A 72,089-nucleotide genomic window follows, 5' to 3' on the forward strand; every position below is an offset into this window, starting at 1 on the left:
TAGCAGGAACAGCTATTCCCTATAAGCAGTGAGATATCACATCTCATGCTATAGGAAGTGTCTCAGGATTGGAATGGGAAGGAGTTGGATATCACATCTCATGTTATAGGACGGGTCTCAGGTTTGGTATTAGAAGCATTGAGATATCAAGTCTCATGGTATAGGAAGGATCTCAGAATTGGAATGGGAAGGAGTTGGATATCACATCTCAAGCTATAGGAAGGGTCTCAGGATTGGAATGGGAATGAGTTTGATATCACATCTCATGCCATAGTATGGGTCTCAGGTTTGGTAGAAGCATTGGGATATCACATCTCATGCTATCGGAAGGGTATCAGTATTGGATTTGGAAGGAGTTGGATATCCCATCTCATGCTATAGGAAGGGTCTCAGGTTGGAATGGGAAGGAGTTGGATATCACATCTCATGTTATAGGAAGGGTCTCAGGATTGGTATTAGAGGCATTGAGATATCACATCTCATGCTATCAGAAGGGTCTCAGGATTGGAATGGGAAGGAGTTGGATATCACATCTCATGCTAAAGGGAGGGTCTCAGGTTTGGAAGGGGAAGGATTTGGATATCACATCTCATGCTAAAGGGAGGGTCTCAGGTTTGGAAGGGGAAGGAGTTTGATATCACATCTCATGTTATAGGAAGGATCTCAGGTTTGGTATTAGAAGCATTGAGATATCACATCTCATGCTATAGGAAGGGTCTCAGGATTTGAATGGGAAGGAGTTGGATATCACATCTCATGCTCTAGGAAGGGTCTCAGGATTGGAATCGAAAGGAGTTGTATATGACATCTCATGCCATAGGAAGGGTCTCAGGTTTGGTATAGGCATTGAGTTATCACATCTCTGCTATCGGAAGGGTCTCAGGATTGGAATGGGAAGGAGTTGGATATCCCATCTCGTTATAAGAAGGGTCTCAGGTTTGGTATTAGAAGCATTGCGATATCACATCTCATGCTATAGGAAGGGTCTAAGGTTTGGAAGCGGAAGGATTTGTATATCACATCTCATGGTGTAGGACCGGTCTCAGGTTTGGCATTAGAAGCATTGAGATATCAAGTCTCATGGTATAGGACGGGTCTCAGAATTGGAATGGGAAGGAGTTGGATATCACATCTCAAGCTATAGGAAGGGTCTCCGGATTGTAATGGGAAGGACTTGGATATCACATCGACATGTTATAGGAAGGGTCTCAGGTTTGGTATTAGAAGCATTGAGATATCAAGTCTCATGGTATAGGACGGGTCTCAGAATTGGAATGGGAAGGAGTTGGATATCACATCTCAAGCTATAGGAAGGGTCTCAGGATTGGAATGTGAAGGAGTTGGATATCACATCTCAAGCTATAGGATGAGTCTCAGGATTGGAATGGGAAGGAGTTTGATATCACATCTCATGCCATGGTATGGGTCTCAGGTTTTGTAGAAGCATTGGGATAACACATCTCATGCTATCGGAAGGGTATCAGGATTGGATTTGGAAGGAGTTGGATATCCCATCTCATGCTATAGGAAGGGTCTAAGGTTGGAATGGGAAGGAGTTGGATATCACATCTCATGTTATAGGAAGGGTCTCAGGATTGGAATGGGAAGGACTTGGATATCACATCTCATGCTGTAGGAAGGCTCTCAGGTTTGGAAAGGGAAGGAGTGGGCTATCACATTTCATGTTAGAGGTAGGATCTCAGGTTTGGTATTAGAGGCATTGAGATATCACATCTCATGCTATCAGAAGGGTATCAGGATTGGAATGGGAAGGAGTTGGATATCACATCTCATGCTAAAGGGAGGGTCTCAGGTTTGGAAGGGGAAGGATTTGGATATCACATCTCATGTTATAGGAAGGATCTCAGGTTTGGTATTAGAAGCATTGAGATATCACAACTCATGCTATCGGAAGGATCTCAGGTTTGGTATTAGAAGCATTGAGATATCACATCTCATGCTATAGGAAGGGTCTCAGGATTGGAATGGGAAGGAGTTGGATATCACATCTCATGTTATAGGAAGGATCTCAGGTTTGGTATTAGAAGCATTGAGATATCAAATCTCATGCTATAGGAAGGGTCTCAGGATTGGAATGGGAAGGAGTTGGATATCACATCTCATGCTAAAGGAAGGGTCTCAGTTTTGGTAGAAGCATTGAGATATCACATCTCATGCTATAGGAAGGGTCTAAGGTTTTTTATTAGAAACATTGAGATATCACATCTCATGCTATAGGAAGGGTTTTAGGATTGGAATGGGAAGGATTTGGATATCACATCTCATGCTAAAGGAAGGGTCTCAGGTTTGGAAGGGGAAGGATTTGGATATCATATCTCATGTTATAGGACGGGTCCCAGGTTTGGTATTAGAAGCATTGAGATATCACATCTCATGGTATAGGAAGGGTCTCAGGGTTGGAATGGGAAGGAGTTGGAGATCACATCTCATCCAATAGGAAGGGTCTCAGGTTTGGAATGGGAAGGAATTGGCTATCACATCTCATGTTATAGGAAGGATCTCAGGTTTGGTATTAGAAGCATTGAGATATCACATCTCATGCTATAGGAAGGGCCTCAGGATTGGAATATGAAGGATTTGGATATCACATCTCATGCTAAAGGAAGGGTCTCAGGTTTGGTAGAAGCATTGAGATGTCACATCTCATGCTTTAGTAGGGGTCTCAGGATTTGAATGGCAAGGAGTTGGATATCACATCTCATGCCATAGGAAGGGTCTCAGGTTTGGTATAAGCATTGTGATATCACATCTCTGCTATCGGAAGGGTCTCAGGATTGGATTGGGAAGGAGTTGGATATCCCTTCTTATGCTATAGGAAGGGTCTCAGGTTGGAATGGGAAGAAATTGGATATCACAACTCATGTTATAGGAAGGGTCTCATGATTGGAATGGGAAGGATTTGGATATCACATCTCTTGCTATAGGAAGGGTCTCAGGATTGGAATGGGAAGGATTTGGATATCAAATCTCATGTCATAGGAAGGATCTCAGGTTTGGTATTAGAAGCATTGATATATCACATCTCATGCTATAGGAATGGTCTCAGGATTGGAATGGGTAGGAGTTGGATATTACATTCTTGCTATAGGAAGGGTCTAATGTTTGGAATGGGAAGGAGTTGGATATCACATATGCTATAGGAAGTGTCTCAGGTTTGGAACGGGAAGGAGTTGCATATCACATCTCATGTTATAGGAAGGGTCTCAGGTTTGGTATAAGCATTGAGATATCACATCTCTACTATTGAAAGTGGCTCAGGATTGGAATGGGAAGGAGTTGGATATCCCATCTCATGTTATAGGACGGGTCTCTGGTTTGGTATTAGAATCATTGAGATATCACATCGCATGCTGTAGGAAGGGTCTAAGGATTGGAATGGGATGGACTTGGATATCACATCTCATGCTATAGATAGGCACTCAGGATTGGGATAAGCATTGAGATATTACATCTCATGCTATAGGAAGGGTCTCAGGATTGGAATGGGAAGGAGTTGGATATCACATCTCATGCTTTAGGAAGGGTCTCAGATTTGGTATAAGCATTGAGATATCACATCCCATGCTATAGGAAGGGTCTCAGGATTGGAATGGGAAGGAGTTGTATATGACATCTCAGGCCATAGGAAGGGTCTCAGGTTTGGTATAAGCATTGAGATATCACATCTCTGCTATCGGAAGGGTCTCAGGATTGGAATGGGAAGGAGTTGGATATCCCATCTCATGTTATAGGAAGGGTCTCAGGTTTGGTATTAGAAACACTGAGATATCACATCTCATGCTATAGGATGGGTCTCAGGATTGGAATGGGAAGGACTTAGATGTCACATCTCATGCTATAGGGAGGGTCTCAAGTTTGATATTAGAAGCATTGAGATAACAAATCTCATGATATCGGAAGGGTCTCAGGATTGGAATGGGAAGGAGTTGGATATCACATCTCATGATAAAGGAAGGGTCTAAGGTTTGGAAGGGGAAGGATTTGGATATCACATCTCATGTTATAGGAAGGGTCTCAGGATTGGAATGGGAAGGAGTTGGATATCACATCTCATGTTATAGGAAGGGTCTCAGGATTGGAATGGGAAGGACTTGGATATCATATCTCATGCTATGGGAAGGCTCTCAGGTTTGGAAGGGGAAGGAGTTGGATATCACATTTCATGGTATAGGAAGGATCTCAGGTTTGGTATTAGAAGCATTCAGACATCACATCTCATGCTATAGGAAGGGTCTCAGGATTGGAATGGGAAGGAGTTGGATATCCCATCTCATGCTATAGGAAGGGTCTCAGGTTGGAATGGGAAGGAGTTGGATATCACATCTCATGCTATAGGAAGGGTCTCAGGATTGGAATGGGAAGGAGTTGTATATGAAATCTCAGGCCATAGGAAGGGTCTCAGGTTTGGTATAAGCATGGAGATATCACTTCTCATGCTATAGGAAGGGTCTCAGGATTGGAATGGGAAGGAGTTGGATATCACATCTCATGTTATAGGAAGGATCTCAGGTTTGGTATTAGAAGCATTCAGACATCAGATCTCATGCTATAGGAAGGGTCTCAGGATTGGAATGGGAAGGAGTTGGATATCACATCTCATGCTATAGGAAGGGTCTCAGATTTGGTATAAGCATTGAGATATCACATCTCATGCTATAGGAAGGGTCTCAGGATTTTAATGGGAAGGAGTTGTATATGACATCTCAGGCCATAGGAAGGGTCTCAAGTTTGATATTAGAAGCATTGAGATAACAAATCTCATGATATCGTAAGGGTCTCAGGATTGGAAAGGGAAGGAGTTGGATATCACATCTCATGATAAAGGAAGGGTGTAAGGTTTGGAAGGGGAAGGATTTGGATATCACATCCCACGTTATAGGATGGGTCTCAGGTTTGGTATTAGAAGCATTGAGATATCAAGTCTCATGGTATAGGAAGGGTCTCAGAATTGGAATGGGAAGGAGTTGGATATCACATTTCAAGCTATAGGAAGGGTCTCAGTATTGGAATGGGAAGGAGTTTGATATCACATCTCATGCCATAGTATGGGTCTCAGGTTTGGTAGAAGCATTGGGATATCACATCTCATGCTATCGGAAGGGTATCAGTATTGGATTTGGAAGGAGTTGGATATCCCATCTCATGCTATAGGAAGGGTCTCATGTTGGAATGGGAAGGAGTTGGATATCACATCTCATTTTATAGGAAGGGTCTCAGGATTGGAATGGGAAGGACTTGGATATCATATCTCATGCTATGGGAAGGCTCTCAGGTTTGGAAGGGGAAGGAGTTGGATATCACATTTCATGTTAGAGGAAGGATCTCAGGTTTGGTATTAGAGGCATTGAGATATCACATCTCACGCTATAGGAAGGGTCTCAGGATTGGAATGGGAAGGAGTTGGATATCACATCTCAAGCTATAGGAAGGGTCTCAGGTTTGGTATAAGCATTGAGATATCACATCTCATGCTATTGGAAGGGTCTCAGAATTGGAATGGGAAGGAGTTGGATATCACATCTCATGTTATAGGAAAGATCTCAGGTTTGGTATTAGAAGCATTGAGACATCACATCTCATGTCATAGGAAGGATCTCAGGTTTGGTATTAGAAGCATTGATATATCACATCTCATGCTATAGGAATGGTCTCAGGATTGGAATGGGTAGGAGTTGGATATTACATTCTTGCTATACGAAGGGTCTCATGTTTGGAATGGGAAGGAGTTGGATATCACATATGCTATAGGAAGTGTCTCAGGTTTGGAACGGGAAGGAGTTGGATATCACATCTTATGTTATAGGAAGGGTCTCAGGTTTGGTATAAGCATTGAGATATCACATCTCTGCTATCGGAAGTGGCTCAGGATTGGAATGGGAAGGAGTTGGATATCCCATCTCATGTTATAGGACGGGTCTCTGGTTTGGTATTAGAATCATTGAGATATCACATCGCATGCTGTAGGAAGGGTCTAAGGATTGGAATGGGATGGACTTGGATATCACATCTCATGCTATAGGTAGGCTCTCAGGTTTGGTATAAGCATTGAGATATCACATCTCATGCTATAGGAAGGGTCTCAGGATTGGAATGGGAAGGATTTGGATATCACATCTCATGCTATAGGAAGGGTCTCAGGTTTGGTATAACCATGGAGATAGCACTTCTCATGCTACAGGAATTGTCTCAGGATTGGAATGGGAAGGAGTTGGATATCACATCTCATGTTATAGGAAGGATCTCAGGTTTGGTATTAGAAGCATTGAGACGTCACATCTCATGCTATAGGAAGGGTCTCAGGATTGGAATGGGAAGGAGTTGGATATCACATCTCATGCTATAGGAAGGGTCTCAGATTTGGTATAAGCATTGAGATATCACATCTCATGCTATAGGAAGGGTCTCAGGATTGGAATGGGAAGGAGTTGTATATGACATCTCAGGCCATAGGAAGGGTCTCAGGTTTGGTATAAGCATTGAGATATCACATCTCTGCTATCGGAAGGGTCTCAGGATTTTAATGGGAAGGACTTGGATGTCACATCTCATGCTATAGGGAGGGTCTCAAGTTTGATATTAGAAGCATTGAGATATCACATCTCATGCTATCGGAAGGATCTCAGGTTTGGTATTAGAAGCATTGAGATATCACATCTCATGCTATCAGAAGGGTCTCAGGATTGGAATGGGAAGGAGTTGGATATCACATCTCATGCTAAAGGGAGGGTCTCAGGTTTGGAAGGGGAAGGATTTGGATATCACATCTCATGTTATCGGAAGGATCTCAGGTTTGGTATTAGAAGTATTGAGATATCACATCTCATGCTATAGGAAGGGTCTCAGGATTGGAATGGGAAGGAGTTGTATATGACATCTCAGGCCATAGGAAGGGTCTCAGGTTTGGTATAAGCATTGAGATATCACATCTCTGCTATCGGAAGGATCTCAGGATTTTAATGGGAAGGACTTGGATGTCACATCTCATGCTATAGGGAGGGTCTCAAGTTTGATATTAGAAGCATTGAGATATCACATCTCATGCTAAAGGAAAAGTCTCAGGTTTGGTAGAATCATTGAGATATCACATCTCATGCTATCGGAAATGTCTCAGGATTGGAATGGGAAGGAGCTGGATATCACATCTCATGCTAAAGGAAGGGTCTCAGGTTTGGAACGGGAAGGAGTTGGATATCACATCTCATGTTATAGGAAGGGTCTCAGGTTTGGTATAAGCATTGAAATATCATATCTCTGCTATCGGAAGTGTCTCAGGATTGGAATGGGAAGGAGTTGGATATCCCATCTCATGTTATAGGACGGGTCTCAGGTTTGTTATTAGAATCATTGAGATATCATATTGCATGCTGTAGGAAGGGTCTAAGTATTGGAATGGGAAGGACTTGGATATCACATCTCATGCTATAGATAGGCTCTCAGGTTTGGAAAGGGAAGGAGTTGGATATCACATTTCATGTTAGAGGAAGGATCTCAGGTTTGGTATTAGAGGCATTGAGACATCACATCTCATGCTATAGGAAGGGTTTTAGGATTGGAATGGGAAGGAGTTGGATATCACATCTCATGCTATAGGAAGGGTCTCAGGTTAGGTATAAGCATTGAGATATCACATCTCATGCTATAGGAAGGGTCTCAGGATTGGAATGGGAAGGAGTTGTATATCCCATCTCATGTTATAGGAAGAGTCTCAGGTTTGGTATTAGAAGCATTGAGATATTACATCTCATGCTATAGGAAGTGTCTCAGGATTGGAATGGGAAGGACTTGGATATCACATCTCATGCTATATGGAGGGTCTCAAGTTTGATATTAGAAGCATTGAGATATCACATCTCATGCTATAGGAAGGGTCTCAGGATTAGAATGGGAAGGAGTTGGATATCACATCTCATGCTATAGGAAGGGTCTCAGGTTTGGTATAAGCATTGAGATATCACATCTCTGCAATTGAAAGGGTCTCAGGATTGGAATGGGAAGGAGTTGGATATCCCATCTCATGTTATAGGAAGAGTCTCAGGTTTGGTATTAGAAGCATTGAGATATTACATCTCATGCTATAGGAAGTGTCTCAGGATTGGAATGGGAAGGACTTGGATATCACATCTCATGCTATAGGGAGGGTCTCAAGTTTGATATTAGAAGCATTGAGATATCACATCTCATGCTATAGGAAGGGTCTCAGGATTAGAATGGGAAGGAGTTGGATATCACATCTCATGCTATAGGAAGGGTCTCAGGTTTGGTATAAGCAGTGAGATATCACATCTCATGCTATAGGAAGTGTCTCAGGATTGGAATGGGAAGGAGTTGGATATCACATCTCATGTTATAGGAAGGATCTCAGGTGTGGTATAAGCATTGAGATATCACATCTCTGCTATCGGAATGGTCTCAGGATTGGAATGGAAAGGAGTTGGATATTCCCATCTCATGTTATAGGAAGGGTCTCAGGTTTGGTATTAGAAGCATTGAGATATCACTTCTCATGCTATAGGAAGGGTCTCATGATTGGAATGGGAAGGACTTGGATATCACATCTCATGCTATAGGGAGGGTCTGAAGTTTGATATTAGAAGCATTGAGATATCACATCTCATGATATCGGAAGGGTCTCAGGATTGGAATGGGAAGGAGTTGGATATCACATCTCATGATAAAGGAAGGGTCTAAGGTTTGGAAGGGGAAGGATTTGGATATCACATCTCATGTTATAGGACGGGTCTCAGGTTTGGTATTAGAAGCATTGAGATATCAAGTCTCATGGTATAGGAAGGGTCTCAGAATTGGAATGGGAAGGAGTTGGATATCACATCTCAAGCTATAGTAAGGGTCTCAGGATTTGAATGGGAAGGAGTTTGATATCACATCTCATGCCATAATATGGGTCTCATGTTTGGTAGAAGCATTGGGATATCACATCTCATGCTATCGGAAGGGTATCAGTATTGGATTTGGAAGGAGTTGGATATCCCATCTCATGCTATAGGAAGGGTCTCAGGATTGGAATGGGAAAGAGTTGGATATCACATCTCATGTTATAGGAAGGATCTCAGGTTTGGTATTAGAAGCATTGAGACATCACATCTCATGTTATAGGAAGGGTCTCAGGATTGGAATGGGAAGGAGTTGGATATCAAATCTCATGCTATAGGAAGGGTCTCAGGATTTTAATAAGAAGGAGTTGTATATGACATCTCAGGCCATAGGAAGGGTCTCAGGTTTGGTATAAGCATTGAGATATCACATCTCTGCTATCCGAAGGGTCTCAGGATTCTAATGGGAAGGACTTGGGTGTCACATCTCATGCTATAGGGAGGGTCTCAAGTTTGATATTAGAAGCATTGAGATAACAAATCTCATGATATCGGAAGGGTCTCAGGATTGGAATGGGAAGGAGTTGGATATCACATCTCATGATAAAGGAAGGGTCTAAGGTTTGGAAGGGGAAGGATTTGGATATCACATCCCATGTTATAGGATGGGTCTCAGGTTTGGTATTAGAAGCATTGAGATATCAAGTCTCATGGTATAGGAAGGGTCTCAGAATTGGAATGGGAAGGAGTTGGATATCACATCTCAAGCTATAGGAAGGGTCTCAGGATTGGAATGGGAAGGAGTTTGATATCACATCTCATGCCATAGTATGGGTCTCAGGTTTGGTAGAAGCATTGGGATATCACATCTCATGCTATCGGAAGGGTCTCAGGTTGGAATGGGAAGGAGTTGGATATCACATCTCATGTTATAGGAAGGGTCTCAGGATTGGAATGGGAAGGACTTGGATATCATATCTCATGCTATGGGAAGGCTCTCAGGTTTGGAAGGGGAAGGAGTTGGATATCACATTTCATGTTATAGGAAGGATCTCAGGTTTGGTATTAGAATCATTCAGACATCACATCTCATGCTATAGGAAGGGTCTCAGGATTGGAATGCGAAGGAGTTGGATATCCCATCTCATGCTATAGGAAGGGTCTCAAGTTGGAATGGGAAGGAGTTGGATATCACATCTCATGCTATAGGAAGTGTCTCAGGATTGGAATGGGAAGGAGTTGTATATGACATCTCAGGCCATAGGAAGGGTCTCAGGTTTGGTATAAGCATGGAGATATCAATTCTCATGCTATAGGAAGGGTCTCAGGATTGGAATGGGAAGGAGTTGGATATCACATCTCATGTTATAGGCAGGATCTCAGGTTTGGTATTAGAAGCATTCAGACATCAGATCTCATGCTATAGGAAGGGTCTCAGGATTGGAATGGGAAGAAGTTGGATATCACATCTCATGCTATAGGAAGGGTCTCAGATTTGGTATAAGCATTGAGATATCACATCTCATGCTATAGGAAGGGTCTCAGGATTTTAATGGGAAGGAGTTGTATATGACATCTTAGGCCATAGGAAGGGTCTCAGGTTTGGTATAAGCATTGAGATATCACATCTCTGCTATCGGACGTGTCCCAGGATTTTAATGGGAAGGACTTGGATGTCACATCTCATGCTATAGGGAGGGTCTCAAGTTTGATATTAGAAGCATTGAGATAACAAATCTCATGATATCGTAAGGGTCTCAGGATTGGAAAGGGAAGGAGTTGGATATCACATCTCATGATAAAGGAAGGGTCTAAGGTTTGGAAGGGGAAGGATTTGGATATCACATCCCATGTTATAGGATGGGTCTCAGGTTTGGTATTAGAAGCATTGAGATATCAAGTCTCATGGTATAGGAAGGGTCTCAGAATTGGAATGGGAAGGAGTTGGATATCACATTTCAAGCTATAGGAAGGGTCTCAGGTTTGGTATAAGCATGGAGATATCACTTCTCATGCTATAGGAAGGGTCTCAGGATTGGAATGGGAAGGAGTTGGATATCACATCTCATGTTATAGGAAGGATCTCGGGTTTGGTATTAGAAGCATTGAGACATCACATCTCATGTTATAGGAAGGGTCTCAGGATTTTAATAAGAAGGAGTTGTATATGACATCTGAGGCCATAGGAAGGGTCTCAGGTTTGGTATAAGCATTGAGATATCACATCTCTGCTATCGGAAGGGTCTCAGGATTCTAATGGGAAGGACTTGGGTATCACATCTCATGCTATAGGGAGGGTCTCAAGTTTGATATTAGAAGCATTGAGATAACAAATCTCATGATATCGGAAGGGTCTCAGGATTGGAATGGGAAGGAGTTGGATATCACATCTCATGATAAAGGAAGGGTCTAAGGTTTGGAAGGGGAAGGATTTGGATATCACATCCCATGTTATAGGATGGGTCTCAGGTTTGGTATTAGAAGCATTGAGATATCAAGTCTCATGGTATAGGAAGGGTCTCAGAATTGGAATGGGAAGGATTTGGATATCACATCTCATGCTAAAGGAAGGGTCTCAGGTTTGGTAGAAGCATTGAGATATCACATCTCATGCTATAGTAGGGGTCTCAGGATTTGAATGGCAAGGAGTTGGATATCACATCTCATGCCATAGGAAGGGTCTCAGGTTTGGTATAAGCATTGTGATATCATATCTCTGCTATCGGAAGGGTCTCAGGATTAGATTGGGAAGGAGTTGGATATCCCTTCTCATGCTATAGGAAGGGTCTCAGGTTGGAATGGGAAGGAGTTGGATATCACAACTCATGTTATAGGAAGGGTCTCAGGATTGGAATGGGAAGGATTTGGATATCACATCTCTTGCTATAGGAAGGGTCTCAGGATTGGAATGGGAAGGATTTGGATATCACATCTCATGTCATAGGAAGGATCTCAGGTTTGATATAAGAAGCATTGATATATCAAATCTCATGCTATAGGAATGGTCTCAGGATTGGAATGGGTAGGAGTTGGATATTACATTCTTGCTATAGGAAGGGTCTAATGTTTGGAATGGGAAGGAGTTGGATATCACATATGCTATAGGAAGTGTCTCAGGTTTGGAACGGGAAGGAGTTGGATATCACATCTCATGTTATAGGAAGGGTCTCAGGTTTGGTATTAGAATCATTGAGATATCACATCGCATGCTGTAGGAAGGGTCTAAGGATTGGAATGGGATGGACTTGGATATCACATCTCATGCTATAGGTAGGCTCTCAGGTTTGGGATAAGCATTGAGATATTACATCTCATGCTATAGGAAGGGTCTCAGGATTGGAATGGGAAGGATTTGGATATCACATCTCATGCTATAGGAAGGGTCTCCGGTTTGGTATAAGCATGGAGATATCACTTCTCATGCTATAGGAAGGGTCTCAGGATTGGAATGGGAAGGACTTGGATATCACATCTCATGCTATAGGAAGGCTCTCAGGTTTGCAAGGGGAAAGAGTTGGATATCACATTTCATGCTATCAGAAGGATCTCAGGTTTGGTATAGAAGCATTGAGATATCATATCTTATGCTATCAGAAGAGTCTCAGGATTGGAATGGGAAGGAGTTGGATATCACATCTCATGCTAAAGGGAGGTGCTCAGGTTTGGAAGATAAGGATTTGGATATCACATCTCATGTTATAGGAAGGATCTCAGGTTTGGTATTAGAAGTATTGAGACATCACATCTCATGCTATAGGAAGGGTCTCAGGATTGGAATAGGAAGGAGTTGGATATCACATCTCATGCTATAGGAAGGGTCTCAGGATTGGAATGGGAAGGAGTTGTATATGACATCTCATGCCGTAGGGAGGGTCTCAGGTTTGGTATAAACATTGAGATATCACATCTCTGCTATCGAAAGGGAATCAGGATTGGAATGGGAAGGAGTTGGATATCCCATCTCATGTTATAGGAAGAGTCTCAGGTTTGGTATTAGAAGCATTGAGATATCACATCTCATGCTATAGGAAGTGTCTCAGGATTGGAATGGGAAGGACTTGGGTATCACATCTCATGCTATAGGGAGGGTCTCAAGTTTGATATTAGAAGCATTGAGATATCACATCTCATGCTATAGGAAGGGTCTCTGGTTTGGTATAAGCAGTGAGATATCACATCTCATGCTATAGGAAGTGTCTCAGGATTGGAATGGGAAGGAGTTGGATATCACATCTCATGTTATAGGAATGATCTCAGGTTTGGTATAAGCATTGAGATATCACATCTCTGCTATCGGAAGGGTCTCAGGATTGGAATGGGAAGGAGTTGGATATTCCCATCTCATGTTATAGGAAGGGTCTCAGGTTTGGTATTAGAAGCATTGAGATATCACATCTCATGCTATAGGAAGGGTCTCAGGATTGGAATGGGAAGGACTTGGATATCACATCTCTTGCTATAGGGAGGGTCTCAAGTTTGATATTAGAAGCATTGAGGTATCACATTTCATGATATCGGAAGGGTCTCAAGATTGGAATGGGAAGGAGTTGGATATCACATCTCATGCTATAGGAAGGGTCTCAGGATTGGAATGGGAAGGAGTTGTATATGACATCTCATGCCGTAGGGAGGGTCTCAGGTTTGGTATAAACATTGAGATATCACATCTCTGCTATCGAAAGGGAATCAGGATTGGAATGGGAAGGAGTTGGATATCCCATCTCATGTTATAGGAAGAGTCTCAGGTTGGGTATTAGAAGCATTGAGATATCACATCTCATGCTATAGGAAGTGTCTCAGGATTGGAATGGGAAGGAGTTGGATATCACATCTCATGTTATAGGAAGGATCTCAGGTTTGGTATAAGCATTGAGATATCACATCTCTGCTATCGGAAGGGTCTCAGGATTGGAATGGGAAGGAGTTGGATATTCCCATCTCATGTTATAGGAAGGGTCTCAGGTTTGGTATTAGAAGCATTGAGATATCACATCTCATGCTATAGGAAGGGTCTCAGGATTGGAATGGGAAGGACTTGGATATCACATCTCTTGCTATAGGGAGGGTCTCAAGTTTGATATTAGAAACATTGAGGTATCACATTTCATGATATCGGAAGGGTCTCAAGATTGGAATGGGAAGGAGTTGGATATCACATCTCATGATAAAGGAAGGGTCTAAGGTTTGGAAGGGGAAGGATTTGGATATCACATCTCATGTTATAGGACGGGTCTCAGGTTTGGTATTAGAAGCATTGAGATATCAAATATCATGGTATAGGAAGGGTCTCAGAATTGGAATGGGAAGGAGTTGGATATCACATCTCAAGCTATAGGAAGGGTCTCAGGATTAGAATGGGAAGGAGTTTGATATCACATCTCATGCCATAGTATGGGTCTCAGGTTTGGTAGAAGCATTGGAATATCACATCTCATGTTATCGGAAGGGTATCGGGATTGGATTTGGAAGGAGTTGTATATCCCATCTCATGCTATAGGAAGGGTCTCAGGTTGGAATGGGAAGGAGTTGAATATCACATCTCATGTTATAGGAAGGGTCTCAGGATTGGAATGGGAAGGACTTGGATATCACATCTCATGCTATAGGAAGGCTCTCAGGTTTGCAAGGGGAAAGAGTTGGATATCACATTTCATGCTATCAGAAGGATCTCAGGTTTGGTATAGAAGCATTGAGATATCATATCTTATGCTATCAGAAGAGTCTCAGGATTGGAATGGGAAGGAGTTGGATATCACATCTCATGCTAAAGGGAGGGTCTCAGGTTTGGAAGATAAGGATTTGGATATCACATCTCATGTTATAGGAAGGATCTCAGGTTTGGTATTAGAAGTATTGAGACATCACATCTCATGCTATAGGAAGGGTCTCAGGATTGGAATAGGAAGGAGTTGGATATCACATCTCATGCTATAGGAAGGGTCTCAGGATTGGAATGGGAAGGAGTTGTATATGACATCTCATGCCGTAGGGAGGGTCTCAGGTTTGGTATAAACATTGAGATATCACATCTCTGCTATCGAAAGGGAATCAGGATTGGAATGGGAAGGAGTTGGATATCCCATCTCATGTTATAGGAAGAGTCTCAGGTTTGGTATTAGAAGCATTGAGATATCACATCTCATGCTATAGGAAGTGTCTCAGGATTGGAATGGGAAGGACTTGGGTATCACATCTCATGCTATAGGGAGGGTCTCAAGTTTGATATTAGAAGCATTGAGATATCACATCTCATGCTATAGGAAGGGTCTCTGGTTTGGTATAAGCAGTGAGATATCACATCTCATGCTATAGGAAGTGTCTCAGGATTGGAATGGGAAGGAGTTGGATATCACATCTCATGTTATAGGAAGGATCTCAGGTTTGGTATAAGCATTGAGATATCACATCTCTGCTATCGGAAGGGTCTCAGGATTGGAATGGGAAGGAGTTGGATATTCCCATCTCATGTTATAGGAAGGGTCTCAGGTTTGGTATTAGAAGCATTGAGATATCACATCTCATGCTATAGGAAGGGTCTCAGGATTGGAATGGGAAGGACTTGGATATCACATCTCTTGCTATAGGGAGGGTCTCAAGTTTGATATTAGAAGCATTGAGGTATCACATTTCATGATATCGGAAGGGTCTCAAGATTGGAATGGGAAGGAGTTGGATATCACATCTCATGATAAAGGAAGGGTCTAAGGTTTGGAAGGGGAAGGATTTGGATATCACATCTCATGTTATAGGACGGGTCTCAGGTTTGGTATTAGAAGCATTGAGATATCAAGTCTCATGGTATAGGAAGGGTCTCAGAATTGGAATGGGAGGAGTTGGATATCACATCTCAAGCTATAGGAAGGGTCTCAGGATTAGAATGGGAAGGAGTTTGATATCACATCTCATGCCATAGTATGGGTCTCAGGTTTGGTAGAAGCATTGGGATATCACATCTCATGTTATCGGAATGGTATCGGGATTGGATTTGGAAGGAGTTGGATATCCCATCTCATGCTATAGGAAGGGTCTCAGGTTGGAATGGGAAGGAGTTGGATATCACATCGCATGTTATAGGAAGGGTCTCAGGATTGGAATGGGAAGGACTTGGATATCACATCTCATGCTATAGGAAGGCTCTCAGGTTTGCAAGGGGAAAGAGTTGGATATCACATTTCATGCTATCAGAAGGATCTCAGGTTTGGTATAGAAGCATTGAGATATCATATCTTATGCTATCAGAAGAGTCTCAGGATTGGAATGGGAAGGAGTTGGATATCACATCTCATGCTAAAGGGAGGGTCTCAGGTTTGGAAGATAAGGATTTGGATATCACACCTCATGTTATAGGAAGGATCTCAGGTTTGGTATTAGAAGTATTGAGATATCACATCTCATGCTATCGGAAGGATCTCAGGTTTGGTATAGAAGCATTGAGATATCATATCTTATGCTATCAGAAGGGTCTCAGGATTGGAATGGGAAGGAGTTGGATATCACATCTCATGCTAAAGGGAGGGTCTCAGGTTTGGAAGGGGAAGGATTTGGATATCACATCTCATGTTATAGGATGGATCTCAGGTTTGGTATTAGAAGTATTGAGATATCACATCTCATGTTATCGGAAGGATCTCAGGTTTGGTATTAGAAGTATTGAGATATCACATCTCATGCTGTGGGAAGGGTCTCAGGATTGGAATGGGAAGGAGTTGGATATCACATCTCATGCTAAAGGAAGGGTCTCAGGTTTGGTAGAAGCATTGAGATATCACATCTCATGCTATCGAAAGGGAATCAGGATTGGAATGGGAAGGAGTTGGATATCCCATCTCATGTTATAGGAAGAGTCTCAGGTTTGGTATTAGAAGCATTGAGATATCACATCTCATGCTATAGGAAGTGTCTCAGGATTGGAATGGGAAGGACTTGGGTATCCCATCTCATGTTATAGGGAGGGTCTCAAGTTTGATATTAGAAGCATTGAGATATCACATCTCATGCTATAGGAAGGGTCTCAGGTTTGGTATAAGCAGTGAGATATCACATCTCATGCTATAGGAAGTGTCTCAGGATTGGAATGGGAAGGAGTTGGATATCACATCTCATGTTATAGGAAGGATCTCAGGTTTGGTATAAGCATTGAGATATCACATCTCTGCTATAGGAAGTGTCTCAGGATTGGAATGGGAAGGACTTGGATATCACATCTCTTGCTATAGGGAGGGTCTCAAGTTTGGAACGGGAAGGAGTTGGATATCACATCTCATGTTATAGGAAGGGTCTCAGGTTTGGTATAAACATTGAGATATCATATCTTATGCTATCAGAAGAGTCTCAGGTTTGGAAGATAAGGATTTGGATATCACATCTCATGTTATAGGAAGGATCTCAGGTTTGGTATTAGAAGTATTGAGACATCACATCTCATGCTATAGGAAGGGTCTCAGGATTGGAATAGGAAGGAGTTGGATATCACATCTCATGCTATAGGAAGGGTCTCAGGATTGGAATGGGAAGGAGTTGTATATGACATCTCATGCCGTAGGGAGGGTCTCAGGTTTGGTATAAACATTGAGATATCACATCTCTGCTATCGAAAGGGAATCAGGATTGGAATGGGAAGGAGTTGGATATCCCATCTCATGTTATAGGAAGAGTCTCAGGTTTGGTATTAGAAGCATTGAGATATCACATCTCATGCTATAGGAAGTGTCTCAGGATTGGAATGGGAAGGACTTGGGTATCACATCTCATGCTATAGGGAGGGTCTCAAGTTTGATATTAGAAGCATTGAGATATCACATCTCATGCTATAGGAAGGGTCTCAGGTTTGGTATAAGCAGTGAGATATCACATCTCATGCTATAGGAAGTGTCTCAGGATTGGAATGGGAAGGAGTTGGATATCACATCTCATGTTATAGGAAGGATCTCAGGTTTGGTATAAGCATTGAGATATCACATCTCTGCTATCGGAAGGGTCTCAGGATTGGAATGGGAAGGAGTTGGATATTCCCATCTCATGTTATAGGAAGGGTCTCAGGTTTGGTATTAGAAGCATTGAGATATCACATCTCATGCTATAGGAAGGGTCTCAGGATTGGAATGGGAAGGACTTGGATATCACATCTCTTGCTATAGGGAGGGTCTCAAGTTTGATATTAGAAGCATTGAGGTATCACATTTCATGATATCGGAAGGGTCTCAAGATTGGAATGGGAAGGAGTTGGATATCACATCTCATGATAAAGGAAGGGTCTAAGGTTTGGAAGGGGAAGGATTTGGATATCACATCTCATGTTATAGGACGGGTCTCAGGTTTGGTATTAGAAGCATTGAGATATCAAGTCTCATGGTATAGGAAGGGTCTCAGAATTGGAATGGGAAGGAGTTGGATATCACATCTCAAGCTATAGGAAGGGTCTCAGGATTAGAATGGGAAGGAGTTTGATATCACATCTCATGCCATAGTATGGGTCTCAGGTTTGGTAGGAGCATTGGGATATCACATCTCATGTTATCGGAAGGGTATCGGGATTGGATTTGGAAGGAGTTGGTTATCCCATCTCATGCTATAGGAAGGGTCTCAGGTTGGAATGGGAAGGAGTTGGATATCACATCGCATGTTATAGGAAGGGTCTCAGGATTGGAATGGGAAGGACTTGGATATCACATCTCATGCTATAGGAAGGCTCTCAGGTTTGCAAGGGGAAAGAGTTGGATATCACATTTCATGCTATCAGAAGGATCTCAGGTTTGGTATAGAAGCATTGAGATATCATATCTTATGCTATCAGAAGAGTCTCAGGATTGGAATGGGAAGGAGTTGGATATCACATCTCATGCTAAAGGGAGGGTCTCAGGTTTGGAAGATAAGGATTTGGATATCACATCTCATGTTATAGGAAGGATCTAAGGTTTGGTATTAGAAGTATTGAGATATCACATCTCATGCTATCGGAAGGATCTCAGGTTTGGTATAGAAGCATTGAGATATCATATCTTATGCTATCAGAAGGGTCTCAGGATTGGAATGGGAAGGAGTTGGATATCACATCTCATGCTAAAGGGAGGGTCTCAGGTTTGGAAGGGGAAGGATTTGGATATCACATCTCATGTTATAGGATGGATCTCAGGTTTGGTATTAGAAGTATTGAGATATCACATCTCATGTTATCGGAAGGATCTCAGGTTTGGTATTAGAAGTATTGAGATATCACATCTCATGCTATAGGAAGGGTCTCAGGATTGGAATGGGAAGGAGTTGGATATCACATCTCATGCTATAGGGAGGGTCTCAGTTTTGATATTAGAAGCATTGAGATATCACATCTCATGCTATCGGAAGTGTCTCAGGATTGGAATGGGAAGGAGCTGGATATCACATCTCATGCTAAAGGAAGGGTCTCAGGTTTGGAACGGGAAGGAGTTGGATATCACATCTCATGTTATAGGAAGGGTCTCAGGTTTGGTATAAACATTGAGATATCACATCTCTGCTATAGGAAGTGTCTCAGGATTGGAATGGGAAAGACTTGGATATCACATCTCATGCTATAGGTAGGGTCTCAAGTTTGTTATTAGAAGCATTGAGATATCACATCTCATGCTATAGGAAGGGTCTGAGGATTGGAATGGGAAGGAGTTGGATATCACATCTCATGCTATGGGAAGGGTCTCAGGTTTGGTATAAGCAGTGAGATATCACATCTCATGCTATAGGAAGTGTCTCAGGATTGGAATGGGAAGGAGTTGGATATCACATCTCATGTTATAGGAAGGATCTCAGGTTTGGTATAAGCATTGAGATATCACATCTCTGCTATCGGAAGGGTCTCAGGATTGGAATGGGAAGGAGTTGGATATTCCCATCTCATGTTATAGGAAGGGTCTCAGGTTTGGTATTAGAAGCATTGAGATATCACATCTCATGCTATAGGAAGGGTCTCAGGATTGGAATGGGAAGGACTTGGATATCACATCTCATGCTATAGGGAGGGTCTCAAGTTTGATATTAGAAGCTTTGAGATATCACATCTCATGATATCGGAAGGGTCTCAGGATTGGAATGGGAAGGAGTTGGATATCACATCTCATGATAAAGGAAGGGTCTAAGGTTTGGAAGGGGAAGGATTTGGATATCACATCTCATGCTATAGGGAGGGTCTCAAGTTTGATATTAGAAGCTTTGAGATATCACATCTCATGATATCGGAAGGGTCTCAGGATTGGAATGGGAAGGAATTGGATATCACATCTCATGATAAAGGAAGGGTCTAAGGTTTGGAAGGGGAAGGATTTGGATATCACATCTCATGTTATATTACGGGTCTCAGGTTTGGTATTAGAAGCATTGAGATATCAAGTCTCATAGTATAGGAAGGGTCTCAGAATTGGAATGGGAAGGAGTTGGATATCACATCTCAAGCTATAGGAAGGGTCTCAGGATTGGAATGGGAAGGACTTGGCTATCACATCTCATGCTATAGGAAGGCTCTCAGGTTTGGAAGGGGAAAGAGTTGGATATCACATTTCATGTTAGAGGTGGGATCTCAGGTTTGGTATTAGAGGCATTGAGATATCACATCTCATGCTATCAGAAGGGTCTCAGGAATGGAATGGGAAGGAGTTGGATATCACATCTCATGCTAAAGGGAGGGTCTCAGGTTTGAAAGGGGAAGGATTCGGATATCACATCTCATGTTATAGGAAGGATCTCAGGTTTGGTATTAGAAGCATTGAGATATCACATCTCATGCTATCGGAAGGATCTCAGGTTTGGTATTAGAAGCATTGAGATATCACATCTCATGCTATCAGAAGAGTCTCAGGATTGGAATAGGAAGGAGTTGGATATCACATCTCATGCTAAAGGGAGGGTCTCAGGTTTGGAAGGGGAAGGATTTGGATATCACATCTCATGTTATCGGAAGGATCTCACGTTTGGTATTAGAAGTATTGAGATATCATATCTCATGCTATAGGAAGGGTCTCAGGATTGGAATGGGAAGGAGTTGGATATCACATCTCATGCTATAGGGAGGGTCTCAGGATTGGAATGGGAAGGACTTAGATATCACATATCATGCTATAGGGAGGGTCTCAGTTTTGATATTAGAAGCATTGAGATATCACATCTCATGCTATCGGAAGTGTCTCAGGATTGGAATGGGAAGGAGCTGGATATCACATCTCATGCTAAAGGAAGGGTCTCAGGTTTGGAACGGGAAGGATTTGGATATCACATCTCATGTTATAGTAAGGGTCTCAGGTTTGGTATAAGCATTGAGATATCACATCTCTGCTATCGGAAGTGTCTCGGGATTGGAATGGGAAGGAGTTGGATATCCCATCTCATGTTATAGGACTGGTCTCAGGTTTGTTATTAGAATCATTGAGATATCATATTGCATGCTGTAGGAAGTGTCTAAGGGTTGGAATGTGAAGGACTTGGATATCACATCTCATGCTATAGATAGGCTCTTAGGTTTGGAAAGGGAAGGAGTTGGATATCACATTTCATGTTAGAGGAAGGATCTCAGGTTTGGTATTAGAAGCATTGAGATATCACATATCATGCTATAGGAAGGGTCTCAGGATTGGAATGGGAAGCAGTTGGATATCACATCTCATGCTATAGGAAGGGTCTCAGGTTTGGTATAAGCATTGAGATATCACATCTCATGCTATAGGACGGGTCTCAGGATTGGAATGGAAGGAGTTGGATATCACATCTCATGTTATAGGAAGGATCTCAGGTTTGGTGTTAGAAGCATTGAGACATCACATCTCATGCTATAGGAAGGGTCTCAGGGTTGGAATGGGAAGGAGTTGGATATCACATCTCATCCAATAGGAAGGGTCTCAGGTTTGGAATGGGAAGGAATTGGATATCGCATCTCATGTTATAGTAAGGATCTCAGGTTTGGTATTAGAAGCATTGTGATATCACATCTCATGCTATAGGAAGGGTCTCAGGATTGGAATGGGAAGGAGTTGGATATCACATCTCATGCTAAAGGGAGGGTCTCAGGTTTGGAATGGGAAGGATTTGGATATCACATCTCATGTTATAGGATGGATCTCAGGTTTGGTATTAGAAGTATTGAGATATCACATCTCATGTTATCGGAAGGATCTCAGGTTTGGTATTAGAAGTATTGAGATATCACATCTCATGCTATAGGAAGGGTCTCAGGATTGGAATGGGAAGGAGTTGGATATCACATCTCATGCTAAAGGAAGGGTCTCAGGTTTGATAGAAGCATTGGGATATCACATCTCATGCTATAGGAAGGGTCTCAGGATTGGAATGGGAAGGACGTAGATATCACATATCATGCTATAGGGAGGGTCTCAGTTTTGATATTAGAAGCATTGAGATATCACATCTCATGCTATCGGAAGTGTCTCAGGATTGGAATGGGAAGGAGTGGATATCACATCTCATGCTAAAGGAAGGGTCTCAGGTTTGGAACGGGAAGGAGTTGGATATCACATCTCATGTTATAGGAAGGGTCTCAGGTTTGGTATAAACATTGAGATATCACATCTCTGCTATAGGAAGTGTCTCAGGATTGGAATGGGAAAGACTTGGATATCACATCTCATGCTATAGGTAGGGTCTCAAGTTTGTTATTAGAAGCATTGAGATATCACATCTCATGCTATCGGAAGGGTCTGAGGATTGGAATGGGAAGGAGTTGGATATCACATCTCATGCTATGGGAAGGGTCTCAGGTTTGGTATAAGCAGTGAGATATCACATCTCATGCTATAGGAAGTGTCTCAGGATTGGAATGGGAAGGAGTTGGATATCACATCTCATGTTATAGGAAGGATCTCAGGTTTGGTATAAGCATTGAGATATCACATCTCTGCTATCGGAAGGGTCTCAGGATTGGAATGGGAAGGAGTTGGATATTCCCATCTCATGTTATAGGAAGGGTCTCAGGTTTGGTATTAGAAGCATTGAGATATCACATCTCATGCTATAGGAAGGGTCTCAGGAGTGGAATGGGAAGGACTTGGATATCACATCTCATGCTATAGGGAGGGTCTCAAGTTTGATATTAGAAGCTTTGAGATATCACATCTCATGATATCGGAAGGGTCTCAGGATTGTAATGGGAAGGAGTTGGATATCACATCTCATGATAAAGGAAGGGTCTAAGGTTTGGAAGGGGAAGGATTTGGATATCACATCTCATGTTATATTACGGGTCTCAGGTTTGGTATTAGAAGCATTGAGATATCAAGTCTCATAGTATAGGAAGGGTCTCAGAATTGGAATGGGAAGGAGTTGGATATCACATCTCAAGCTATAGGAAGGGTCTCAGGATTGGAATGGGAAGGACTTGGCTATCACATCTCATGCTATAGGAAGGCTCTCAGGTTTGGAAGGGGAAAGAGTTGGATATCACATTTCATGTTAGAGGTAGGATCTCAGGTTTGGTATTAGAGGCATTGAGATATCACATCTCATGCTATCAGAAGGGTCTCAGGAATGGAATGGGAAGGAGTTGGATATCACATCTCATGCTAAAGGGAGGGTCTCAGGTTTGGAAGGGGAAGGATTTGGATATCACATCTCATGTTATAGGAAGGATCTCAGGTTTGGTATTAGAAGCATTGAGATATCACATCTCATGCTATCGGAAGGATCTCAGGTTTGGTATTAGAAGCATTGAGATATCACATCTCATGCTATCAGAAGAGCCTCAGGATTGGAATAGGAAGGAGTTGGATATCACATCTCATGCTAAAGGGAGGGTCTCAGGTTTGGAAGGGGAAGGATTTGGATATCACATCTCATGTTATCGGAAGGATCTCACGTTTGGTATTAGAAGTATTGAGATATCATATCTCATGCTATAGGAAGGGTCTCAGGATTGGAATGGGAAGGAGTTGGATATCACATCTCATGCTATAGGGAGGGTCTCAGGATTGGAATGGGAAGGACTTAGATATCACGTATCATGCTATAGGGAGGGTCTCAGTTTTGATATTAGAAGCATTGAGATATCACATCTCATGCTATCGGAAGTGTCTCAGGATTGGAATGGGAAGGAGCTGGATATCACATCTCATGCTAAAGGAAGGGTCTCAGGTTTGGAACGGGAAGGATTTGGATATCACATCTCATGTTATAGGAAGTGTCTCAGGTTTGGTATAAGCATTGAGATATCACATCTCTGCTATCGGAAGTGTCTCAGGATTGGAATGGGAAGGAGTTGGATATCCCATCTCATGTTATAGGACGGGTCTCAGGTTTGTTATTAGAATCATTGAGATATCATATTGCATGCTGTAGGAAGGGTCTAAGGGTTGGAATGTGAAGGACTTGGATATCACATCTCATGCTATAGATAGGCTCTTAGGTTTGGAAAGGGAAGGAGTTGGATATCACATTTCATGTTAGAGGAAGGATCTCAGGTTTGGTATTAGAAGCATTGAGATATCACATCTCATGCTATAGGAAGGGTCTCAGGATTGGAATGGGAAGCAGTTGGATATCACATCTCATGCTATAGGAAGGGTCTCAGGTTTGGTATAAGCATTGAGATATCACATCTCATGCTATAGGACGGGTCTCAGGATTGGAATGGAAGGAGTTGGATATCACATCTCATGTTATAGGAAGGATCTCAGATTTGGTATTAGAAGCATTGAGACATCACATCTCATGCTATAGGAAGGGTCTCAGGGTTGGAATGGGAAGGAGTTGGATATCACATCTCATCCAATAGGAAGGGTCTCAGGTTTGGAATGGGAAGGAATTGGATATCACATCTCATGTTATAGGAAGGATCTCAGGTTTGGTATTAGAAGCATTGAGATATCACATCTCATGCTATAGGAAGTGTCTCAGGATTGGAATGGGAAGGAGTTGGATATCACATCTCATGTTATAGGAAGGATCTCAGGTTTGGTATAAGCATTGAGATATCACATCTCTGCTATCGGAAGGGTCTCAGGATTGGAATGGGAAGGAGTTGGATATTCCCATCTCATGTTATAGGAAGGGTCTCAGGTTTGGTATTAGAAGCATTGAGATATCACATCTCATGATATCGGAAGGGTCTCAGGATTGGAATGGGAAGGAGTTGGATATCACATCTCATGATAAAGGAAGGGTCTAAGGTTTGGAAGGGGAAGGATTTGGATATCACATCTCATGCTATAGGGAGGGTCTCAAGTTTGATATTAGAAGCTTTGAGATATCACATCTCATGATATCGGAAGGGTCTCAGGATTGGAATGGGAAGGAGTTGGATATCACATCTCATGATAAAGGAAGGGTCTAAGGTTTGGAAGGGGAAGGATTTGGATATCACATCTCATGTTATATTACGGGTCTCAGGTTTGGTATTAGAAGCATTGAGATATCAAGTCTCATAGTATAGGAAGGGTCTCAGAATTGGAATGGGAAGGAGTTGGATATCACCTCTCAAGCTATAGGAAGGGTCTCAGGATTGGAATGGAAAGGACTTGGCTATCACATCTCATGCTATCGGAAGGCTCTCAGGTTTGGAAGGGGAAAGAGTTGGATATCACATTTCATGTTAGAGGTAGGATCTCAGGTTTGGTATTAGAGGCATTGAGATATCACCTCATGCTATCAGAAGGGTCTCAGGAATGGAATGGGAAGGAGTTGGATATCACATCTCATGCTAAAGGGAGGGTCTCAGGTTTGGAAGGGGAAGGATTTGGATATCACATCTCATGTTATAGGAAGGATCTCAGGTTTGGTATTAGAAGCATTGAGATATCACATCTCATGCTATCAGAAGGGTCTCAGGTTGGAATGGGAAGGAGTTGGATATCACATCTCATGTTATAGGAAGGGTCTCAGGATTGGAATGGGAAGGACTTGGATATCACATCTCATGCTATAGGAAGGCTCTCAGGTTTGCAAGGGGAAAGAGTTGGATATCACATTTCATGCTATCAGAAGGATCTCAGGTTTGGTATAGAAGCATTGAGATATCATATCTTATGCTATCAGAAGAGTCTCAGGATTGGAATGGGAAGGAGTTGGATATCACATCTCATGCTAAAGGGAGGGTCTCAGGTTTGGAAGATAAGGATTTGGATATCACATCTCATGTTATAGGAAGGATCTCAGGTTTGGTATTAGAAGTATTGTGACATCACATCTCATGCTATAGGAAGGGTCTCAGGATTGGAATAGGAAGGAGTTGGATATCACATCTCATGCTATAGGAAGGGTCTCAGGATTGGAATGGGAAGGACTTGGGTATCACATCTCATGCTATAGGGAGGGTCTCAAGTTTGATATTAGAAGCATTGAGATATCACATCTCATGCTATAGGAAGGGTCACAGGTTTGGTATAAGCAGTGAGATATCACATCTCATGCTATAGGAAGTGTCTCAGGATTGGAATGGGAAGGAGTTGGATATCACATCTCATGTTATAGGAAGGATCTCAGGTTTGGTATAAGCATTGAGATATCACATCTCTGCTATCGGAAGGGTCTCAGGATTGGAATGGGAAGGAGTTGGATATTCCCATCTCATGTTATAGGAAGGGTCTCAGGTTTGGTATTAGAAGCATTGAGATATCACATCTCATGCTATAGGAAGGGTCTCAGGATTGGAATGGGAAGGACTTGGATATCACATCTCTTGCTATAGGGAGGGTCTCAAGTTTGATATTAGAAGCATTGAGGTATCACATTTCATGATATCGGAAGGGTCTCAAGATTGGAATGGGAAGGAGTTGGATATCACATCTCATGATAAAGGAAGGGTCTAAGGTTTGGAAGGGGAAGGATTTGGATATCACATCTCATGTTATAGGACGGGTCTCAGGTTTGGTATTAGAAGCATTGAGATATCAAGTCTCATGGTATAGGAAGGGTCTCAGAATTGGAATGGGAAGGAGTTGGATATCACATCTCAAGCTATAGGAAGGGTCTCAGGATTAGAATGGGAAGGAGTTTGATATCACATGTCATGCCATAGTATGGGTCTCAGGTTTGGTAGGAGCATTGGGATATCACATCTCATGTTATCGGAAGGGTATCGGGATTGGATTTGGAAGGAGTTGGTTATCCCATCTCATGCTATAGGAAGGGTCTCAGGTTGGAATGGGAAGGAGTTGGATATCACATCGCATGTTATAGGAAGGGTCTCAGGATTGGAATGGGAAGGACTTGGATATCACATCTCATGCTATAGGAAGGCTCTCAGGTTTGCAAGGGGAAAGAGTTGGATATCACATTTCATGCTATCAGAAGGATCTCAGGTTTGGTATAGAAGCATTGAGATATCATATCTTATGCTATCAGAAGAGTCTCAGGATTGGAATGGGAAGGAGTTGGATATCACATCTCATGCTAAAGGGAGGGTCTCAGGTTTGGAAGATAAGGATTTGGATATCACATCTCATGTTATAGGAAGGATCTCAGGTTTGGTATTAGAAGTATTGAGATATCACATCTCATGCTATCGGAAGGATCTCAGGTTTGGTATAGAAGCATTGAGATATCATATCTTATGCTATCAGAAGGGTCTCAGGATTGGAATGGGAAGGAGTTGGATATCACATCTCATGCTAAAGGGAGGGTCTCAGGTTTGGAAGGGGAAGGATTTGGATATCACATCTCATGTTATAGGATGGATCTCAGGTTTGGTATTAGAAGTATTGAGATATCACATCTCATGTTATCGGAAGGATCTCAGGTTTGGTATTAGAAGTATTGAGATATCACATCTCATGCTATAGGAAGGGTCTCAGGATTGGAATGGGAAGGAGTTGGATATCACATCTCATGCTAAAGGAAGGGTCTCAGGTTTGGTAGAAACATTGAGATATCACATCTCATGCTATAGGAAGGGTCTCAGGATTGGAATGGGAAGGACGTAGATATCACATATCATGCTATAGGGAGGGTCTCAGTTTTGATATTAGAAGCATTGAGATATCACATCTCATGCTATCGGAAGTGTCTCAGGATTGGAATGGGAAGGAGCTGGATATCACATCTCATGCTAAAGGAAGGGTCTCAGGTTTGGAACGGGAAGGAGTTGGATATCACATCTCATGTTATAGGAAGGGTCTCAGGTTTGGTATAAACATTGAGATATCACATCTCTGCTATAGGAAGTGTCTCAGGATTGGAATGGGAAAGACTTGGATATCACATCTCATGCTATAGGTAGGGTCTCAAGTTTGTTATTAGAAGCATTGAGATATCACATCTCATGCTATAGGAAGGGTCTGAGGATTGGAATGGGAAGGAGTTGGATATCACATCTCATGCTATGGGAAGGGTCTCAGGTTTGGTATAAGCAGTGAGATATCACATCTCATGCTATAGGAAGTGTCTCAGGATTGGAATGGGAAGGAGTTGGATATCACATCTCATGTTATAGGAAGGATCTCAGGTTTGGTATAAGCATTGAGATATCACATCTCTGCTATCGGAAGGGTCTCAGGATTGGAATGGGAAGGACTTGGATATCACATCTCATGCTATAGGGAGGGTCTCAAGTTTGATATTAGAAGCTTTGAGATATCACATCTCATGATATCGGAAGGGTCTCAGGATTGGAATGGGAAGGAGTTGGATATCACATCTCATGATAAAGGAAGGGTCTAAGGTTTGGAAGGGGAAGGATTTGGATATCACATCTCATGCTATAGGGAGGGTCTCAAGTTTGATATTAGAAGCTTTGAGATATCACATCTCATGATATCGGAAGGGTCTCAGGATTGGAATGGGAAGGAATTGGATATCACATCTCATGATAAAGGAAGGGTCTAAGGTTTGGAAGGGGAAGGATTTGGATATCACATCTCATGTTATATTACGGGTCTCAGGTTTGGTATTAGAAGCATTGAGATATCAAGTCTCATAGTATAGGAAGGGTCTCAGAATTGGAATGGGAAGGAGTTGGATATCACATCTCAAGCTATAGGAAGGGTCTCAGGATTGGAATGGGAAGGACTTGGCTATCACATCTCATGCTATAGGAAGGCTCTCAGGTTTGGAAGGGGAAAGAGTTGGATATCACATTTCATGTTAGAGGTGGGATCTCAGGTTTGGTATTAGAGGCATTGAGATATCACATCTCATGCTATCAGAAGGGTCTCAGGAATGGAATGGGAAGGAGTTGGATATCACATCTCATGCTAAAGGGAGGGTCTCAGGTTTGAAAGGGGAAGGATTTGGATATCACATCTCATGTTATAGGAAGGATCTCAGGTTTGGTATTAGAAGCATTGAGATATCACATCTCATGCTATCGGAAGGATCTCAGGTTTGGTATTAGAAGCATTGAGATATCACATCTCATGCTATCAGAAGAGTCTCAGGATTGGAATAGGAAGGAGTTGGATATCACATCTCATGCTAAACGGAGGGTCTCAGGTTTGGAAGGGGAAGGATTTGGATATCACATCTCATGTTATCGGAAGGATCTCACGTTTGGTATTAGAAGTATTGAGATATCATATCTCATGCTATAGGAAGGGTCTCAGGATTGGAATGGGAAGGAGTTGGATATCACATCTCATGCTATAGGGAGGGTCTCAGGATTGGAATGGGAAGGACTTAGATATCACATATCATGCTATAGGGAGGGTCTCAGTTTTGATATTAGAAGCATTGAGATATCACATCTCATGCTATCGGAAGTGTCTCAGGATTGGAATGGGAAGGAGCTGGATATCACATCTCATGCTAAAGGAAGGGTCTCAGGTTTGGAACGGGAAGGATTTGGATATCACATCTCATGTTATAGTAAGGGTCTCAGGTTTGGTATAAGCATTGAGATATCACATCTCTGCTATCGGAAGTGTCTCAGGATTGGAATGGGAAGGAGTTGGATATCCCATCTCATGTTATAGGACTGGTCTCAGGTTTGTTATTAGAATCATTGAGATATCATATTGCATACTGTAGGAAGGGTCTAAGGGTTGGAATGTGAAGGACTTGGATATCACATCTCATGCTATAGATAGGCTCTTAGGTTTGGAAAGGGAAGGAGTTGGATATCACATTTCATGTTAGAGGAAGGATCTCAGGTTTGGTATTAGAAGCATTGAGATATCACATATCATGCTATAGGAAGGGTCTCAGGATTGGAATGGGAAGCAGTTGGATATCACATCTCATGCTATAGGAAGGGTCTCAGGTTTGGTATAAGCATTGAGATATCACATCTCATGCTATAGGACGGGTCTCAGGATTGGAATGGAAGGAGTTGGATATCACATCTCATGTTATAGGAAGGATCTCAGGTTTGGTGTTAGAAGCATTGAGACATCACATCTCATGCTATAGGAAGGGTCTCAGGGTTGGAATGGGAAGGAGTTGGATATCACATCTCATCCAATAGGAAGGGTCTCAGGTTTGGAATGGGAAGGAATTGGATATCGCATCTCATGTTATAGTAAGGATCTCAGGTTTGGTATTAGAAGCATTGTGATATCACATCTCATGCTATAGGAAGGGTCTCAGGATTGGAATGGGAAGGAGTTGGATATCACATCTCATGCTAAAGGGAGGGTCTCAGGTTTGGAAGGGGAAGGATTTGGATATCACATCTCATGTTATAGGATGGATCTCAGGTTTGGTATTAGAAGTATTGAGATATCACATCTCATGTTATCGGAAGGATCTCAGGTTTGGTATTAGAAGTATTGAGATATCACATCTCATGCTATAGGAAGGGTCTCAGGATTGGAATGGGAAGGAGTTGGATATCACATCTCATGCTAAAGGAAGGGTCTCAGGTTTGATAGAAGCATTGAGATATCACATCTCATGCTATAGGAAGGGTCTCAGGATTGGAATGGGAAGGACGTAGATATCACATATCATGCTACAGGGAGGGTCTCAGTTTTGATATTAGAAGCATTGAGATATCACATCTCATGCTATCGGAAGTGTCTCAGGATTGGAATGGGAAGGAGCTGGATATCACATCTCATGCTAAAGGAAGGGTCTCAGGTTTGGAACGGGAAGGAGTTGGATATCACATCTCATGTTATAGGAAGGGTCTCAGGTTTGGTATAAACATTGAGATATCACATCTCTGCTATAGGAAGTGTCTCAGGATTGGAATGGGAAAGACTTGGATATCACATCTCATGCTATAGGTAGGGTCTCAAGTTTGTTATTAGAAGCATTGAGATATCACATCTCATGCTATAGGAAGGGTCTGAGGATTGGAATGGGAAGGAGTTGGATATCACATCTCATGCTATGGGAAGGGTCTCAGGTTTGGTATAAGCAGTGAGATATCACATCTCATGCTATAGGAAGTGTCTCAGGATTGGAATGGGAAGGAGTTGGATATCACATCTCATGTTATAGGAAGGATCTCAGGTTTGGTATAAGCATTGAGATATCACATCTCTGTTATCGGAAGGGTCTCAGGATTGGAATGGGAAGGAGTTGGATATTCCCATCTCATGTTATAGGAAGGGTCTCAGGTTTGGTATTAGAAGCATTGAGATATCACATCTCATGCTATAGGAAGGGTCTCAGGAGTGGAATGGGAAGGACTTGGATATCACATCTCATGCTATAGGGAGGGTCTCAAGTTTGATATTAGAAGCTTTGAGATATCACATCTCATGATATCGGAAGGGTCTCAGGATTGTAATGGGAAGGAGTTGGATATCACATCTCATGATAAAGGAAGGGTCTAAGGTTTGGAAGGGGAAGGATTTGGATATCACATCTCATGTTATATTACGGGTCTCAGGTTTGTTATTAGAAGCATTGAGATATCAAGTCTCATAGTATAGGAAGGGTCTCAGAATTGGAATGGGAAGGAGTTGGATATCACATCTCAAGCTATAGGAAGGGTCTCAGGATTGGAATGGGAAGGACTTGGCTATCACATCTCATGCTATAGGAAGGCTCTCAGGTTTGGAAGGGGAAAGAGTTGGATATCACATTTCATGTTAGAGGTAGGATCTCAGGTTTGGTATTAGAGGCATTGAGATATCACATCTCATGCTATCAGAAGGGTCTCAGGAATGGAATGGGAAGGAGTTGGATATCACATCTCATGCTAAAGGGAGGGTCTCAGGTTTGGAAGGGGAAGGATTTGGATATCACATCTCATGTTATAGGAAGGATCTCAGGTTTGGTATTAGAAGCATTGAGATATCACATCTCATGCTATCGGAAGGATCTCAGGTTTGGTATTAGAAGCATTGAGATATCACATCTCATGCTATCAGAAGAGCCTCAGGATTGGAATAGGAAGGAGTTGGATATCACATCTCATGCTAAAGGGAGGGTCTCAGGTTTGGAAGGGGAAGGATTTGGATATCACATCTCATGTTATCGGAAGGATCTCACGTTTGGTATTAGAAGTATTGAGATATCATATCTCATGCTATAGGAAGGGTCTCAGGATTGGAATGGGAAGGAGTTGGATATCACATCTCATGCTATAGGGAGGGTCTCAGGATTGGAATGGGAAGGACTTAGATATCACATATCATGCTATAGGGGGGGTCTCAGTTTTGATATTAGAAGCATTGAGATATCACATCTCATGCTATCGGAAGTGTCTCAGGATTGGAATGGGAAGGAGCTGGATATCACATCTCATGCTAAAGGAAGGGTCTCAGGTTTGGAACGGGAAGGATTTGGATATCACATCTCATGTTATAGGAAGTGTCTCAGGTTTGGTATAAGCATTGAGATATCACATCTCTGCTATCGGAAGTGTCTCAGGATTGGAATGGGAAGGAGTTGGATATCCCATCTCATGTTATAGGACGGGTCTCAGGTTTGTTATTAGAATCATTGAGATATCATATTGCATGCTGTAGGAAGGGTCTAAGGGTTGGAATGTGAAGGACTTGGATATCACATCTCATGCTATAGATAGGCTCTTAGGTTTGGAAAGGGAAGGAGTTGGATATCACATTTCATGTTAGAGGAAGGATCTCAGGTTTGGTATTAGAAGCATTGAGATATCACATCTCATGCTATAGGAAGGGTCTCAGGATTGGAATGGGAAGCAGTTGGATATCACATCTCATGCTATAGAAGGGTCTCAGGTTTGGTATAAGCATTGAGATATCACATCTCATGCTATAGGACGGGTCTCAGGATTGGAATGGAAGGAGTTGGATATCACATCTCATGTTATAGGAAGGATCTCAGATTTGGTATTAGAAGCATTGAGACATCACATCTCATGCTATAGGAAGGGTCTCAGGGTTGGAATGGGAAGGAGTTGGATATCACATCTCATCCAATAGGAAGGGTCTCAGGTTTGGAATGGGAAGGAATTGGATATCGCATCTCATGTTATAGGAAGGATCTCAGGTTTGGTATTAGAAGCATTGAGATATCACATCTCATGCTATAGGAAGGGTCTCAGGATTGGAATGTGAAGGATTTGGATATCACATCTCATGCTAAAGGAAGGGTCTCAGGTTTGGTAGAAGCATTGAGATATCACGTCTCTGCTATCGGAATGGTCTCAGGATTGGATTGGGAAGGAGTTGGATATCCCTTCTCATGCTATAGGAAGGGTCTCAGGATTTGAATGGCAAGGAGTTGGATATCACATCTCATGCCATAGGAAGGGTCTCAGGTTTGGTATAAGCATTGAGATATCACATCTCTGCTATCGGAAGGGTCTCAGGATTGGATTGGGAAGGAGTTGGATATCCCTTCTCATGCTATAGGAAGTGTCTCAGGTTGGAATGGGAAGGAGTTGGATATCACATCTCATGTTATAGGAAGGGTCTCAGGTTTGGAATGGGAAGGATTTGGATATCACATCTCTTGCTATAGGAAGGGTCTCAGGATTGGAATGGGTAGGAGTTGGATATTACTTTCTTGCTATAGGAAGGGTCTCATGTTTGGAATGGGAAGGAGTTGGATATCACATATGCTATAGTTAGTGTCTCAGGTTTGGAACGGGAAGGAGTTGGATATCACATCTCATGTTATAGGAAGGGTCTCAGGTTTGGTATAAGCATTGAGATATCACATCTCTGCTATCGGAAGCGGCTCAGGATTGGAATGGGAAGGAGTTGGATATCCCATCTCATGTTATAGGAAGAGTCTCTGGTTTGGTATTAGAATCATTGAGATATCACATCGCATGCTGTAGGAAGGGTCTAAGGATTGGAATGGGATGGACTTGGATATCACATCTCATGCTATAGGTAGGCTCTCAGGTTTGGTATAAGCATTGAGATATCACATCTCATGCTATAGGGAGGGTCTCAAGTTTGATATTAGAAGCATTGAGATAACAAATCTCATGATATCGGAAGGGTCTCAGGATTGGAATGGGAAGGAGTTGGATATCACATCTCATGATAAAGGAAGGGTCTAAGGTTTGGAAGGGGAAGGATTTGGATATCACATCTCATGTTATAGGACGGGTCTCAGGTTTGGTATTAGAAGCATTGAGATATCAAGTCTCATGGTATAAGAAGGGTCTCAGAATTGGAATGGGAAGGAGTTGGATATCACACCTCAAGCTATAGGAAGGGTCTCAGGATTGGAATGGGAAGGAGTTTGATATCACATCTCATGCCATAGTATGGGTCTCAGGTTTGGTAGAAGCATTGGGATATCACATCTCATGCTATCGGAAGGGTATCAGTATTGGATTTGGAAGAAGTTGGATATCCCATCTCATGCTATAGGAAGGGTCTCAAGTTGGAATGGGAAGGAGTTGGATATCACATTTCATGTTATAGGAAGGGTCTCAGGATTGGAATGGGAAGGACTTGGATATCATATCTCATGCTATAGGACGGGTCTCAGGTTTGTTATTAGAATCATTGAGATATCATATTGCATGCTGTAGGAAGGGTCTAAGGATTGGAATGGGAAGGACCTGGATATCACATCTCATGCTATAGATAGGCTCTTAGGTTTGGAAAGGGAAGGAGTTGGATATCACATTTCATGTTAGAGGAAGGATCTCAGGTTTGGTATTAGAAGCATTGAGATATCACATCTCATGCTATAGGAAGGGTCTCAGGATTGGAATGGGAAGTAGTTGGATATCACATCTCATGCTATAGGAAGGGTCTCAGGTTTGGTATAAGCATTGAGATATCACATCTCATGCTATAGGACGGGTCTCAGGATTGGAATGGAAGGAGTTGGATATCACATCTCATGTTATAGGAAGGATCTCAGGTTTGGTATTAGAAGCATTGAGATATCACATCTCATGCTATAGGAAGGGTCTCAGGATTGGAATGGGAAGTAGTTGGATATCACATCTCATGCTATAGGAAGGGTCTCAGGTTTGGTATAATTATTGAGATATCACATCTCATGCTATAGGACGGGTCTCAGGGTTGGAATGGGAAGGAGTTGGATATCACAACTCATCCCATAGGAAGGGTCTCAGGTTTGGAATGGGAAGGAATTGGATATCACATCTCATGTTATAGGAAGGATCTCAGGTTTGGTATTAGAAGCATTGAGATATCACATCTCATGCTATCGGAAGGGTCTCAGGATTGGAATGTGAAGGATTTGGATATCACATCTCATGCTAAAGGAAGGGTCTCAGGTTTGGTAGAAGCATTGAGATATCACGTCTCTGCTATCGGAAGGTTCTCAGGATTGGATTGGGAAGGAGTTGGATATCCCTTCTCATGCTATAGGAAGGGTCTCAGGATTTGAATGGCAAGGAGTTGGATATCACATCTCATGCCATAGGAAGGGTCTCAGGTTTGGTATAAGCATTGAGATATCACATCTCTGCTATCGGAAGGGTCTCAGGATTGGAATGGGAAGGAGTTGGTGTTAAGACGGATTTCTGAACTCTGTCCTGGTGGCGCAGAAGTTCAGAAGGCCAACCTAATTACTTGGAACAGGGTAACCTCTGGACGAGCCAGACCAATCAAGGTAGCGATCGCGGCGGTCAAGACTAGGTCTCAAGAGGGGTGAGGGTGACTGAAAGCCCGCAATGAGCACACAAAGCAAGAGCGCTTACAAACTACTCCAAACAGTTGTTATATCAAAAATATATACACATTTATTTTAAGGCCTTTAAAATAATGACCGTAGCGAAAAAATCACAATATCACAGTATTAAACCAACACATACCATATCAACACAATATATATACAAATACAACAGTCTTAAGCATTAGAGGCACGAAATGTGTAGTCCACCTGCCAGGGAAGGAAAACAGGCAGTGCGATAACGCTTTAGACTCAGTTCGCCTTCAGAGGCACCTAACTAGATGGAAGTCCGAGCCCTGCGAAGAGTGGAGCCTTGTGCTCAAAGTACCTGCCACGCCGGTGCCAACGGGCAAAAGGAGAAGCTCTTCGGAGGAAGTCAGGCAGTTCGGGTTAGTGCACAGCAGAAGGAGAACAGGTTCCGCAACTCAAGCGCAGCCTCCACAGCGAGCAGAAGCAGAGCGCGAGTACGGCAAAAGGGTGCTGTTTTTACACAGCAGGGAAAAGCAATGGGATACTGCAGGAGGGCGACCAGATCCTAGCTATACTACTCACCGGTCCCCGAAGCAAGCAGACCCAGGCTTCTCCACGTTAGTTTCAGCAGCTGGCAGGTTCAGAAGAGCAGGGAACGCCTCGTAGTCGTGTAGAGCAAAAAGACGTCCCAATCGACGAAACCGGCACAGTTTGTTGCCGCAGCAGGACAACGGAGCGGCCGTGTGTATTCGAGCCAAATGTACACTCCTCCCTTCAGACTTGGGAACGCCAAGTGTACGAAGCGTGGGAGAGTGACAAGGACTCGAAATACAACACAACCTGGCGGCGGTTACAGAGCAGGACTCCCTTGTAAGCTGGTCAGTCAACTGGATGGCCCAGAGACACTTCCGAAGGCTTACTTGGCAGGAGATGATGAAGTCGCCGGGAATAGCTGTTCCTGCTATTCCAAAGGTCGAAGCACCAGTACAGGCCTTCTGGTTCGATCAAAGGAGGAAAGGGTTTCACAGGACGACAGCAGTGCAAAGGAGGATTCCTTCAGCGGGTCACCAGCGATTCCTCGGTCCAGCCTCGTGGTTGCAGGATACTTGGCTCCTGTATTCCTTCGTTCGTGAGAACTCAGGAGATCGACATGGTAGTGGTGTTTCCAGCCCCCTCTTATCCACGGTTCCCTTCGCGCCAAAACGGAGGGGAGCCAATGGGAGATCCGCTCATCAACACACATACCATACGTGGACCAATCACGGACCACGGTGGTCCCAGGCATTCACACCACCCTAGACTCTCTGGCACCCAGGATGTGTATTGGGACCAGACATCCCAGCCCACACCCTGGAGGCACACAAACGACATGTAGAAGCCCGCGAAAGCAACCACGTTTCGCGGGAAAGTACATGCCCAAATAAGGAAGGCCCCGGGTCGCTCGACCTGGGGAAGGTGAAGGGAGCAAGACGGTCAGTGGACAAGACAAAGGAGCCTCGTGGTCTGGCCATTTTGGGAGCCAGGCCACCATTTTGGGTTCAGTGCGAAAAACGTGCTCAGAACGCCAAAAGGAGCTCAAAATAAACAAAACGATCGCTGCCACCATTCCAGTCCCTGAATGACTTGCACCGATCAAATACCATCCTAAAAGAGTATCTAGGGCCTGTAGAAGGCTAGAGACCCAAGAGAGCTGTAACTTAGCTTACAGTGCCCTCTTGTGTCATGTTGCACTAAAGCCGCAACATGATAAAAGAAACTATGGGAAACAGCGTTCCCCGGTACTGGCTGTCTTAAGGGCATGTCAGTTTCCCCGTAAGAAAGGAGCGAAAGCCCAGAGGAGTGCGGCAGAAGGCTGCACTTCTCTGGCAAAGTCAAGAACAAGGTGAAAACAACAGCAAAAAGTTTAGGGGTTGCCACATGGAAGGAAAATTACCTACAATTACGAAATCTTTCCTAACACTCACCCCTCCCAGACTATGGACAGGGGGAACTAATCCACCCCTGGATGAGTCTCTTGTTCAGGTCGGTTAAACATTCTGGACAACCCATCAGCATTGCTATGTTGGACACCTGGCCTATGCTCAATAGTGAAGTCGAAGCCTTGTAGACTTATGGACCACCTAAGCAACTTTGGATTCTCCCCCTTCATGTTCATTAGCCACTTTAACGGCTTATGGTCAGTTTGCACAGTGAAGTGGGTCCCATAGAGGTAGGGCCTCAGCTTCCTTAGGGCCCACACAACAGAGAAACATTCTTTCTCTACCGTGGACCATCTGAGCTCTCTGTCCTTAAGCTGGCGACTAATAAAACCGATAGGGTGTTCCTTACCCTTCTCATCTACTTGTGATAGTACAGCTCCTATCCCAGTGTCAGAGGCGTCCGTCTGCACGATAAAAGGTCTTTGATAATCAGGGGCCCTAAGGACAGGGGCCTGGCACAAGGAGTCTTTTAAGCCATTGAAGGCCTTCTCACACTCGTCGGTCCAAGTTACCTTCTTGGGTTTCTTCGGAGTTGTGAGGGCAGTCAGAGGAGCAGCTATGGTGCCATAGTCTGCCACAAAATTGCGGTAATACCCCGTGAGTCCTAAAAAGGCTCTCACTTGGGTTTGCGTAGTGGGGGTAGGCCAGTCTTGTACTGCTTGTACCTGACTGAGTAGAGGCTGTCTCCTCCCTCCACCTACTTCATGTCCAAGGTAAACCACTGAGCCTTGTCCATTTTGGTGAGGGGCCACTCGGACCCCCTCAAAAGAGCTATCTGAAGGACTGCTTGGGAACAGGTCGGGGAGAGGTTCAGACTCCTCTCCCGCAACGTCTGAAGCCAGTAGCAGTGCTGCGATTTCGACGCTTGGGCCGAAAGCCTTCAGCCTATTCGCGTGAAACACTTTTGGAGCCTGTCCAGGCCTTCCAAGGTCCACTGAATAGTTAACCTCACCCAGAGGCTCCACCACTGGGTAAGGGCCTGACCATTTGTCCTGTAAAGCTCGAGGCCTTATGGGATTCATGATCAGGACTTGCTGACCAAGTGTAAAGTTGATGAGGGAAGCTTTCTGGTCGTACCAATGTTTCACCAGCGCTTGCCCTGCCTTCAATTTATCACTAGCCAAGCCCATCAGAAGTACCATCCCTTTTCTGAGCCCTAGCACATAATCAACTACGTTGGTAGTAACAGGGGGAGTGGGCATCTCCCATCCCTCTTTGACGATGGCTAAGGGTCCCCGTACGGGATGACCGAACAGAAGTTCGAAGGGGCTGAAGCCAACATCCTCCTGTGGTACCTCTCGGTAGGCAAACAGTAAGCATGAAACAAGAAGATCCCATTTTCTTCTCTGAGGCTCCTCCAGAGCCCCAATCATGCTCTTTAACGTCCTGTTGAAACGCCCCCCCAGACCATTGGTCTGGGGGTGGTATGCAGAAGAGAACCTGTCGGTGACCCCACATTCTTTCCACATAGCCTGCCTATACTTCGACATAAAGTTGCTGCCATCATCCGGCACAACTTCTTTAGGGAAGCCAACCCTAGTAAATATGCCGAGTAAAGCTTCTGCAACTGACTTGGCAGTTACAGTTTTCCATGGGATGGCCTCAGGATACCTGGTTGCATGGTCGACCAGCACCAGGATAAACCTATTGCCCGAGGATGTTTGCGGGTCAAGGGGACCAACCATGTCGATCCCTACCCTTTCAAATGGTACCCCCACAACTGGGAGCGGTACCAACGGAGCTTGGATTGTCGCGCCAACCTTACCAGACAACTGGCAGGAGGCACAACTCCTGCAGTGACTTTCTACTTGCACCCCCATCTTGGGCCAGTAGAAGTGCATGGATAACCTTTGCTTGGTCCTCTTCATACCAAGGTGACCAGCAAGGGGAACTTCATGCGCCAACTGCAGGAGGAAGGGCCTAACAGCAAGGGGAACCACCAACCTCCTATGGTCTCCTTCTGTAGACTCTGTGGGCTCACTATACAGGAGTCCACCTTCCCAATAAATCCTATGCTTCCCAGGAGGTTCACCCTCAAGCTGGGAGCAGGCCTGTCTCCTTAGGCCTTCCAGAGATGGGCACTCACGTTGGCCTTTACTGAATTCGTCCCTATCAGGACCTCCTTCAACTAACAAGTCTTTTAGTTCAGGATGATCGTTGGGGTCGAATACTTCAGGCATCGCCACCTCCTCGTCAGGCCCGGGCGATTGACCAACTTCCTCCACCGCAGTGGTAGGCGAGCTCGGGGGAATATTCTCTTTCCCTCGTTTTGACTTGTAGACTCCTTTCGCCTTGGGTTTCCCCTTCGGCTGGGGCGGCGTATTGGACTTGGCCAATGCTGCCCGTGCTTGAGACCGTGTGTAGGGTCTTTCGGCAGTGTCTCCTACGAGCCCTAAAGCTCTGAGATCATTACCTAACAAGACCTTTCCCGGGACGTTTCTCTGAATGCTCACTGGAATCCTGACTGCTGTACTATTTAAAGTAAGATTTACAGGTATTACTGGAAACATACGGAGGGGGCCGTCAGCCAACTTAGTGGGCATCAGAGTAGCTCTGGCAACTTCCTCTGAGTCTACCAAGGTAGAATCCACTACAGTGCGACTGCACCCACTATCCCTAAGAGCTGGAGTATCCACTCCAGTGATCAGCACACTGTCTTTAAAGTAGTGCTTGGTATTATCCGGAATCCTAGCATAAGCCTCTGCGACTTTCGGCTCCCAGGAACCTAGGGACACTAAAACTACCTCAGCCTCTATTCCGCTGGGAAACGAGTCTGAGGAGAAGGATGCTCCTGTAATCTCTTCTTCCTCGTAGGAGGAGAAGGCCAGATTAGCGGAGTGGACCCCCAAAGGTCTAATCATGTTATAGGACGGGTCTCAGGTTTGGTATTAGAAGCATTGAGATATCAAGTCTCATGGTATAGGAAGGGTCTCAGAATTGGAATGGGAAGGAGTTGGATAACACATCTCAAGCTATAGCAAGGGTCTCAGGATTGGAATGGGAAGAAGTTTGATATCACATCTCATGCCATAGTATGGGTCTCATGTTTGGTAGAAGCATTGGGATATCACATCTCATGCTATCGGAAGGGTATCAGTATTGGATTTGGAAGGAGTTGGATATCCCATCATGCTATAGGAAGGGTCTCAGGTTGGAATGGGAAGGAGTTGGATATCACATCTCATGTTATAGGAAGGGTCTCAGGATTGGAATGGGAAGGACTTGGATATCATATCTCATGCTATGGGAAGGCTCTCAGGTTTGGAAGGGGAAGGAGTTGGATATCACATCTCAAGCTATAGGAAGGGTCTCAGGTTTGGTATTAGAAGCATTGAGATATCACATCTCATGCTATAGGAAGGGTCTCAGGATTGGAATGGGAAGGAGTTGGATATCACATCTCAAGCTATAGGAAGGGTCTCAGGTTTGGTATAAGCATTGAGATATCACATCTCATGCTATAGGAAGGGTGTCAGAATTGGAATGGGAAGGAGTTGGATATCACATCTCATGTTATAGGAAAGATCTCAGGTTTGGTATTAGAAGCATTGAGACATCAAATCTCATGTTATAGGAAGGGTCTCAGGATTGGAATGGGAAGAAGTTGGATATCACATCTCATGCTATAGGAAGGGTCTCAGGATTGGAATGGGAAGGAGTTGTATATGACGTCTCATGCCATAGGAAGGGTCTCAGGTTTGGTATAAGCATTGAGATATCACATCACATGCTATAGGAAGGGTCTCAGGATTGGAATGGGAAGGACTTGGATATCACATCTCATGCTATAGGCAGGGTCTCAGGTTTGGAAAGGGAAGGAGTTGGATATCACATTTCATGTTAGAGGTAGGATCTCAGTTTTGGTATTAGAGGCATTGAGATATCACATCTCATACTATCAGAAGGGTCTCAGGATTGGAATGGGAAGGAGTTGGATATCACATCTCATGCTAAAGGGAGGGTCTCAGGTTTGGAAGGGGAAGGAGTTTGATATCACATCTCATGCCATAGTATGGGTCTCAGGTTTGGTAGAAGCATTGGGATATCACATCTCATGCTATCGGAAGGGTATCAGTATTGGATTTGGAAGGAGTTGGATATCCCATCTCATGCTATAGGAAGGGTCTCAGGTTGGAATGGGAAGGAGTTGGATATCACATCTCATGTTATAGGAAGGGTTTCAGGATTGGAATGGGAAGGACTTGGATATCATATCTCACGCTAGAGGAAGGGTCTCAGAATTGGAATGGGAAGGAGTTGGATATCACATCTCATGTTATAGGAAAGATCTCAGGTTTGGTATTAGAAGCATTGAGGCTTCAAATCTCATGTTATAGGAAGGGTCTCAGGATTGGAATGGGAAGAAGTTGGATATCACATCTCATGCTATAGGAAGGGTCTCAGGTTTGGTATAAGCATTGAGATATCACATCTCATACTATAGGAAGGGTCTCAGGATTGGAATGGGAAGGAGTTGTATATGACATCTCATGCCATAGGAAGGGTCTCAGGTTTGGTATAAGCATTGAGATATCACATCACATGCTATAGGAAGGGTCTCAGGATTGGAATGGGAAGGACTTGGATATCACATCTCATGCTATAGGCAGGGTCTCAGGTTTGTAAAGGGAAGGAGTTGGATATCACATTTCATGTTAGAGGTAGGATCTCAGGTTTGGTATTAGAGGCATTGAGATATCACATCTCATGCTATCAGAAGGGTCTCAGGATTGGAATTGGAAGGAGTTTGGATATCACATCTCATGCTAAAGGGAGGGTCTCAGGTTTGGGAGGGGAAGGAGTTTGATATCACATCTCATGCCATAGTATGGGTCTCAGGTTTGGTAGAAGCTTTGGGATATCACATCTCATGCTATCGGAAGGGTATCAGTATTGGATTTGGAAGGAGTTGGATATCCCATCTCATGCTATAGGAAGGGTCTCAGGTTGGAATGGGAAGGAGTTGGATATCACATCTCATGTTATAGGAAGGGTCTCAGGATTGGAATGGGAAGGACTTGGATATCATATCTCATGCTATAGGAAGGGTCTCAGAATTGGAATGGGAAGGAGTTGGATATCACATCTCATGTTATAGGAAAGATCTCAGGTTTGGTATTAGAAGCATTGAGACATCACATCTCATGTTATAGGAAGGGTCTCAGGATTGGAATGGGAAGAAGTTGGATATCACATCTCATGCTATAGGAAGGGTCTCAGGTTTGGTATAAGCATTGAGATATCACATCTCATGCTATAGGAAGGATCTCAGGATTGGAATGGGAAGAAGTTGGATATCACATCTCATGCTATAGGAAGGATCTCAGATTTGGTATTAGAAGCATTGAGATATCACATCTCATGCTATCGGAAGGGTCTCAGGATTGGAATGGGAAGGATTTGGATATCACATCTCATGTCATAGGAAGGATCTCAGGTTTGGTATTAGAAGCATTGATATATCACATCTCATGCTATAGGAATGGTCTCAGGATTGGAATGGGTAGGAGTTGGATATTACATTCTTGCTATAGGAAGGGTCTCATGTTTGGAATGGGAAGGAGTTGGATATCACATATGCTATAGGAAGGATCTCAGGTTTGGTATTAGAAGCATTGAGATATCACATCTCATGCTATCGGAAGGGTCTCAGGATTGGAATGGGAATGATTTGGATATCACATCTCATGTTATAGGAAGGGTCTCAGGTTTGGTATAAGCATTGAGATATCACATCTCTGCTATCGGAAGTGGCTCAGGATTGGAATGGGAAGGAGTTGGATATCCCATCTCATGTTATAGGACGGGTCTCTGGTTTGGTATTAGAATCATTGAGAGATCACATCGCATGCTGTAGGAAGGGTCTAAGGATTGGAATGGGATGGACTTGGACATCACATCTCATGCTATAGGTAGGCTTTCAGGTTTGGTATAAGCATTGAGATATCACATCTCATGCTATAGGAAGGGTCTCAGGATTGGAATGGGACCGATTTGGATATCACATCTCATGCTATAGGAAGGGTCTCAGGTTTGGTATACGCATGGAGAAATCACTTCTCAGGCTATAGGAAGGGTCTCAGGATTGGAATGGGAAGGAGTTGGATATCACATCTCATGCTATAGGAAGGGTCTCAGATTTGGTATAAGCATTGAGATATCACATCTCATGCTATAGGAAGGGTCTCAGGATTGGAATGGGAAGGAGTTGTATATGACATCTCAGGCCATAGGAAGGGTCTCAGGTTTGGTATAAGCATTGAGATATCACATCTCTGCTATCGGAAGGGTCTCAGGATTGGAATGGGAAGGACTTGGATGTCACATCTCATGCTATAAGGGAGGGTCTCAAGTTTGATATTAGAAGCATTGAGATAACAAATCTCATGATATCGGAATAGTCTCACATTGGAATGGGAAGGAGTTGGATATCACATCTCATGATATAGGAAGGGTCTAAGGTTTGGAAGGGGAAGGATTTGGATATCACATCTCATGTTATAGGACGGGTCTCTGGTTTGGTATTAGAAGCATTGAGATATCAAGTCTCATGGTATAGGAAGGGTCTCAGAATTGGAATGGGAAGGAGTTGGATAACACATCTCAAGCTATAGGAAGGGTCTCAGGATTGGAATGGGAAGAAGTTTGATATCACATCTCATGCCATAGTATGGGTCTCAGGTTTGGTAGAAGCATTGGGATATCACATCTCATGCTATCGGAAGGGTATCAGTATTGGATTTGGAAGGAGTTGGATATCCCATCATGCTATAGGAAGGGTCTCAGGTTGGAATGGGAAGGAGTTGGATATCACATCTCCTGTTATAGGAAGGGTCTCAGGATTGGAATGGGAAGGAGTTGGATATCACATCTCATGTTATAGGAAGGGTCTCAGGATTGGAATGGGAAGGACTTGGATATCATATCTCATGCTATAGGAAGGGTCTCAGAATTGGAATGGGAAGGAGTTGGATATCACATCTCATGCTATAGGCAGGGTCTCAGGTTTGTAAAGGGAAGGAGTTGGATATCACATTTCATGTTAGAGGTAGGATCTCAGGTTTGGTATTAGAGGCATTGAGATATCACATCTCATGCTATCAGAAGGGTCTCAGGATTGGAATGGGAAGGAGTTGGATATCACATCTCATGCTAAAGGGAGGGTCTCAGGTTTGGAAGGGGAAGGAGTTTGATATCACATCTCATGCCATAGTATGGGTCTCAGGTTTGGTAGAAGCTTTGGGATATCACATCTCATGCTATCGGAAGGGTATCAGTATTGGATTTGGAAGGAGTTGGATATCCCATCTCATGCTATAGGAAGGGTCTCAGGTTGGAATGGGAAGGAGTTGGATATCACATCTCATGTTATAGGAAGGGTCTCAGGATTGGAATGGGAAGGACTTGGATATCATATCTCATGCTATAGGAAGGGTCTCAGAATTGGAATGGGAAGGAGTTGGATATCACATCTCATGTTATAGGAAAGATCTCAGGTTTGGTATTAGAAGCATTGAGACATCACATCTCATGTTATAGGAAGGGTCTCAGGATTGGAATGGGAAGAAGTTGGATATCACATCTCATGCTATAGGAAGGGTCTCAGGTTTGGTATAAGCATTGAGATATCACATCTCATGCTATAGGAAGGGTCTCAGGATTGGAATGGGAAGAAGTTGGATATCACATCTCATGCTATAGGAAGGATCTCAGATTTGGTATTAGAAGCATTGAGATATCACATCTCATGCTATCGGAAGGGTCTCAGGATTGGAATGGGAAGGATTTGGATATCACATCTCATGTCATAGGAAGGATCTCAGGTTTGGTATTAGAAGCATTGATATATCACATCTCATGCTATAGGAATGGTCTCAGGATTGGAATGGGTAGGAGTTGGATATTACATTCTTGCTATAGGAAGGGTCTCATGTTTGGAATGGGAAGGAGTTGGATATCACATATGCTATAGGAAGGATCTCAGGTTTGGTATTAGAAGCATTGAGATATCACATCTCATGCTATCGGAAGGGTCTCAGGATTGGAATGGGAATGATTTGGATATCACATCTCATGTTATAGGAAGGGTCTCAGGTTTGGTATAAGCATTGAGATATCACATCTCTGCTATCGGAAGTGGCTCAGGATTGGAATGGGAAGGAGTTGGATATCCCATCTCATGTTATAGGACGGGTCTCTGGTTTGGTATTAGAATCATTGAGAGATCACATCGCATGCTGTAGGAAGGGTCTAAGGATTGGAATGGGATGGACTTGGACATCACATCTCATGCTATAGGTAGGCTTTCAGGTTTGGTATAAGCATTGAGATATCACATCTCATGCTATAGGAAGGGTCTCAGGATTGGAATGGGACCGATTTGGATATCACATCTCATGCTATAGGAAGGGTCTCAGGTTTGGTATAAGCATTGAGATATCACATCTCTGCTATCGGAAGGGTCTCAGGATTGGAATGGGAAGGACTTGGATGTCACATCTCATGCTATAAGGGAGGGTCTCAAGTTTGATATTAGAAGCATTGAGATAACAAATCTCATGATATCGGAATAGTCTCACATTGGAATGGGAAGGAGTTGGATATCACATCTCATGATATAGGAAGGGTCTAAGGTTTGGAAGGGGAAGGATTTGGATATCACATCTCATGTTATAGGACGGGTCTCTGGTTTGGTATTAGAAGCATTGAGATATCAAGTCTCATGGTATAGGAAGGGTCTCAGAATTGGAATGGGAAGGAGTTGGATAACACATCTCAAGCTATAGGAAGGGTCTCAGGATTGGAATGGGAAGAAGTTTGATATCACATCTCATGCCATAGTATGGGTCTCAGGTTTGGTAGAAGCATTGGGATATCACATCTCATGCTATCGGAAGGGTATCAGTATTGGATTTGGAAGGAGTTGGATATCCCATCATGCTATAGGAAGGGTCTCAGGTTGGAATGGGAAGGAGTTGGATATCACATCTCCTGTTATAGGAAGGGTCTCAGGATTGGAATGGGAAGGAGTTGGATATCACATCTCATGTTATAGGAAGGGTCTCAGGATTGGAATGGGAAGGACTTGGATATCATATCTCATGCTATAGGAAGGGTCTCAGAATTGGAATGGGAAGGAGTTGGATATCACATCTCATGCTATAGGCAGGGTCTCAGGTTTGTAAAGGGAAGGAGTTGGATATCACATTTCATGTTAGAGGTAGGATCTCAGGTTTGGTATTAGAGGCATTGAGATATCACATCTCATGCTATCAGAAGGGTCTCAGGATTGGAATGGGAAGGAGTTGGATATCACATCTCATGCTAAAGGGAGGGTCTCAGGTTTGGAAGGGGAAGGAGTTTGATATCACATCTCATGCCATAGTATGGGTCTCAGGTTTGGTAGAAGCTTTGGGATATCACATCTCATGCTATCGGAAGGGTATCAGTATTGGATTTGGAAGGAGTTGGATATCCCATCTCATGCTATAGGAAGGGTCTCAGGTTGGAATGGGAAGGAGTTGGATATCACATCTCATGTTATAGGAAGGGTCTCAGGATTGGAATGGGAAGGACTTGGATATCATATCTCATGCTATAGGAAGGGTCTCAGAATTGGAATGGGAAGGAGTTGGATATCACATCTCATGTTATAGGAAAGATCTCAGGTTTGGTATTAGAAGCATTGAGACATCACATCTCATGTTATAGGAAGGGTCTCAGGATTGGAATGGGAAGAAGTTGGATATCACATCTCATGCTATAGGAAGGGTCTCAGGTTTGGTATAAGCATTGAGATATCACATCTCATGCTATAGGAAGGGTCTCAGGATTGGAATGGGAAGAAGTTGGATATCACATCTCATGCTATAGGAAGGATCTCAGATTTGGTATTAGAAGCATTGAGATATCACATCTCATGCTATCGGAAGGGTCTCAGGATTGGAATGGGAAGGATTTGGATATCACATCTCATGTCATAGGAAGGATCTCAGGTTTGGTATTAGAAGCATTGATATATCACATCTCATGCTATAGGAATGGTCTCAGGATTGGAATGGGTAGGAGTTGGATATTACATTCTTGCTATAGGAAGGGTCTCATGTTTGGAATGGGAAGGAGTTGGATATCACATATGCTATAGGAAGGATCTCAGGTTTGGTATTAGAAGCATTGAGATATCACATCTCATGCTATCGGAAGGGTCTCAGGATTGGAATGGGAATGATTTGGATATCACATCTCATGTTATAGGAAGGGTCTCAGGTTTGGTATAAGCATTGAGATATCACATCTCTGCTATCGGAAGTGGCTCAGGATTGGAATGGGAAGGAGTTGGATATCCCATCTCATGTTATAGGACGGGTCTCTGGTTTGGTATTAGAATCATTGAGAGATCACATCGCATGCTGTAGGAAGGGTCTAAGGATTGGAATGGGATGGACTTGGACATCACATCTCATGCTATAGGTAGGCTTTCAGGTTTGGTATAAGCATTGAGATATCACATCTCATGCTATAGGAAGGGGCTCAGGATTGGAATGGGACCGATTTGGATATCACATCTCATGCTATAGGAAGGGTCTCAGGTTTGGTATACGCATGGAGAAATCACTTCTCAGGCTATAGGAAGGGTCTCAGGATTGGAATGGGAAGGAGTTGGATATCACATCTCATGCTATAGGAAGGGTCTCAGATTTGGTATAAGCATTGAGATATCACATCTCATGCTATAGGAAGGGTCTCAGGATTGGAATGGGAAGGAGTTGTATATGACATCTCAGGCCATAGGAAGGGTCTCAGGTTTGGTATAAGCATTGAGATATCACATCTCTGCTATCGGAAGGGTCTCAGGATTGGAATGGGAAGGACTTGGATGTCACATCTCATGCTATAAGGGAGGGTCTCAAGTTTGATATTAGAAGCATTGAGATAACAAATCTCATGATATCGGAATAGTCTCACATTGGAATGGGAAGGAGTTGGATATCACATCTCATGATATAGGAAGGGTCTAAGGTTTGGAAGGGGAAGGATTTGGATATCACATCTCATGTTATAGGACGGGTCTCGGGTTTGGTATTAGAAGCATTGAGATATCAAGTCTCATGGTATAGGAAGGGTCTCAGAATTGGAATGGGAAGGAGTTGGATAACACATCTCAAGCTATAGGAAGGGTCTCAGGATTGGAATGGGAAGAAGTTTGATATCACATCTCATGCCATAGTATGGGTCTCAGGTTTGGTAGAAGCATTGGGATATCACATCTCATGCTATCGGAAGGGTATCAGTATTGGATTTGGAAGGAGTTGGATATCCCATCATGCTATAGGAAGGCTCTCAGGTTGGAATGGGAAGGAGTTGGATATCACATCTCATGTTATAGGAAGGGTCTCAGGATTGGAATGGGAAGGACTTGGATATCATATCTCATGCTATGGGAAGGCTCTCAGGTTTGGAAGGGGAAGGAGTTGGATATCACATCTCAAGCTATAGGAAGGGTCTCAGGTTTGGTATTAGAAGCATTGAGATATCACATCTCATGCTATAGGAAGGGTCTCAGGATTGGAATGGGAAGGAGTTGGATATCACATCTCAAGCTATAGGAAGGGTCTCAGGTTTGGTATAAGCATTGAGATATCACATCTCATGCTATAGGAAGGGTCTCAGAATTGGAATGGGAAGGAGTTGGATATCACATCTCATGTTATAGGAAAGATCTCAGGTTTGGTATTAGAAGCATTGAGACATCAAATCTCATGTTATAGGAAGGTTCTCAGGATTGGAATTTGAAGAAGTTGGATATCACATCTCATGCTATAGGAAGGGTCTCAGGTTTGGTATAAGCATTGAGATATCACATCTCATGCCATAGGAAGGGTCTCAGGATTGGAATGGGAAGGAGTTGTATATGAAATCTCATGCCATAGGAAGGGTCTCAGGTTTGGTATAAGCATTGAGATATCACATCACATGCTATAGGAAGGGTCTCAGGATTGGAATGGGAAGGACTTGGATATCACATCTCATGCTATAGGCAGGGTCTCAGGTTTGGAAAGGGAAGGAGTTGGATATCACATTTCATGTTAGAGGTAGGATCTCAGGTTTGGTATTAGAGGCATTGAGATATCACATCTCATGCTATCAGAAGGGTCTCAGGATTGGAATGGGAAGGAGTTGGATATCACATCTCATGCTAAAGGGAGGGTCTCAGGTTTGGAAGGGGAAGGATTTGGATATCACATCTCATGTTATAGGAAGGATCTCAGGTTTGGTATTAGAAGCATTGAGATATCACATCTCATGCTATCGGAAGTATCTCAGGTTTGGTATTAGAGGCATTGAGATATCACATCTCATGCTATCATAAGAGTCTCAGGATTGGAATGGGAAGGAGTTGGATTTCACATCTCATGCTAAAGGGAGGGTCTCAGGTTTGGAAGGGGAAGGATTTGGATATCACATCACATGTTATAGGAAGGATCTCAGGCTTGGTATTAGAAGCATTGAGATATCACATCTCATGCTATAAGAAGGGTCTCAGGATTGGAATGGGATGGAGTTGGATATCACATCTCATGCTAAAGGAAGGGTCTCAGGTTTGGTAGAAGCATTGGGATATCACATCTCATGCTATCGGAAGGGTATCAGAATTGGATTTGGAAGGAGTTGGATATCCCATCTCATGCTATAGGAAGGGTCTCAGGTTGAAATGGGAAGGAGTTGGATATCACATCTCATGTTATAGGAAGGGTCTCAGGATTGGTTTTAGAGGCATTGAGATATCACATCTCATGCTATCAGAAGGGTCTCAGGATTGGAATGGGAAGGAGTTGGATTTCACATCTCATGCTAAAGGGAGGGTCTCAGGTTTGGAAGGGGAAGGATTTGGATATCACATCTCATGTTATAGGAAGGATCTCAGGTTTGGTATTAGAAGCATTGAGATATCACATCTCATGCTATCGGAAGGATCTCAGGTTTGGTATTAGAAGCATTGAGATATCACATCTCATGCTATCAGAAGGGTCTCAGGATTGGAATGGGAAGGAGTTGGATATCACATCTCATGCTAAAGGGAGGGTCTCAGGTTTGGAAGGGGAAGGATTTGGATATCACATCTCATGTTATCGGAAGGATCTCAGGTTTGGTATTAGAAGTATTGAGATATCACATCTCATGCTATAAGAAGGGTCTCAGGATTGGAATGGGATGGAGTTGGATATCGCATCTCATGCTAAAGGAAGGGTGTCAGGTTTGGTAGAATCATTGAGATATCACATCTCATGCTATCGGAAATGTCTCAGGATTGGAATGGGAAGGAGCTGGATATCACATCTCATGCTAAAGGAAGGGTCTCAGGTTTGGAACGGGAAGGAGTTGGATATCACATCTCATGTTATAGGAAGGGTCTCAGGTTTGGTATAAGCATTGAGATATCATATCTCTGCTATCGGAAGTGTCTCAGGATTGGAATGGGAAGGAGTTGGATATCCCATCTCATGTTATAGGATGGGTCTCAGGTTTGTTATTAGAATCATTGAGATATCATATTGCATGCTGTAGGAAGGGTCTAAGTATTGGAATGGGAAGGACTTGGATATCACATCTCATGCTATAGATAGGCTCTCAGGTTTGGAGGAAAGGGAAGGAGTTGGATATCACATTTCATGTTAGAGGAAGGATCTCAGGTTTGGTATTAGAGGCATTGAGACATCACATCTCATGCTATAGGAAGGGTCTCAGGATTGGAATGGGAAGGAGTTGGATATCACATCTCATGCTATAGGAAGGGTCTCAGGTTAGGTATAAGCATTGAGATATCACATCCCATGCTATAGGAAGGGTCTCAGGATTGGAATGGGAAGGAGTTGTATATGACATCTCATGCCGTAGGAAGGGTCTCAGGTTTGATATAAGCATTGAGATATCACATCTCTGCAATCGAAAGGGTCTCGGGATTGGAATCGGAAGGAGTTGGATATCCCATCTCATGTTATAGGAAGAGTCTCAGGTTTGGTATTAGAAGCATTGAGATATTACATCTCATGCTATAGGAAGTGTCTCAGGATTGGAATGGGAAGGACTTGGATATCACATCTCATGCTATAGGGAGGGTCTCAAGTTTGATATTAGAAGCATTGAGATATCACATCTCATGCTATAGGAAGGGTCTCAGAATTAGAATGGGAAGGAGTTGGATATCACATCTCATGCTATAGGAAGGGTCTCAGGTTTGGTATAAGCAGTGAGATATCACATCTCATGCTATAGGAAGTGTCTCAGGATTGGAATGGGAAGGAGTTGGATATCACATCTCATGTTATAGGAAGGATCTCAGGTTTGGTATAAGCATTGAGATATCACATCTCTGCTATCGGAATGGTCTCAGGATTGGAATGGGAAGGAGTTGGATATTCCCATCTCATGATAAAGGAAGGGTCTAAGGTTTGGAAGGGGAAGGATTTGGATATCACATCTCATGTCATAGGACGGGTCTCAGGTTTGGTATTAGAAGCATTGAGATATCACTTCTCATGCTATAGGAAGGGTCTCAGGATTGGAATGGGAAGGACTTGGATATCACATCTCATGCTATAGGGAGGGTCTGAAGTTTGATATTAGAAGCATTGAGATATGACATCTCATGATATCGGAAGGGTCTCAGGATTGGAATGGGAAGGAGTTGGATATCACATCTCATGATAAAGGAAGGGTCTAAGGTTTGGAAGGGGAAGGATTTGGATATCACATCTCATGTTATAGGACGGGTCTCAGGTTTGGTATTAGAAGCATTGAGATATCAAGTCTCATGGTATAGGAAGGGTCTCAGAATTGGAATGGGAAGGAGTTGGATATCACATCTCAAGCTATAGTAAGGGTCTCAGGATTGGAATGGGAAGGAGTTTGATATCACATCTCATGCCATAGTATGGGTCTCAGGTTTGGTAGAAGCATTGGGATATCACATCTCATGCTATCGGAAGGGTATCAGTATTGGATTTGGAAGGAGTTGGATATCTCATCTCATGCTATAGGAAGGGTCTCAGGTTGGAATGGGAAGGAGTTGGATATCACATCTCATGTTATAGGAAGGGTCTCAGGATTGGAATGGGAAGGACTTGGATATCATATCTCATGCTATAGGAAGGCTCTCAGGTTTGGAAGGGGAAGGAGTTGGATATCACATTTCATGGTAGAGGAAGGATCTCAGGTTTGGTATAAGAGGCATTGAGATATCACATCTCATGCTATAGGAAGGGTCTCAGGTTTGGTATAAGCAGTGAGATATCACATCTCATGCTATAGGAAGTGTCTCAGGATTGGAATGGGAAGGAGTTGGATATCACATCTCATGCCATAGTATGGGTCTCAGGTTTGGTAGAAGCATTGGGATATCACATCTCATGCTATCGGAAGGGTATCAGTATTGGATTTGGAAGGAGTTGGATATCCCATCTCATGTTATAGGAAGGGTCTCAGGATTGGAATGGGAAGGCCTTGGATATCATATCTCATGCTATAGGAAGGCTCTCAGGTTTGGAAGGGAAAGGAGTTGGATATCACATCTCATGTTATAGGAAGGGTCTCAGGATTGGAATGGGAAGGACTTGGATATCATATCTCATGCTATAGGAAGGCTCTCAGGTTTGGAAGGGGAAGGAGTTGGATATCACATCTCATGCTATAGGAAGAGTCTCAGGTTTGGTATAAGCATTGAGATATCACATCTCATGCTATAGGAATGGTCTCAGGATTGGAATGGGTAGGAGTTGGATATTACATTCTTGCTATAGGAAGGGTCTCATGTTTGGAAAGGGAAGGAGTTGGATATCTCATATGCTATAGGAAGGATCTCAGGTTTGGTATTAGAAGCATTGAGATGTCACATCTCATGCTATCGGAAGGGTCTCAGGATTGCAATGGGAATGATTTGGATATCACATCTCATGTTATAGGAAGGGTCTCAGGTTTGGTATAAGCATTGAGATATCACATCTCTGCTATCGGAAGTGGCTCAGGATTGGAATGGGAAGGATTTGGATATCCCATCTCATGTTATAGGACGGGTCTCTGGTTTGGTATTAGAATCATTGAGATATCACATCGCATGCTGTAGGAAGGGTCTAAGGATTGGAATGGGATGGACTTGGACATCACATCTCATGCTATAGGTAGGCTCTCAGGTTTGGTATAAGCATTGAGATATCACATCTCATGCTATAGGAAGGGTCTCAAGATTGGAATGGGACGGATTTGGATATCACATCTCATGCTATAGGAAGGGTCTCAGGTTTGGTATACGCATGGAGATATCACTTCTCATGCTATAGGAAGGGTCTCAGGATTGGAATGAGAAGGAGTTGGATATCACATCTCATGCTATAGGAAGGGTCTCAGATTTGGTATAAGCATTGAGATATCACATCTCATGCTATAGGAAGGGTCTCAGGATTGGAATGGGAAGGAGTTGTATATGACATCTCAGGCCATAGGAAGGGTCTCAGGTTTGGTATAAGCATTGAGATATCACATCTCTGCTATCGGAAGGGTCTCAGGATTGGAATGGGAAGGACTTGGATGTCAAATCTCATGCTATAGGGAGGGTCTCAAGTTTGATATTAGAAGCATTGAGATAACAAATCTCATGATATCGGAAGGGTCTCAAGATTGGAATGGGAAGGAGTTGGATATCACATCTCATGATATATGAAGGGTCTCAGGTTTGGAAGGGGAAGGATTTGGATATCACATCTCATGTTATAGGACGGGTATCAGGTTTGGTATTAGAAGCATTGAGATATCAAGTCTCATGGTATAGGAAGGGTCTCAGAATTGGAATGGGAAGGAGTTGGATAACACATCTCAAGCTATAGCAAGGGTCTCAGGATTGGAATGGGAAGAAGTTTGATATCACATCTCATGCCATAGTATGGGTCTCATGTTTGGTAGAAGCATTGGGATATCACATCTCATGCTATCGGAAGGGTATCAGTATTGGATTTGGAAGGAGTTGGATATCCCATCATGCTATAGGAAGGGTCTCAGGTTGGAATGGGAAGGAGTTGGATATCACATCTCATGTTATAGGAAGGGTCTCAGGATTGGAATGGGAAGGACTTGGATATCATATCTCATGCTATGGGAAGGCTCTCAGGTTTGGAAGGGGAAGGAGTTGGATATCACATCTCAAGCTATAGGAAGGGTCTCAGGTTTGGTATTAGAAGCATTGAGATATCACATCTCATGCTATAGGAAGGGTCTCAGGATTGGAAGGGGAAGGAGTTGGATATCACATCTCATGCTAAAGGAAGGGTCTCAGGTTTGGAACGGGAAGGAGTTGGATATCACATCTCATGTTATAGGAAGGGTCTCAGGTTTGGTATAAGCATTGAGATATCATATCTCTGCTATCGGAAGTGTCTCAGGATTGGAATGGGAAGGAGTTGGATATCCCATCTCATGTTATAGGATGGGTCTCAGGTTTGTTATTAGAATCATTGAGATATCATATTGCATGCTGTAGGAAGGGTCTAAGTATTGGAATGGGAAGGACTTGGATATCACATCTCATGCTATAGATAGGCTCTCAGGTTTGGAGGAAAGGGAAGGAGTTGGATATCACATTTCATGTTAGAGGAAGGATCTCAGGTTTGGTATTAGAGGCATTGAGACATCACATCTCATGCTATAGGAAGGGTCTCAGGATTGGAATGGGAAGGAGTTGGATATCACATCTCATGCTATAGGAAGGGTCTCAGGTTAGGTATAAGCATTGAGATATCACATCTCATGCTATAGGAAGGGTCTCAGGATTGGAATGGGAAGGAGTTGTATATGACATCTCATGCCGTAGGAAGGGTCTCAGGTTTGGTATAAGCATTGAGATATCACATCTCTGCAATCGAAAGGGTCTCAGGATTGGAATCGGAAGGAGTTGGATATCCCATCTCATGTTATAAGAAGAGTCTCAGGTTTGGTATTAGAAGCATTGAGATATTACATCTCATGCTATAGGAAGTGTCTCAGGATTGGAATGGGAAGGACTTGGATATCACATCTCATGCTATAGGGAGGGTCTCAAGTTTGATATTAGAAGCATTGAGATATCACATCTCATGCTATAGGAAGGGTCTCAGGATTAGAATGGGAAGGAGTTGGATATCACATCTCATGCTATAGGAAGGGTCTCAGGTTTGGTATAAGCAGTGAGATATCACATCTCATGCTATAGGAAGTGTCTCAGGATTGGAATGGGAAGGAGTTGGATATCACATCTCATGTTATAGGAAGGATCTCAGGTTTGGTATAAGCATTGAGATATCACATCTCTGCTATCGGAATGGTCTCAGGATTGGAATGGGAAGGAGTTGGATATTCCCATCTCATGATAAAGGAAGGGTCTAAGGTTTGGAAGGGGAAGGATTTGGATATCACATCTCATGTTATAGGACGGGTCTCAGGTTTGGTATTAGAAGCATTGAGATATCACTTCTCATGCTATAGGAAGGGTCTCAGGATTGGAATGGGAAGGACTTGGATATCACATCTCATGCTATAGGGAGGGTCTGAAGTTTGATATTAGAAGCATTGAGATATGACATCTCATGATATCGGAAGGGTCTCAGGATTGGAATGGGAAGGAGTTGGATATCACATCTCATGATAAAGGAAGGGTCTAAGGTTTGGAAGGGGAAGGATTTGGATATCACATCTCATGTTATAGGACGGGTCTCAGGTTTGGTATTAGAAGCATTGAGATATCAAGTCTCATGGTATAGGAAGGTTCTCAGAATTGGAATGGGAAGGAGTTGGATAACACATCTCAAGCTATAGGAAGGGTCTCAGGATTGGAATGGGAAGAAGTTTGATATCACATCTCATGCCATAGTATGGGTCTCAGGTTTGGTAGAAGCATTGGGATATCACATCTCATGCTATCGGAAGGGTATCAGTATTGGATTTGGAAGGAGTTGGATATCCCATCATGCTATAGGAAGGCTCTCAGGTTGGAATGGGAAGGAGTTGGATATCACATCTCATGTTATAGGAAGGGTCTCAGGATTGGAATGGGAAGGACTTGGATATCATATCTCATGCTATGGGAAGGCTCTCAGGTTTGGAAGGGGAAGGAGTTGGATATCACATCTCAAGCTATAGGAAGGGTCTCAGGTTTGGTATTAGAAGCATTGAGATATCACATCTCATGCTATAGGAAGGGTCTCAGGATTGGAATGGGAAGGAGTTGGATATCACATTTCAAGCTATAGGAAGGGTCTCAGGTTTGGTATAAGCATTGAGATATCACATCTCATGCTATAGGAAGGGTCTCAGAATTGGAATGGGAAGGAGTTGGATATCACATCTCATGCTATAGGAAGGGTCTCAGGTTTGGTATAAGCAGTGAGATATCACATCTCATGCTATAGGAAGTGTCTCAGGATTGGAATGGGAAGGAGTTGGATATCACATCTCATGTTATAGGAAGGATCTCAGGTTTGGTATAAGCATTGAGATATCACATCTCTGCTATCGGAATGGTCTCAGGATTGGAATGGGAAGGAGTTGGATATTCCCATCTCATGATAAAGGAAGGGTCTAAGGTTTGGAAGGGGAAGGATTTGGATATCACATCTCATGTCATAGGACGGGTCTCAGGTTTGGTATTAGAAGCATTGAGATATCACTTCTCATGCTATAGGAAGGGTCTCAGGATTGGAATGGGAAGGACTTGGATATCACATCTCATGCTATAGGGAGGGTCTGAAGTTTGATATTAGAAGCATTGAGATATGACATCTCATGATATCGGAAGGGTCTCAGGATTGGAATGGGAAGGAGTTGGATATCACATCTCATGATAAAGGAAGGGTCTAAGGTTTGGAAGGGGAAGGATTTGGATATCACATCTCATGTTATAGGACGGGTCTCAGGTTTGGTATTAGAAGCATTGAGATATCAAGTCTCATGGTATAGGAAGGGTCTCAGAATTGGAATGGGAAGGAGTTGGATATCACATCTCAAGCTATAGTAAGGGTCTCAGGATTGGAATGGGAAGGAGTTTGATATCACATCTCATGCCATAGTATGGGTCTCAGGTTTGGTAGAAGCATTGGGATATCACATCTCATGCTATCGGAAGGGTATCAGTATTGGATTTGGAAGGAGTTGGATATCTCATCTCATGCTATAGGAAGGGTCTCAGGTTGGAATGGGAAGGAGTTGGATATCACATCTCATGTTATAGGAAGGGTCTCAGGATTGGAATGGGAAGGACTTGGATATCATATCTCATGCTATAGGAAGGCTCTCAGGTTTGGAAGGGGAAGGAGTTGGATATCACATTTCATGGTAGAGGAAGGATCTCAGGTTTGGTATAAGAGGCATTGAGATATCACATCTCATGCTATAGGAAGGGTCTCAGGTTTGGTATAAGCAGTGAGATATCACATCTCATGCTATAGGAAGTGTCTCAGGATTGGAATGGGAAGGAGTTGGATATCACATCTCATGCCATAGTATGGGTCTCAGGTTTGGTAGAAGCATTGGGATATCACATCTCATGCTATCGGAAGGGTATCAGTATTAGATTTGGAAGGAGTTGGATATCCCATCTCATGTTATAGGAAGGGTCTCAGGATTGGAATGGGAAGGCCTTGGATATCATATCTCATGCTATAGGAAGGCTCTCAGGTTTGGAAGGGAAAGGAGTTGGATATCACATCTCATGTTATAGGAAGGGTCTCAGGATTGGAATGGGAAGGACTTGGATATCATATCTCATGCTATAGGAAGGCTCTCAGGTTTGGAAGGGGAAGGAGTTGGATATCACATCTCATGCTATAGGAAGAGTCTCAGGTTTGGTATAAGCATTGAGATATCACATCTCATGCTATAGGAATGGTCTCAGGATTGGAATGGGTAGGAGTTGGATATTACATTCTTGCTATAGGAAGGGTCTCATGTTTGGAAAGGGAAGGAGTTGGATATCTCATATGCTATAGGAAGGATCTCAGGTTTGGTATTAGAAGCATTGAGATTTCACATCTCATGCTATCGGAAGGGTCTCAGGATTGGAATGGGAATGATTTGGATATCACATCTCATGTTATAGGAAGGGTCTCAGGTTTGGTATAAGCATTGAGATATCACATCTCTGCTATCGGAAGTGGCTCAGGATTGGAATGGGAAGGATTTGGATATCCCATCTCATGTTATAGGACGGGTCTCTGGTTTGGTATTAGAATCATTGAGATATCACATCGCATGCTGTAGGAAGGGTCTAAGGATTGGAATGGGATGGACTTGGACATCACATCTCATGCTATAGGTAGGCTCTCAGGTTTGGTATAAGCATTGAGATATCACATCTCATGCTATAGGAAGGGTCTCAAGATTGGAATGGGACGGATTTGGATATCACATCTCATGCTATAGGAAGGGTCTCAGGTTTGGTATACGCATGGAGATATCACTTCTCATGCTATAGGAAGGGTCTCAGGATTGGAATGAGAAGGAGTTGGATATCACATCTCATGCTATAGGAAGGGTCTCAGATTTGGTATAAGCATTGAGATATCACATCTCATGCTATAGGAAGGGTCTCAGGATTGCAATGGGAAGGAGTTGTATATGACATCTCAGGCCATAGGAAGGGTCTCAGGTTTGGTATAAGCATTGAGATATCACATCTCTGCTATCGGAAGGGTCTCAGGATTGGAATGGGAAGGACTTGGATGTCAAATCTCATGCTATAGGGAGGGTCTCAAGTTTGATATTAGAAGCATTGAGATAACAAATCTCATGATATCGGAAGGGTCTCAAGATTGGAATGGGAAGGAGTTGGATATCACATCTCATGATATATGAAGGGTCTCAGGTTTGGAAGGGGAAGGATTTGGATATCACATCTCATGTTATAGGACGGGTATCAGGTTTGGTATTAGAAGCATTGAGATATCAAGTCTCATGGGATAGGAAGGGTCTCAGAATTGGAATGGGAAGGAGTTGGATAACACATCTCAAGCTATAGCAAGGGTCTCAGGATTGGAATGGGAAGAAGTTTGATATCACATCTCATGCCATAGTATGGGTCTCATGTTTGGTAGAAGCATTGGGATATCACATCTCATGCTATCGGAAGGGTATCAGTATTGGATTTGGAAGGAGTTGGATATCCCATCATGCTATAGGAAGGGTCTCAGGTTGGAATGGGAAGGAGTTGGATGTCACATCTCATGTTATAGGAAGGGTCTCAGGATTGGAATGGGAAGGACTTGGATATCATATCTCATGCTATGGGAAGGCTCTCAGGTTTGGAAGGGGAAGGAGTTGGATATCACATCTCAAGCTATAGGAAGGGTCTCAGGTTTGGTATTAGAAGCATTGAGATATCACATCTCATGCTATAGGAAGGGTCTCAGGATTGGAAGGGGAAGGAGTTGGATATCACATCTCATGCTAAAGGAAGGGTCTCAGGTTTGGAACGGGAAGGAGTTGGATATCACATCTCATGTTATAGGAAGGGTCTCAGGTTTGGTATAAGCATTGAGATATCATATCTCTGCTATCGGAAGTGTCTCAGGATTGGAATGGGAAGGAGTTGGATATCCCATCTCATGTTATAGGATGGGTCTCAGGTTTGTTATTAGAATCATTGAGATATCATATTGCATGCTGTAGGAAGGGTCTAAGTATTGGAATGGGAAGGACTTGGATATCACATCTCATGCTATAGATAGGCTCTCAGGTTTGGAGGAAAGGGAAGGAGTTGGATATCACATTTCATGTTAGAGGAAGGATCTCAGGTTTGGTATTAGAGGCATTGAGACATCACATCTCATGCTATAGGAAGGGTCTCAGGATTGGAATGGGAAGGAGTTGGATATCACATCTCATGCTATAGGAAGGGTCTCAGGTTAGGTATAAGCATTGAGATATCACATCTCATGCTATAGGAAGGGTCTCAGGATTGGAATGGGAAGGAGTTGTATATGACATCTCATGCCGTAGGAAGGGTCTCAGGTTTGGTATAAGCATTGAGATATCACATCTCTGCAATCGAAAGGGTCTCAGGATTGGAATCGGAAGGAGTTGGATATCCCATCTCATGTTATAAGAAGAGTCTCAGGTTTGGTATTAGAAGCATTGAGATATTACTTCTCATGCTATAGGAAGTGTCTCAGGATTGGAATGGGAAGGACTTGGATATCACATCTCATGCTATAGGGAGGGTCTCAAGTTTGATATTAGAAGCATTGAGATATCACATCTCATGCTATAGGAAGGGTCTCAGGATTAGAATGGGAAGGAGTTGGATATCACATCTCATGCTATAGGAAGGGTCTCAGGTTTGGTATAAGCAGTGAGATATCACATCTCATGCTATAGGAAGTGTCTCAGGATTGGAATGGGAAGGAGTTGGATATCACATCTCATGTTATAGGAAGGATCTCAGGTTTGGTATAAGCATTGAGATATCACATCTCTGCTATCGGAATGGTCTCAGGATTGGAATGGGAAGGAGTTGGATATTCCCATCTCATGATAAAGGAAGGGTCTAAGGTTTGGAAGGGGAAGGATTTGGATATCACATCTCATGTTATAGGACGGGTCTCAGGTTTGGTATTAGAAGCATTGAGATATCACTTCTCATGCTATAGGAAGGGTCTCAGGATTGGAATGGGAAGGACTTGGATATCACATCTCATGCTATAGGGAGGGTCTGAAGTTTGATATTAGAAGCATTGAGATATGACATCTCATGATATCGGAAGGGTCTCAGGATTGGAATGGGAAGGAGTTGGATATCACATCTCATGATAAAGGAAGGGTCTAAGGTTTGGAAGGGGAAGGATTTGGATATCACATCTCATGTTATAGGACGGGTCTCAGGTTTGGTATTAGAAGCATTGAGATATCAAGTCTCATGGTATAGGAAGGGTCTCAGAATTGGAATGGGAAGGAGTTGGATAACACATCTCAAGCTATAGGAAGGGTCTCAGGATTGGAATGGGAAGAAGTTTGATATCACATCTCATGCCATAGTATGGGTCTCAGGTTTGGTAGAAGCATTGGGATATCACATCTCATGCTATCGGAAGGGTATCAGTATTGGATTTGGAAGGAGTTGGATATCCCATCATGCTATAGGAAGGCTCTCAGGTTGGAATGGGAAGGAGTTGGATATCACATCTCATGTTATAGGAAGGGTCTCAGGATTGGAATGGGAAGGACTTGGATATCATATCTCATGCTATGGGAAGGCTCTCAGGTTTGGAAGGGGAAGGAGTTGGATATCACATCTCAAGCTATAGGAAGGGTCTCAGGTTTGGTATTAGAAGCATTGAGATATCACATCTCATGCTATAGGAAGGGTCTCAGGATTGGAATGGGAAGGAGTTGGATATCACATCTCAAGCTATAGGAAGGGTCTCAGGTTTGGTATAAGCATTGAGATATCACATCTCATGCTATAGGAAGCGTCTCAGAATTGGAATGGGAAGGAGTTGGATATCACATCTCATGTTATAGGAAAGATCTCAGGTTTGGTATTAGAAGCATTGAGACATCAAATCTCATGTTATAGGAAGGGTCTCAGGATTGGAATTTGAAGAAGTTGGATATCACATCTCATGCTATAGGAAGGGTCTCAGGTTTGGTATAAGCATTGAGATATCACATCTCATGCTATAGGAAGGGTCTCAGGATTGGAATGGGAAGGAGTTGTATATGAAATCTCATGCCATAGGAAGGGTCTCAGGTTTGGTATAAGCATTGAGATATCACATCACATGCTATAGGAAGGGTCTCAGGATTGGAATGGGAAGGACTTGGATATCACATCTCATGCTATAGGCAGGGTCTCAGGTTTGGAAAGGGAAGGAGTTGGATATCACATTTCATGTTAGAGGTAGGATCTCAGGTTTGGTATTAGAGGCATTGAGATATCACATCTCATGCTATCAGAAGGGTCTCAGGATTGGAATGGGAAGGAGTTGGATATCACATCTCATGCTAAAGGGAGGGTCTCAGGTTTGGAAGGGGAAGGATTTGGATATCACATCTCATGTTATAGGAAGGATCTCAGGTTTGGTATTAGAAGCATTGAGATATCACATCTCATGCTATCGGAAGTATCTCAGGTTTGGTATTAGAGGCATTGAGATATCACATCTCATGCTATCATAAGAGTCTCAGGATTGGAATGGGAAGGAGTTGGATTTCACATCTCATGCTAAAGGGAGGGTCTCAGGTTTGGAAGGGGAAGGATTTGGATATCACATCACATGTTATAGGAAGGATCTCAGGCTTGGTATTAGAAGCATTGAGATATCACATCTCATGCTATAAGAAGGGTCTCAGGATTGGAATGGGATGGAGTTGGATATCACATCTCATGCTAAAGGAAGGGTCTCAGGTTTGGTAGAAGCATTGGGATATCACATCTCATGCTATCGGAAGGGTATCAGAATTGGATTTGGAAGGAGTTGGATATCCCATCTCATGCTATAGGAAGGGTCTCAGGTTGAAATGGGAAGGAGTTGGATATCACATCTCATGTTATAGGAAGGGTCTCAGGATTGGTTTTAGAGGCATTGAGATATCACATCTCATGCTATCAGAAGGGTCTCAGGATTGGAATGGGAAGGAGTTGGATTTCACATCTCATGCTAAAGGGAGGGTCTCAGGTTTGGAAGGGGAAGGATTTGGATATCACATCTCATGTTATAGGAAGGATCTCAGGTTTGGTATTAGAAGCATTGAGATATCACACCTCATGCTATCGGAAGGATCTCAGGTTTGGTATTAGAAGCATTGAGATATCACATCTCATGCTATCAGAAGGGTCTCAGGATTGGAATGGGAAGGAGTTGGATATCACATCTCATGCTAAAGGGAGGGTCTCAGGTTTGGAAGGGGAAGGATTTGGATATCACATCTCATGTTATCGGAAGGATCTCAGGTTTGGTATTAGAAGCATTGAGATATCACATCTCATGCTATCGGAAGGATCTCAGGTTTGGTATTAGAAGTATTGAGATATCACATCTCATGCTATAAGAAGGGTCTCAGGATTGGAATGGGATGGAGTTGGATATCACATCTCATGCTAAAGGAAGGGTCTCAGGTTTGGTAGAATCATTGAGATATCACATCTCATGCTATCGGAAATGTCTCAGGATTGGAATGGGAAGGAGCTGGATATCACATCTCATGCTAAAGGAAGGGTCTCAGGTTTGGAACGGGAAGGAGTTGGATATCACATCTCATGTTATAGGAAGGGTCTCAGGTTTGGTATAAGCATTGAGATATCATATCTCTGCTATCGGAAGTGTCTCAGGATTGGAATGGGAAGGAGTTGGATATCCCATCTCATGTTACAGGATGGGTCTCAGGTTTGTTATTAGAATCATTGAGATATCATATTGCATGCTGTAGGAAGGGTCTAAGTATTGGAATGGGAAGGACTTGGATATCACATCTCATGCTATAGATAGGCTCTCAGGTTTGGAGGAAAGGGAAGCAGTTGGATATCACATTTCATGTTAGAGGAAGGATCTCAGGTTTGGTATTAGAGGCATTGAGACATCACATCTCATGCTATAGGAAGGGTCTCAGGATTGGAATGGGAAGGAGTTGGATATCACATCTCATGCTATAGGAAGGGTCTCAGGTTAGGTATATGCATTGAGATATCACATCTCATGCTATAGGAAGGGTCTCAGGATTGGAATGGGAAGGAGTTGTATATGACATCTCATGCCGTAGGAAGGGTCTCAGGTTTGATATAAGCATTGAGATATCACATCTCTGCAATCGAAAGGGTCTCAGGATTGGAATCGGAAGGAGTTGGATATCCCATCTCATGTTATAGGAAGAGTCTCAGGTTTGGTATTAGAAGCATTGAGATATTACATCTCATGCTATAGGAAGTGTCTCAGGATTGGAATGGGAAGGACTTGGATATCACATCTCATGCTATAGGGAGGGTCTCAAGTTTGATATTAGAAGCATTGAGATATCACATCTCATGCTATAGGAAGGGTCTCAGGATTAGAATGGGAAGGAGTTGGATATCACATCTCATGCTATAGGAAGGGTCTCAGGTTTGGTATAAGCAGTGAGATATCACATCTCATGCTATAGGAAGTGTCTCAGGATTGGAATGGGAAGGAGTTGGATATCACATCTCATGTTATAGGAAGGATCTCAGGTTTGGTATAAGCATTGAGATATCACATCTCTGCTATCGGAATGGTCTCAGGATTGGAATGGGAAGGAGTTGGATATTCCCATCTCATGATAAAGGAAGGGTCTAAGGTTTGGAAGGGGAAGGATTTGGATATCACATCTCATGTTATAGGACGGGTCTCAGGTTTGGTATTAGAAGCATTGAGATATCACTTCTCATGCTATAGGAAGGGTCTCAGGATTGGAATGGGAAGGACTTGGATATCACATCTCATGCTATAGGGAGGGTCTGAAGTTTGATATTAGAAGCATTGAGATATGACATCTCATGATATCGGAAGGGTCTCAGGATTGGAATGGGAAGGAGTTGGATATCACATCTCATGATAAAGGAAGGGTCTAAGGTTTGGAAGGGGAAGGATTTGGATATCACATCTCATGTTATAGGACGGGTCTCAGGTTTGGTATTAGAAGCATTGAGATATCAAGTCTCATGTTATAGGAAGGGTCTCAGAATTGCAATGGGAAGGAGTTGGATATCACATCTCAAGCTATAGTAAGGGTCTCAGGATTGGAATGAGAAGGAGTTTGATATCACATCTCATGCCATAGTATGGGTCTCAGGTTTGGTAGAAGCATTGGGATATCACATCTCATGCTATCGGAAGGGTATCAGTATTGGATTTGGAAGGAGTTGGATATCTCATCTCATGCTATAGGAAGGGTCTCAGGTTGGAATGGGAAGGAGTTGGATATCACATCTCATGTTATAGGAAGGGTCTCAGGATTGGAATGGGAAGGACTTGGATATCATATCTCATGCTATAGGAAGGCTCTCAGGTTTGGAAGTTTGGAAGGGGAAGGAGTTGGATATCACATTTCATGGTAGAGGAAGGATCTCAGGTTTGGTATAAGAGGCATTGATATATCACATCTCATGCTATAGGAAGGGTCTCAGGTTTGGTATAAGCAGTGAGATATCACATCTCATGCTATAGGAAGTGTCTCAGGATTGGAATGGGAAGGAGTTGGATATCATATCTCATGCCATAGTATGGGTCTCAGGTTTGGTAGAAGCATTGGGATATCACATCTCATGCTATCGGAAGGGTATCAGTATTGGATTTGGAAGGAGTTGGATATCCCATCTCATGTTATAGGAAGGGTCTCAGGATTGGAATGGGAAGGCCTTGGATATCATATCTCATGCTATAGGAAGGCTCTCAGGTTTGGAAGGGAAAGGAGTTGGATATCACATCTCATGTTATAGGAAGGGTCTCAGGATTTAAATGGGAAGGACTTGGATATCATATCTCATGCTATAGGAAGGCTCTCAGGTTTGGAAGGGGAAGGAGTTGGATATCACATCTCATGCTATAGGAAGAGTCTCAGGTTTGGTATAAGCATTGAGATATCACATCTCATGCTATAGGAATGGTCTCAGGATTGGAATGGGTAGGAGTTGGATATTACATTCTTGCTATAGGAAGGGTCTCATGTTTGGAATGGGAAGGAGTTGGATATCTCATATGCTATAGGAAGGATCTCAGGTTTGGTATTAGAAGCATTGAGATGTCACATCTCATGCTATCGGAAGGGTCTCAGGATTGGAATGGGAATGATTTGGATGTCACATCTCATGTTATAGGAAGGGTCTCAGGTTTGGTATAAGCATTGAGATATCACATCTCTGCTATCGGAAGTGGCTCAGGATTGGAATGGGAAGGAGTTGGATATCCCATCTCATGTTATAGGACGGGTCTCTGGTTTGGTATTAGAATCATTGAGATATCACATCGCATGCTGTAGGAAGGGTCTAAGGATTGGAATGGGATGGACTTGGACATCACATCTCATGCTATAGGTAGGCTCTCAGGTTTGGTATAAGCATTGAGATATCACATCTCATGCTATAGGAAGGGTCTCAAGATTGGAATGGGACGGATTTGGATATCACATCTCATGCTATAGGAAGGGTCTCAGGTTTGGTATACGCATGGAGATATCACTTCTCATGCTATAGGAAGGGTCTCAGGATTGGAATGAGAAGGAGTTGGATATCACATCTCATGCTATAGGAAGGGTCTCAGATTTGGTATAAGCATTGAGATATCACATCTCATGCTATAGGAAGGGTCTCAGGATTGGAATGGGAAGGAGTTGTATATGACATCTCAGGCCATAGGAAGGGTCTCAGGTTTGGTATAAGCATTGAGATATCACATCTCTGCTATCGGAAGGGTCTCAGGATTGGAATGGGAAGGACTTGGATGTCAAATCTCATGCTATAGGGAGGGTCTCAAGTTTGATATTAGAAGCATTGAGATAATAAATCTCATGATATCGGAAGGGTCTCAGGATTGGAATGGGAAGGAGTTGGATATCACATCTCATGATATATGAAGGGTCTCAGGTTTGGAAGGGGAAGGATTTGGATATCACATCTCATGTTATAGGACGGGTATCAGGTTTGGTATTAGAAGCATTGAGATATCAAGTCTCATGGTATAGGAAGGGTCTCAGAATTGGAATGGGAAGGAGTTGGATAACACATCTCAAGCTATAGCAAGGGTCTCAGGATTGGAATGGGAAGAAGTTTGATATCACATCTCATGCCATAGTATGGGTCTCATGTTTGGTAGAAGCATTGGGATATCACATCTCATGCTATCGGAAGGGTATCAGTATTGGATTTGGAAGGAGTTGGATATCCCATCATGCTATAGGAAGGGTCTCAGGTTGGAATGGGAAGGAGTTGGATATCACATCTCATGTTATAGGAAGGGTCTCAGGATTGGAATGGGAAGGACTTGGATATCATATCTCATGCTATGGGAAGGCTCTCAGGTTTGGAAGGGGAAGGAGTTGGATATCACATCTCAAGCTATAGGAAGGGTCTCAGGTTTGGTATTAGAAGCATTGAGATATCACATCTCATGCTATAGGAAGGGTCTCAGGATTGGAAGGGGAAGGAGTTGGATATCACATCTCATGCTAAAGGAAGGGTCTCAGGTTTGGAACGGGAAGGAGTTGGATATCACATCTCATGTTATAGGAAGGGTCTCAGGTTTGGTATAAGCATTGAGATATCATATCTCTGCTATCGGAAGTGTCTCAGGATTGGAATGGGAAGGAGTTGGATATCCCATCTCATGTTATAGGATGGGTCTCAGGTTTGTTATTAGAATCATTGAGATATCATATTGCATGCTGTAGGAAGGGTCTAAGTATTGGAATGGGAAGGACTTGGATATCACATCTCATGCTATAGATAGGCTCTCAGGTTTGGAGGAAAGGGAAGGAGTTGGATATCACATTTCATGTTAGAGGAAGGATCTCAGGTTTGGTATTAGAGGCATTGAGACATCACATCTCATGCTATAGGAAGGGTCTCAGGATTGGAATGGGAAGGAGTTGGATATCACATCTCATGCTATAGGAAGGGTCTCAGGTTAGGTATAAGCATTGAGATATCACATCTCATGCTATAGGAAGGGTCTCAGGATTGGAATGGGAAGGAGTTGTATATGACATCTCATGCCGTAGGAAGGGTCTCAGGTTTGGTATAAGCATTGAGATATCACATCTCTGCAATCGAAAGGGTCTCAGGATTGGAATCGGAAGGAGTTGGATATCCCATCTCATGTTATAGGAAGAGTCTCAGGTTTGGTATTAGAAGCATTGAGATATTACATCTCATGCTATAGGAAGTGTCTCAGGATTGGAATGGGAAGGACTTGGATATCACATCTCATGCTATAGGGAGGGTCTCAAGTTTGATATTAGAAGCATTGAGATATCACATCTCATGCTATAGGAAGGGTCTCAGGATTAGAATGGGAAGGAGTTGGATATCACATCTCATGCTATAGGAAGGGTCTCAGGTTTGGTATAAGCAGTGAGATATCACATCTCATGCTATAGGAAGTGTCTCAGGATTGGAATGGGAAGGAGTTGGATATCACATCTCATGTTATAGGAAGGATCTCAGGTTTGGTATAAGCATTGAGATATCACATCTCTGCTATCGGAATGGTCTCAGGATTGGAATGGGAAGGAGTTGGATATTCCCATCTCATGATAAAGGAAGGGTCTAAGGTTTGGAAGGGGAAGGATTTGGATATCACATCTCATGTTATAGGACGGGTCTCAGGTTTGGTATTAGAAGCATTGAGATATCACTTCTCATGCTATAGGAAGGGTCTCAGGATTGGAATGGGAAGGACTTGGATATCACATCTCATGCTATAGGGAGGGTCTGAAGTTTGATATTAGAAGCATTGAGATATGACATCTCATGATATCGGAAGGGTCTCAGGATTGGAATGGGAAGGAGTTGGATATCACATCTCATGATAAAGGAAGGGTCTAAGGTTTGGAAGGGGAAGGATTTGGATATCACATCTCATGTTATAGGACGGGTCTCAGGTTTGGTATTAGAAGCACTGAGATATCAAGTCTCATGGTATAGGAAGGGTCTCAGAATTGGAATGGGAAGGAGTTGGATATCACAACTCAAGCTAAAGTAAGGGTCTCAGGATTGGAATGGGAAGGAGTTTTATATCACATCTCATGATATATGAAGGGTCACAGGTTTGGAAGGGGAAGGATTTGGATATCACATCTCATGTTATAGGACGGGTCTCAGGTTTGGTATTAGAAGCATTGAGATATCAAGTCTCATGGTATAGGAAGGGTCTCAGAATTGGAATGGGAAGGAGTTGGATAACACATCTCAAGCTATAGCAAGGGTCTCAGGATTGGAATGGGAAGAAGTTTGATATCACATCTCATGCCATAGTATGGGTCTCATGTTTGGTAGAAGCATTGGGATATCACATCTCATGCTATCGGAAGGGTATCAGTATTGGATTTGGAAGGAGTTGGATATCCCATCATGCTATAGGAAGGGTCTCAGGTTGGAATGGGAAGGAGTTGGATATCACATCTCATGTTATAGGAAGGGTCTCAGGATTGGAATGGGAAGGACTTGGATATCATATCTCATGCTATGGGAAGGCTCTCAGGTTTGGAAGGGGAAGGAGTTGGATATCACATCTCAAGCTATAGGAAGGGTCTCAGGTTTGGTATTAGAAGCATTGAGATATCACATCTCATGCTATAGGAAGGATCTCAGGATTGGAATGGGAAGGAGTTGGATATCACATCTCAAGCTATAGGAAGGGTCTCAGGTTTGGAATAAGCATTGAGATATCACATCTCATGCTATAGGAAGGGTGTCAGAATTGGAATGGGAAGGAGTTGGATATCACATCTCATGTTATAGGAAAGATCTCAGGTTTGGTATTAGAAGCATTGAGACATCAAATCTCATGTTATAGGAAGGGTCTCAGGATTGGAATGGGAAGAAGTTGGATATCACATCTCATGCTATAGGAAGGGTCTCAGGATTGGAATGGGAAGGAGTTGTATATGACGTCTCATGCCATAGGAAGGGTCTCAGGTTTGGTATAAGCATTGAGATATCACATCACATGCTATAGGAAGGGTCTCAGGATTGGAATGGGAAGGACTTGGATATCACATCTCATGCTATAGGCAGGGTCTCAGGTTTGGAAAGGGAAGGAGTTGGATATCACATTTCATGTTAGAGGTAGGATCTCTGTTTTGGTATTAGAGGCATTGAGATATCACATCTCATGCTATCAGAAGGGTCTCAGGATTGGAATGGGAAGGAGTTGGATATCACATCTCATGCTAAAGGGAGGGTCTCAGGTTTGGAAGGGGAAGGAGTTTGATATCACATCTCATGCCATAGTATGGGTCTCAGGTTTGGTAGAAGCATTGGGATATCACATCTCATGCTATCGGAAGGGTATCAGTATTGGATTTGGAAGGAGTTGGATATCCCATCTCATGCTATAGGAAGGGTCTCAGGTTGGAATGGGAAGGAGTTGGATATCACATCTCATGTTATAGGAAGGGTTTCAGGATTGGAATGGGAAGGACTTGGATATCATATCTCATGCTATAGGAAGGGTCTCAGAATTGGAATAGGAAGGAGTTGGATATCACATCTCATGTTATAGGAAAGATCTCAGGTTTGGTATTAGAAGCATTGAGACATCAAATCTCATGTTATAGGAAGGGTCTCAGGATTGGAATGGGAATAAGTTGGATATCACATCTCATGCTATAGGAAGGGTCTCAGGTTTGGTATAAGCATTGAGATATCACATCTCATACTATAGGAAGGGTCTCAGGATTGGAATGGGAAGGAGTTGTATGTGACATCTCATGCCATAGGAAGGGTCTCAGGTTTGGTATAAGCATTGAGATATCACATCACATGCTATAGGAAGGGTCTCAGGATTGGAATGGGAAGGACTTGGATATCACATCTCATGCTATAGGCAGGGTCTCAGGTTTGTAAAGGGAAGGAGTTGGATATCACATTTCATGTTAGAGGTAGGATCTCAGGTTTGGTATTAGAGGCATTGAGATATCACATCTCATGCTATCAGAAGGGTCTCAGGATTGGAATGGGAAGGAGTTGGATATCACATCTCATGCTAAAGGGAGGGTCTCAGGTTTGGAAGGGGAAGGAGTTTGATATCACATCTCATGCCATAGTATGGGTCTCAGGTTTGGTAGAAGCTTTGGGATATCACATCTCATGCTATCGGAAGGGTATCAGTATTGGATTTGGAAGGAGTTGGATATCCCATCATGCTATAGGAAGGGTCTCAGGTTGGAATGGGAAGGAGTTGGATATCACATCTCATGTTATAGGAAGGGTCTCAGGATTGGAATGGGAAGGACTTGGATATCATATCTCATGCTATGGGAAGGCTCTCAGGTTTGGAAGGGGAAGGAGTTGGATATCACATCTCAAGCTATAGGAAGGGTCTCAGGTTTGGTATTAGAAGCATTGAGATATCACATCTCATGCTATAGGAAGGGTCTCAGGATTGGAAGGGGAAGGAGTTGGATATCACATCTCATGCTAAAGGAAGGGTCTCAGGTTTGGAACGGGAAGGAGTTGGATATCACATCTCATGTTATAGGAAGGGTCTCAGGTTTGGTATAAGCATTGAGATATCATTTCCCTGCTATCGGAAGTGTCTCAGGATTGGAATGGGAAGGAGTTGGATATCCCATCTCATGTTATAGGATGGGTCTC

Source organism: Ambystoma mexicanum, chromosome 13 (genome assembly GCF_040938575.1).
Source record: "Ambystoma mexicanum isolate Mex_15411 chromosome 13, UKY_AmexF1_1, whole genome shotgun sequence".
Classification (NCBI taxonomy): domain Eukaryota; kingdom Metazoa; phylum Chordata; class Amphibia; order Caudata; family Ambystomatidae; genus Ambystoma; species Ambystoma mexicanum.